The sequence below is a fragment of the Myotis myotis genome, unplaced genomic scaffold (genome assembly GCF_014108235.1).
Source record: "Myotis myotis isolate mMyoMyo1 unplaced genomic scaffold, mMyoMyo1.p scaffold_m19_p_3, whole genome shotgun sequence".
Taxonomy (NCBI): domain Eukaryota; kingdom Metazoa; phylum Chordata; class Mammalia; order Chiroptera; family Vespertilionidae; genus Myotis; species Myotis myotis.
Genome location: NW_023416335.1, coordinates 206,478,649 through 206,535,103, shown reverse-complemented (window position 1 = coordinate 206,535,103; position 56,455 = coordinate 206,478,649). Strand labels below are relative to the sequence as shown.

Genomic DNA, 56,455 nt, shown 5'->3' with positions numbered 1-56,455 from the left:
GATGGAGCCCCTCTGCGTCTTGGAATTGCCAAACTTTCCTGCCTCGGGCCCCGGGGACCCAAGTGGCAAACGGGACTTCAGGAGCCAGGGCCTCCCCACATGTGCCCGCTTCCCCCAGACCTGCCTCCTCGTCGAGGTTTGGCCACAAGACTTACCGAGAGCCTACAGCGCAGAGGGACAGAGGGGGCCAGACCCGGGAGGCTCCATAATTCAGGACGTCAAAGGCAGGGGTGTGGTCAAGGGGAGTGGTGCACACTTTGATGTTCAAGTTCACCTCTGGAACCTGCTCCTAATGAGATATCGCTCCTCCCAGTATCATTGATAACCAGGGAATGGGGGAAGAATCAAATGCTCACCAGGGGCTGATGGCTAATAAATTATGCAGCATTCAGACTCTGGGCCCGCGTGAGCCATTAAAAAGAATAATGATGATGTAGAATTCAAGCATCTTTTGGTGTTAAGTAAACATAACAGTCTAGCTTAACTGGAGTTTACTGGCTCAATTCCTGGAGAGTCACAGACGGGGTTAACCTTGGGGATATGAATGCCAGGGGCTGAAATGTACTTGTTCTCTTCTCTCTCTCTCTCTCTCTCTTTCTCTCTCTCTCTCTCTCTCTCTCTTCCTCCCTCCCTCCCCCTTTTTTTCTCTTCTCTCAATCTATCTTAGTTGTTTCTTTCTCTGGTGGCCTTTCTCCATAGGGCAGTCAAGCTGGCCACAGACAGCTCCAGGCTCACATCAAATCACCATTGACCTCAGAAAGCGGGCTATCAAGAAATTCTCAGGGAAAGACTTCGATTGGCTGGGCCTGGCACATGTGCCCATCTCTGGACCAATCACTGCCACAGCATGGGAGGAATACCATGGTTGGTCAGGCTGAGACACATGCCTAGTCAGAAGGGAGTGAGGGAATGGACAGCCCCACCAGATCCACCAGGAGATGGGCAGCTCCTTAAAGGAAGGAAAACTGGGCAGATGAAACAACAGGTATCTACTCTTGCTATTTTGGGGTAAGTTTTTTTTCCTTCTGTTTTTATTGTACAGACTAGAGGCCTGGTGCACAAAATACGTGCACTTGGGGCAGGGCGGGGGGTCTCTCAGCCCAGCCTGTGCCCTCTCACAGTCCAGGAGCCCCATGATGGATCGGCCCCCCCACAGAGGGAGGCCCCGCCCACCCACCATAGCCCGCCAGTCAGTGGCCTGGGCCTTCCTCTTTGGGGCAATCGTGGAGCCCCCCACGGATCAATCACACTGCCACCGGTGGCCTGGGCCTCCCTCTTTGGGGTGATCATGGGGCGATAGCTGGGCCCCCGACCAATTGCATCACACCCTCTTTGGCTGGCCTGGCACCAGGGGGTGTCACAGCGTGGTCATCCAGAAGGTCGTCCGGACGGTCATTCTGCGTTCAGTCGATTTGCATATTATGCTTTTATTATAGATAACCCTAGACTATATTCATTGATATGGAAAATTCTTTTCAACATATAGCTGAGTGTATGTGTCTATAGCAGTGATGGCGAACCTATGACACGCGTGTCAGAGGTGACACGCGAACTCATTTTTTTGGTTGATATTTCTTTGTTAAATGGCATTTAAATATATAAAATAAATATCAAAAATAGAAGCCTTTGTTTTACTATGGTTGCAAATATCAAAAAATTTCTATATATGAACGGCACCAGAGTTAAGTTAGGGTTTTTCAAAATGCTGACACGCTGAGCTCGAAAGGTTCGCCATCACTGGTCTATAGCATGGGGGTCAGAGGCAGGCTCCGGAGCCAGACTGCCCGGGTTCAAACACCAACATTGCCACTCTCTTACCATGGTCTTGGGCAGTGGGCATACCCTCCCGGAGCCTCAGTTTTCTCATCTGTAAGGTAGACATAATATCAGTGCCTCCTCCTGTCATTCCTGTGAGAATTAGGCAAGTTAACCCATATCAAGCATGTTTGAATGGTGGTTGGCATGGAGTAGGTTTTTGATAAACGTTAGCTATTGTAGATGACTACCTAGAGCAGGGGTTGTCAACCTGAATTCTTCTTGGGTGGGGGCAGTAAATGAGGGAAGTGGACCTACTTGGGGGAACAACAGGGAATGGTGGGGACTGCGGCAAAATGAAGTGACTTGTTCCATATAAAGTGGGCAGCTGGTCCTCGGTGTTTGCTGACTATTGCCATGAAGACATGGGAGCGCTGTTGCCCAAGGATAGGTAAATTTATACATGTTTGTGTGATATTAGTAATCAATTAGTTTTGTTGTGTGTTTTTTTTAAATTGCAAAATGCTGAGCTGGAGAACAAGGTGAAAGCCAACGAAATGGGTGGACCTGGCTCCTGGCTCATGCATTTGGTGCCTCCGATGTAAACACAGGATGGAAGAATGGTCACCAAACTGCTGACAGACGTGGTCGTGGAATTTAAGGTGACTGGAACTTTCTCCGTATTTTCTATGTATTTGAATGTTTCACTCAACAACATCGACATCAGGAGAGACAGCAGGAGTTGCAAGAACCCAGGCATAGGGCACATGGGAAGAGGCAGTAGAGAGGATACCAGCCAAGGGGTGTGCCTGGGGAGTGGGACCTGCCTTGACCCTGAGCAGGTGCAGCCAGAGCTGCATTCCCAGGAACGGTGGCCCCTGCAGGCTCTCCTGCCTGAGGAGCCTGGACTCGGGCTCAAATCCCAGCTCGACCTGTATGGCTGGGGCTCACGACTCCACCCTGTGAGCCGGCTTCCTTACCTGCAGAGGGAAGATGAGGACGCCCCCTTTCCTCTGTGGATGAGGAGTTTGCAAAAACAAACACGTGGGTGGCGAGCACACGGTGCAATATACAGATCGCGTGACATAGAAACCCACCCCGAAACCTATTTGATCATGTTGATCAATGTCACCCCAATAAATGGAATAAGAATAAAAAGCGAATGTGTGACTACCTGTAGCCTGATGCACAGGGTCACCGTGTGCTGCCCAGCGGGCATCGGAGAACCCGGCCCCTCTGCCGGAGACGTGCGCCCTCCGGATGCCGCGAGCTATGCCGCGAGCTTCCACCAGGTGCGGCCGTGCCTGGGGCATTTGGAGGGGAGAGGGCTTTTAGGTGAGAGCCATCACTTCCTGCTGAGGTGGCAGGAGTCCCTGAGTGCAAGCTTTGTCCCAAGCAGAGTGCTGGGTGCTGGGGACAGAACACTGAACAGACCACCAGCACTCCGCGCTAAGCCTGGAGGAGGGGGCTGGGTGGGGGGCTACTCGTTCAGCGAGGGCTTCCCGGAGCGGGACGCCCGTCTGAGTCTTGGGTATTTGTACAGGTGATGCCATTGCAGTAACCTGGCTGTTATTTAACCGGAAAGCAGGACAGGGAAGTCTCGATCTAGGCATGCCATCTATACAGCTTTGCCAAAAAGCTGCATTTAACATTCTCCAAGTCTGTTCTCCACTGACTGATGGGGGAATGGACTAGACCAGCGGTCAGCAGCCGTGGTCCACGGACCACTGGTGATCCGTGAGGTGCGAAAGGTTGGCGACCGCTGGCTTAGACGCATGCCCAGCAGGTCTGAGTGACGTGGACAGGTGGCTCCCTGTCTGTCAGTCACACCTGGGAACAATCAGTGGCCAGGACGGGTGTGGCCACCGGAAGCGCGTGAAACCCGAATAGTTAAACTTCTAAGCGAGGAAGCCGGCTCTCCTGTGGCGGGGACGCGCCCCTTGGCCACGGAACGCACAGCCAGGCTGGGTCCACAGCGGGCGAGCGGGCTGTAACCAGCCTGGGTGCTGGGCACACCCGCCGTAGCGTGGGCCGGGAGCGCTGGACGGGGCCTGGCATCCGGCTCCGCTGGAAACCCGCTGACCCTACCCAGGGCCCTCTTAAGGGGCAGGGACTCTGGAACCAGAGAAATATCACCTCATGCAAATGCCGCTCCATGTAACTCCTTCCGTATCCCAGCCCCCGTGCGCATCTCAGGAAGTTCACCCTGAAGAGAACGCAAGAGCCTCACTCCCAGGAACGACGGGAGAATCCAGCTCAGGAAGAACAGGGTGCTTGGAAGGGCTGGGCGGAGTGTGGCTTTGGAGCAGGGAGGGGAGGGCGCTCCAGGCTGAGGAACAGCATGAGCAGTGGCTCAGAGGCCGCGATGGGATGAGGATGTGACTGGGGCGAATCCAGGCCCAGGTCTAGATCTGTCTGGGGTCTCTGCCTCCCCCCGCCCCCCCCCCCCCCCCCCCGGCTTCCTGAGCCTCCACACTCACTCAGCTCTTCCCTGACTCCCACTTCCCCTTTCCAAGCCGACAGCAGTAGTTTGGGGACCGCGGTTTCTGCAGGGACAGAAATACACACTCGCCCAGCAAGTGCCTCTGTGCGCATCACGTGCAGGAAGGAGGTGGCTCCGGGCTCTACCCTCTTCCAGGCTCAATGGAGAGGGGCCTGGAGGAGCAGCGTCTTTAGCGGGTCCAGGTGGCTGGGCCATGGGCTGGGACGGGGCTGAGTCGGAGAAGCCAGAGGCAATGCCTCCCTTGGTCACACCTCCCTCGTGGTCGCCAGACGTCTGCGCAGTTCCAGGCGTCTCATAATCACTTAAAGACACACGAGCAGAGCTCACCTCATTGGTCCAAGGTCCATGCTCACACCTGGCTGCAAAGGATCCTGGGAAACGGTGTATCTGGCCTTTGCCCCGTCTAGGTGGGTGGCGGGCTCCCCCAGCCAGGGAGCTGGGATGGAGGGGCTGCTGGTAGGAACCAAGGCACAGCGTGTGGGGCCCTGAAGGGAGATGGCACCACAGGGACCAACGGAGCAGCCAGAGATACAGGAGGAAGCCCAGCTGTGGTCAGAGACCCCGAGACGAGGGCCCTTCAAGAAGTGGTCAGAGGTGCCCCCTTGGGGGGAGGTGAGGTCTCTGAGCATCCAGTGTGTGAGCAAATGGGCCGCTGGGGGTGGAGGTGGTGAGGCGGGGGCATCAATGAGGTGGTGCTGAGAAGAAACCAGACATGGGGTCCCCTGGGGTTGGGGGGTGAGGGCGCAGTCTGAGGAGGGTGTTTTAAAGACAGAGCTACTGCCCTAGCTGGTTTGCCTCAGTGGATAGAGCATCTGCCTGTGGACTGGAGGGTTCCGGGTTCGATCCTGCCAAGGGCACATGCCCGGGGTTGTGGGTCCGATCCCCAGTAGGGGACATGCAGGAGGCAGCCGATCAATGATTCCCTCTCATCATTGATGTTTCTTTCTCTCTCCCTCTCCCTTCCTCCCTGAAATCAATAAAAATACATTTTAAAAAAGATGTAAAAAAATAAAAATCAATGGAAAATACCCTCAAAAATCCTATATAATAAAAGGCTAATATGCAAATAGACCAAACGGAACAACCGAACAACCGAACAACCGGTCGCTATGACATGTGCTAACCACCAGGGGGCACGTGTGGAACATGGCAGGCGTTGGCAGCAGCAGGATGGTGGAGCAGGTGAGCGGGGTGCCAGACCAAGGCAGGGCACTGGCCACTGTCATTGGGGTGAGCCTCTGGTGGTTACTGAAAATTTTTTGCTCCCACATGCTGCAGTCACCCAGCACTTGCACCTGCTGCCGGCACTGGAGCTGCTGCTCACACCCACTGCCAGTGCCGGCTCCGCTCGCACCCAAAGCCGGTGCCTGGCGCTGGTCCCAATCACTGGGTGTCATCAGCAGGTGGGAGCGGCTGCTGGCCTCGATTGCCCCTGAGGGCTTCTCCACCTCCCCCTGCTCCTGAGGGGTGATCAGGGCAGCAGCTGCTGCTTGCACCCGCTGCTGGCACCAGCCCCAATTGCTCTGCGCTGTCAGTTGCCAGGGAAGAAATAGGTGAGGCAGACAGGGGATGGGGGAGAGGGGACATGGCGGGAGGTGCCAGGCGGGGGCATGGAGGATGGGCCGAGACCGCCCCTGTGCCTACCACAGCCTTGTGGCCCACAGTTCCTTTCAAGGTGCACGAATTTGTGCACTAGGCCCCTAGTAAATAAATAAATAAAATAAACAGAGGTAACAATATATATAAAAAAAAGAAGGGAGCGACTTGACTTGAGTTACAGCATCAGAGACGGAGAGGGTCCCTGCAGGAGCGGAGGGCCCAGGACGGGGCAGCCCAGGGGAAAGGCCCGAGGGCCCCCGGCTCCCCACTTCACAGAGCAGGAAACTGAGGCTTGGCAGGCGGCAGGCTGCTCGCAGCGCTGCCAGCAGGGATTCTGGCCCGACTTCTGCATGACTGTGGTTACGCTGAGTCATCTTTCTGGGACGGGTGCTAGCTAGTTTGCAGCCACCCCGCTAGCGTTCGGCAGCCTTTGCAAGGATCGAAATCGGATACTTCAGTGTCTGGGCTTGCGTTAGGCTCCGGCTACTGGGGACTCATTTATTTGCTCAGAAGTGTGACTATAGAGCTTGAACAAAATGACCTTTCCCCACGTGTCTCTTGGAGCCCAGGCAGCGTTTCCATCATTTCGGTCTCATCTCTTCAGCCCCTACGTCCACCGTCATGTCCCTGTGACCTGCGGGAAGAGGGCGGCCACCTACGATCACCCGCCTCCCGGTGCTGTGGTCCACTGGGCCCGCCTGTTTTGAAAATCATTGGTCAGAACCATTTCAGTGAATTAAGAGGGCAGGGCTGGGTGATTTAAATGTGCCCTGGGGTTTTTATTTTATTCAGGCGTCCTGGGGCCAGCAGAACAGATGACTGCCCCCGAGAATACAGTTTGCTACTCCCAGTTCCCAGGAGTCTCAGGCACGACAGGCTACGCAGGGCTACACAGGGAAGCAGCAGGGCCGGCCCGGGGGGAGAAGAGCGAGGGGGAAGCATGGACACGAGTCTTTACTCTGGCCCAGCCGTGTGGCTCAGTGGTTGAGCTATGACCTATGAACCAGGAGGTCACGGTTCAGTTCCTGGTCTGGGCACATGCCCGGGGTTGTAGGCTGGATCCCCAGTAGGGATAGTGCAGGTGGCAGCCAGTCAATGATTCTCATCATTGGTGTTTCTATCTCTCCCTCTTCCTTCCTCTCTAAAATCAATTAAAAATATATATTTTTTAAAAAGAGTCTTTACTCGGGTTTTCCAGGGAAGAAATAGGCGAGGGAGGGTAAGTGGCTGGGCAAGCTGAGGATTGGCTTGTCGGGATAATTTGGGGGGCTCTGGGCTGCAGGGGTGGTCTCTGTTGCCTGGCGCGTGGCCCTGGTTACGGGGGCAGAGGACTATTGCCTCCTGGAGTGGAAAGCCAGGCTGCGGAGGCAAGTTGGGGGCACGGATGCAGGGTTGGGTGGTTGGCCTAGGAAAGGCGCGTTGGCAGGCCAGTCATGACCACCTCTAGGAATGAGCTCCCCCGGGGAGGGGCGGTCGCTCCCCAGGAGCAAGGCCCCAGTTGCCGAGCCTCAGGAATCCAGAGAAGAAGGAACTATGGTAGGTATATAGTTAGATATACTGCTATGGCTGGTGTGGTTCCCTGTCGTATCCCAGGCACCAGAAACAGATTTGGCACACAGTAGGCATTCCATTCGTGCTTCTTGAAGGAATGACTGTTAACACTGTCACCGGTGAGACTCGGGCTGTGTTTGTGAAGGGCGGATGTGTGTCACAGCTGGGAGGACTGGCTTCTTCTCTGTGTCCACCCGTAGCTCACTGGGTCCTGATGGGTCACCCTGGCCTCAAACCCCAGTGTCTGCACCCATGAGCCATGGCTCCCTCCCGGCTCAGCATCCTTACCTGTAAGAGGAGACGCTGTGCCATGTCTCACCCACCTGGGGAGAACAGAGGGCGCAGGGGTAAGAAGGGGTGTGGCCTGGAGGGGCTCAGTGGAGGCAGCCCCGGTCCCTGCACTGCTTGTCTGGTTTTCAAAGGGCTCCGGGGCCTGGTGGGCCACAGGCCTTGCTTTACTGTCCGTTTTCCTGCAAGTTAGGAGAGATGGTCTTAGGCAGGAAACCCCTAACCTGGACGTGCACCCGCATCACCCAGCGTGACTGTTAGGAGACAAACCCCTGACTCCTGGGTCCGTTCTCTGGAGAAGGGGCCTAAATAATTGCTTTAAACATATTCCCAGACGCTGTGACCCCCGTAAGAGAGCTATTGTCCGCTTCTCCCTCTAAGACTGTCAGGACACCCTCTGGGCTTAAGCGCTCTGGGGCCAGCATTTAGCAAACACGTTGCTAGAAGAAATGAAGAAACAGTGTGTGCTTGCTGTTGAGGGCATGATGTCACCCAGTGCCTCTTTACGTCAAGAGCACACAGCGCTTCTAGCTTGGTGTCAGCAAAGCCCAGCTCACCAGGAGCTGGCACGTTTCCCTGTTCCTAGTAAGGAGAACTGGATAACTTGCCTAGTTTCCCTTTTCACTCTTGCTGCCAGGAAACTCAGGCAAATTTTTTTTTTTTCAGCGGGAAAGCAGGTTGGGGGGGGGGGGGGCGGTGCATAAGGTGGGGTAAGAGATCAACCAAAGAACTTGTATGCATGCATATAAACATAACCAATGGACACAGACACCAGGGGGATGAGGGCCTGTGCTGGGGCGAGGTCAATGGGGAAAAAAGGAGACATAGGTAATACTTTCAACAATAAAAAATTTAAAACAAAATCTAAAAAAATAAAAATTTGATTTGAAATTAAAAAAAAAATTTTTGAAGCTCAACTATTACAACCCATCATTTGGCATATTTGCTTTTTTCCCTCCTTGGTCTTGATTTTCTACCTTCATGCTCCTAGCTTTCAGTGTATATATGTGATGGTCTGGGAGAGACAAATTCTCAATATAAAGGAAGGAAGGAAGGAAAATCTCAGGCGAAATATGAGTGCAATGGTTAGAGGAGGCCAGACTTAACGTTGTGGCCACCAGCCTGCTGTGTGCCCTCGGACCACTCACTCACACTCTCTGATCCCCTCCCACCTCCAGACCACTCCTCAGTCTCCTCCTGTCCTGAAATGGTCATTCAACACATACTTACGAAGTGCTACCTACTCCGCTGTGGGGAACCCCCCCCCCCCCCCCACACACACACACAAAGCTTAGTGGGCTTAAACATTTATTTTGCTCACAGACCTCCAGCCCAGGCAGGTCTCTGTCCCGCTAGGTGTGGGCTGGGTGGCTCGAGGCTGGGCCAGGATCCTCTGCCGGCGCCCTCACGCGCTGGCTGGCAGGTCTGGGAGAATCTAACCGCTGGGGCTGCACATCTGGAGCGCCTCAGGCATCTCTCTCGCTCTCTGCGGCCTCTGCTCGGTCCCTCCAGCACAGTGGCTCCTGGTAACGCCAGCCTCGGAAGCCGAGGTGCATGGAGGGGTGGGGGGCGGTGGAAACTGGGTCGCCTGGTGCGACTCGGCCTCAGATGCCTCTCCGCGTCAGCGTCACTCCCACCGTGTCTCAGGGCCGCCCGTGAGCGGAGCACGTGGGAGGGGACGCGGGTGCTGCCATCCTTAGGAAATACCGCCTGCCACTCCTCCTCCCGCCAAACAGCATGCCAGGCCGTGGGCACACGGACACATGGTGTGGAGGAGACTGGGGTTCCCCCGGGCCTGGCCCAGGACCCCTTTCTTCACGGTTCAAGTCCACAGCCGCACACTGACACGCCACACCCCTGCTTCCGCCCATGCTTTCCTCGACTCCTGGCCTCATTGCCAGTGTCCTGCCGTGGCCCTCAGCTCGGTCCGTCCCCACCCGGCCTGTCATGTCTGTCCTGTGTCCTCCAGCTTGGCAAGTGCTGCACCGGGCCCCTCGTCCCCCCGTCACCCAGGCGGGACCCTGGAATCTATTTGGACTCCTTCTCCCTTCTCCCTGCCCAGGAAATCAATACCCCATACAGTCCGATGTCCCCCGTGACTCAAAGCCACGGCTCCTCAGGCCCTTGCTGTCACCTCCCCGTTGGGGCCACCATCGTCTTTCCTCATGTGACAGCATCTGTTGTTCCCTTGGCCTCCGGTCTTGCCCCACTTCCAGCCAGACTCTTTCTCCCTGCAGCATCCAGACTGATTTTGCCAAGACATGAATCTGATCACATGGCTCTTCTGCTTACAAGCCCTCCGTGGCTCGTCACTGTCCTCTGGGTGGCACCGAGACGCCAAAGCATGACCCCCGAGGCCCCCGGAGCCGGCTGCGGCCTGCTCCAGCCCCCTGCTCCCTCCCACTCTGCGCTACAGCTTCACGGAACCGTGTTCTCTCGTGCCCCAGGGCCTTTGTACGTGCCGCCCCTTCCCCCGGAAGAGCTCTTTCTCCTTACTGTCTCGGGCCAACTCCTGCGCATGCTCCGGGTCTTGGCTGACTCTGTTTCCTCTGGCCGTTTTTCCTACCCTACATGCTCCTGGCTCCTGGCACACCTCCCCAGCATTCTAGGATGACACCGTAATTGCTTGCTCGGTATTTGTTTTCATTATTTGGGTCATAAACTCTGTGAGGGACTGGCCAGGTCTATCTGGTTAGCCCACGGCACCTGGCGGTGCTAAGTATTTGTTGAATGGATAAGTGGCTGAGGCGGGGCCCAGGGTCTGACCATATCGGCTGAAAGGGCCTTTTGACCCCTGACTTTCAACAGTCAATCTCTGTCCACCCTAAAGGCACACGACCAGCAGGCTCTGAGGTTGGCATCTCTTCTCCATCCCCTGACCCAGAGGTGGTGACACCGTTCCCAGCGAGGTCCCAGTGGGGCCTGGGATAAAGCGAGAGCCCTTTCCACCAGTGTCTAGTGCTGCCTCCATGAGCCCATGGCACCTCTACTAACCCGAACCTTCCGTCATCTGGAAGCCTCGGCCAGGCTGGGGTGGCGTCATGTCCAGGGATGGTGAAATGGACCAGCTTGTGACGGGAATGAGCTTGCAAACCCTGAGCGCCGGAGAGATTATTCTGGAAGAACCCTTAGCCTGTCTGAGAGCTCTCCCCTTCCGGTTACAGAAGAGAAAACCATGGCGGGTGTGGGACGGGGAGGTGGTCCTAAGCGCGAGCTTCCGGTTTTCATTCCCTTTTCCTACGACCCTCTCACGCCTTCCTACCCCCTCACGCCCCTCAGGCCCTGCCATGCTTCCCATGGGGGCTGTCAGCGAACTGGTCCTCCACTCAGCCCCAGAGAGACAGGTGCCCCGCTGGTCCTCCACTCAGCCCCAGGCACACACAGGTGCACCGAGCTGGTCCTCCACTCAGCCCCAGGCACACACAGGTGCCCCGCTGGTCCTCCACTCAGCCCCAGGCAGACAGGTGCCCCGCTGGTCCTCCACTCAGCCCCAGGCACACACAGGTGCCCCGCTGGTCCTCCACTCAGCCCCAGGCACACACAGGTGCCCCGCTGGTCCTCCACTCAGCCCCAGGCAGACAGGTGCCCCGCTGGTCCTCCACTCAGCCCCAGGCAGACAGGTGCCCCGCTGGTCCTCCACTCAGCCCCAGGCACACACAGGTGCACCGCTGGTCCTCCACTCAGCCCCAGGCAGACAGGTGCCCCGCTGGTCCTCCACTCAGCCCCAGGCACAGACAGGTGCCCCGCTGGTCCTCCACTCAGCCCCAGGCAGACAGGTGCCCCGCTGGTCCTCCACTCAGCCCCAGGCACAGACAGGTGCCCCAATGGTCCTCCACTCAGCCCCAGGCACACACAGGTGCCCCAATGGTCCTCCACTCAGCCCCAGGCACAGACAAGTGCACCGCTGGTCCTCCACTCAGCCCCAGGCACAGACAAGTGCACCGCTGGTCCTCCACTCAGCCCCAGGCACAGACAGGTGCCCCGCTGGTCCTCCACTCAGCCCCAGGCACAGACAGGTGCCCCGCTGGTCCTCCACTCAGCCACAGGCAGACAGGTGCACCACTGGTCCTCCACTCAGCCCCAGGCACAGACAGGTGCCCCGCTGGTCCTCCACTCAGCCCCAGGCACAGACAGGTGCCCCGCTGGTCCTCCACTCAGCCCCAGGCACAAACAAGTGCCCCGCTGGTCCTCCACTCAGCCCCAGGCACAGACAGGTGCCCCGCTGGTCCTCCACTCAGCCCCAGGCACAGACAGGTGCCCCGCTGGTTCTCCACTCAGCCCCAGGCACAGACAGGTGCCCCGCTGGTCCTCCACTCAGCCCCAGGCGCAAACAGGTGCCCCGCTGGTCCCCCACTCAGCCCCAGGCACAGACAGGTGCCCCGCTGGTCCTCCACTCAGCCCCAGGCACAGACAGGTGCCCCGCTGGTCCTCCACTCAGCCCCAGGCGCAAACAGGTGCCCTGCTGGTCCTCCACTCAGCCCCAGGCACACACAGGTGCACCGTGCCACCTCACACCAAGGGAGGGACAAAGGGCGCCTGTTCCTCCTGCTCTGGACTTCCTATCCGAGCCCCATGGGTCTGCCGGCCGGGCCAGGGACCTCGGGTGGGGGTCATGCTGGGGGGCTGAGGGCAGGACGTACAGACAGCAGGCAGACCCAGGCCCCACCTCTGCCCGCCTCTGTCCCTCCAGCCACTCTGGGTCTTGGCCTCCAACTCTGCCAAGAGGACTGTGGTTCTTTTATTCCTGAGACCCGCTCAGAAGGCTCTCAGCGAGGCCCCAGGGCTGTGGAGGCTGCGCCGGGGCTCAGGGCACCCGCTGGGTGCCAGTGTGGGCCTTAGAGAGGTCCTTCCCCCACCAGCAGCTGCCAGAGGGACTTTCCCTCTCTGGGCCTTGGTTTCCATTTCTGCAGAAACGGATCATGATCATGAAGGCACCTCCCACGAGGGGAGGTGTGAGGATCTCCCGACGGAACCCACACAGGCAGCTGGCACGGAGCGTGGCCGCTGCCAGGGCTCAGAACCCCTGCGCCATGAGGAGGGCCGGGTCCTGGTCAGACAGGGTGGCCCCTTCCTTCCCTCACCCTCTTTCTCTGTTTCCTGAGACCCAACGCCAGCCCACGGGCTCCCCCCGGTGGTGGCGGCGGGGACGCCACTCAGAGGAGCCACAGCTCGGGCTCTGTGGCTGGGAGGGAACCTCAGAGGGCCCTTCACCCAGACACCCAGGAGCCTGTGGGCAGGGGATGGAGCCGGCCAGGGCTGGGTGCTGGGAAGGCGTGGCCACTCTGTCTCCCTGTCTTCCCTTCCTTCATCATGGAATCCTCCCTGACTCTCCATGGCTGGCCTCAGGGTGGGGGTGAGGTGGTGATGGAGAGGATGGGAGGGGGGGAGACGAGGGGGAGATAGGGAGGTGCTGGGGTGCTGGGTAGGGCCTGGACCAGGGTGAGACAGATGAGGTTATACAAGTGCTGAGTCTGTATTTTAATAAGTAAATATAACTATTTATTATTATTTTAAAAATATTTTTATTGATTGTTTAACCTTTGTAATGCCGCTACCCTTTAAGACAGTTCTTCATGTTGTGGTGACCCGCAACCATAAAATTATTTTCGTTGCTACTTCATAACTGTAATTTTGCTACTGTTATGAATCGTCATGCAAATATCTGATATGCTATATGTGTTTTTCTGATGGTCACGACCCACAGATTGAGAACCGCTGGCTTAGAGAGAGGAAGGGAGAGGGAGAGAGAGGGAAACATGGATGTGAGTGGAACAGTTCGGCTGCCTCCTGCACTCTCCCTAAAGCCAGGCATGTGCTCTGGCAGGAACCCAACTGGCGACCTTGTGGTGCAGCAGCTCCGTGGTCAGTTCTGGGGGGTCCTGGGGACCCACCCGCTCAGAGCGCACGTCCTGGGATTTTGTAAGCACCGAGTCTCCACGTTAAAGCCCTTTCTGCTTAAGTCCCTAGAGTGGCTGTTGGTCCCCACACCGCACCAGGCCCGACACAGGACCACACTGTGGCCTTCAGGTTTAGGGGTCCGGAAGTCTCCGGTGAGCTTTGAGGCGGTGGTTTCAGTGGAGTGAGGCGTGGATGTTGGAGCCTGTTGGTGCCCTCTATGAACACGGCCAACTCCACAGAGGTGGGCTGAGCCCCACAGCCAGGACACATGGGTTTAGCTCCCAAATGCGTCCTGGCTCGCTGGGGTCCCTGGTCCCCAGCCTGTCTGGGTGCAGTGCCCCATCTTTGCGTATTAAAGTCTGTCTCTGGTTTTGCCACGAAGGAAGCCAGGTTGCAGCGGGTGAGGGGTTTCCTGGGAGGTGAGGTGGGGGAGATGGCGTGGGCTGGGAGGGGAGGATGGGTGGGCGGCCCTGGGGGTAAACGTGGGGCTGTTTCTTTCAGACGTGATGTGGGAAGGAGTGGATGTGAGAAAGGAGATACCTGAGAAAGCAGAACAAAGTGCTGGGAAAAGGGAGGGGGCAGGAGATGGGCAGGGGAAGGCCGGCCGCAGCCACAGTGACCGACATCACCCAGTGTTCGCAGGGTCCGGTGCGTTGCACGCATCACTCTCCTCCTGCTGGCGGCTCTCCAGCCAGGGGGTGAAGGCTGCTTGCTGAGGCTGCCCAGCCAGCTCGTGGAGGGGGCGGGATGTGAACACACACCTGAGTGGGAGAGGAAGGAGGCTGGAGGGGGCCCTGGGCCAGCTCTAGGCGGGGTTGGGTGCAATGGAAGCTGAGGTCCTCTCCTGAAGGACAAGGCTGGGGGTCCCAGGACGGAATGGCTGGGGAGAGGGGTGTGTAGAAACAGCACCCTCTAGGCGCCAGCAAGGGGATGGCTGAGAACAACGGCCTGGCTGCACTGAAGGTGAAGTTGAAAGAGGTACATGGTGGGGCTGGGGAGGGTCTGGGGGGTGTAGGTCCCAATGAAGGAAGGAGTGAAGGGCTTTGAGTAACGTGTCCAGGAAGTGATCTGAGATTGAGGCAGGGAGGGCATGCAGCCAAAGTAAGTGCAAGAAGCTGGGGTGGGGCTGAAGTTCCAGGCGGGGAACGCCTGGAGGGGGAGCAGACGTGTCCCCCCTTTATGTGGTAGGAAGGATTTCTGGCCTCTGTCCCCCTCCCCGTTCCTCAGTGTGAGAGGCTGTCAATGGACGTTCTGGCCGTGCCCTCGCAACGGAGCGGGAGGCAGCCCACTGCGGGCGCAGGGCCACAGGCCTGGTCCCGCCTGCCCTGAGCGGCCCTCGGTGCTCTGAGGACATGGCCTAATCCTTGCCCGTGACCTGCTGCTTTAATCTGTCCACAGCTGGAAGAGTCCATGTTATGTCTCCACCCTGATCCTTCCCCTGGGACTTATCACCCAACCGCACACTTGACCTCCCCACGTCCAACAGGCTTCTCAACCGAAATGTCCAGAGTAGAAGCTTCGATTCTGACCCTGCAAACCCTCTCCTCCCGGGTCACCCCACATCTGGTTAAACGGAACTTCCATCTGCCGAGCTGCTAAGAATGAAGTTGGCACCATCGCTGGCTCCAGCAGATCCTGCAGAGTCTATAAAACACATCCTGAGTCTGGCGACTTCTCACATCCTCCACCATCACCTCCTTGGTCCAAACCTGGGTCCCCTCTCACCTGGACACCTCAGCAGGGCGCTCCCAGTTTCTGCCCTGGTCCGGGTGCGTCTATTCCTCACATGGCCACCAGAGGGCGCCTTCTAGACTCGGGTCTCCGGGCTTCAGGCTCACAGAGCGAATGCGGTCTGGACTGAAGTCTCCGGGCCACTCTGCCTTGGGCACTTCACTCAAGCCCCACAGGCCTTCTTGCTGCCCCTGGAAACACCCCAGGCGCCTTCCACCTCTCTTTACCCTTGGCAGGTCCTTCCCCTGCAGAGCTCAGTCTGATTGGACTCTTCCCTTCTCCATCATTCTCTTTTGTTCAGACTCCTTTGTTAATTTTTCATGGTGCGAGCGGGCTCTCTGGGCGCTGGGACTTCGCGTGGTCTGCGGCCATTTCCCCGGGGCCTGGCACCCAGGACGAGCTTGTTAAATATGAGTTGGCTGATGAACTGTGCGTGCCAGCCTCACACGGCAGGCAGGAGGCCACGCTCCCCAAGCCCAGGGCCAGGACCATTGAAGGTGCTTCCCCTCCCTACTCAGCATCGGAAGCCGCTGGCCCACCCAGCACCAGAGCAGGGGGGAGCCAGAGGACTGACACCCGTGGCCAGGGCACCAGGAGAAAGGCAGGAGAGAAGGAGTTAAATGGCCTGGGGGGTCCATGGGGGAGGGAGTGGATGTTGAGAGTCAAAACCCGAGACCTGTCCATTGGAGGAGGTGGGGGCCTGCACTGGGGGGAGTGGAGCTGACACCCAGAGACTCCTCGCCTCCGTCTGGCCGGTTCTGTGCGGTTCAGGTGCAAGCAGGCTGGGCTGGGGGTCTCTGTTCTACCCTCCATGGAAAGCACAGGGGCTGAGCTCAGGAGTCTGGCAGAAGAAATAGGATCTGGTCAGGCAGACGGGGACGATGGGGACTTCTGCGTGGAGAGAATGGCAGGTGCAAGGACACATTGAATGTGGCATTCGAAGACCCTCCAGGGCTCTGGCCTGGCAGTGACCGAGGGAAGCAAGAAAGGGAGTGGGAAGGGGGCAAGCATGGAGACCCTCCTGCCGAATGCGAGCCTGATGGGAGGGCAAACAGGATCCCGCTCACATTCGGGAGAGCCCACAGCCCTGCGCCCAGCACTGACACCTACACAGCTGTGCCTCCCTGGGGCGAAATGCTGGGTTCTGAACCGAAGCTGCGAGGCGGGAAGTGAGAGGATAAGGCAAACTCAAGTGATAACAGGAGGGAGACAGAGAGAGAAGTGTCCATGTGTGGAGGGGCCTGGGTGCCGGGACTGAGAGGAGCAAGTACCCAGAATGCTGCCAGCCCAGGAATAGCTTCCAAGACTTGTACAAAGTGGGTGTGAGATCCAGGTAGCTTTTCAGCCAGTGGGGCGGGGGCGGGGGGGGGGGGGGGCGGGAAATACATTATTAGAAAAAAACGGGGTTGGGTAGCCGTCTGGTAGAAATGAAGTAGGCTCTGTACCTCACAGTGTGCAAGGGGGTGAGCTAAGAGGCATCGAATAACCAGACATACACCAATTCAGCCACAACACGACAGGGAGGCGCCCTGGAGGAGTGCTTGACTGTGACCTCAGTGTGGCAGCCAGGAGCCATGGGAGAGAAGACCGTGAAGTCAGGGACGTAAGTAAGAAGCCTGCACGCCTCCAACCACTGTCAGTAAAGCCGGCGACACTCTGGGGAAACGCGGTTGCAACTCATGGGCTGGACAAAGGCTCATTTGCCTAACATGGAAATCAATGAAAAACACCGCAGCAAAGAGGACAGTGGGCAAAGGGCACGGAATCACAGCTCACAGGAAAGGGAACACAGAGGGCTTACAACCTCTGAAAAACGCTCACGCAAACGAAAAGAAATGCAAATTCAGTCTCATCCTCATGTCTTTTGTGGGCTTCTTGATGGTTGTTTTTTTGCCTACGGGAGTCTCAAAAATTAACAAAGTTGCCTCAGAGCCTGTGCTGGTGAGAAGGAGGGGACGCTGGGGTTGATGCATTGCTGGGGAGGGGATTTGGCACGAATGACACCCCCTGTCACCCAGGGACCCTCCCCCCACTCTGCAAAGCAGTGTCTGTACCCCGTGACATAGGGCTGTGCGGTTGGAGAAGCAAACGGTGGGGGACCCTCACCTTTTCCTCACGGGCAGGAGTCAGGTGAGTTCCCCATGGCGTTCTGCTCGTGGCCAAAAGGAAGGAGGCCGCTGTCAGTGCACGGATCCAGGAGGAACGTCCAGGTGAACGCAAATGGGCGTCCGCGTGCCCGGGCCGCTGGCGTCTGTGCTCCCTTGTGGGGGAGAGACGGGAATGAAGGGCGCCTTCGTGCTGGAGTCTCTGAAGGGCACAGGGATGGGCAGTGAGCGCCTCCTAGGAGGGGACAGGTCGTGCGAGATGGGCTGGAAGTTGACCGATTGTGATGGACTCTTCTGGGCCTTTTGAATTTGGGACCATGTGAATATATTGCTCATTCAAAGGTAACCTGAAAAGAATAAAATGTAACCAAAGCCCAGCTGGTGTGGCTCAGTGGTTGAGCGTTGACCTATGCACCAGGAGGTCACGGTTCGATTCCCGGTCAGGGCACATGCCTGGGTTGTGGGCTCCATCCCCAGTAGGGGGCGTGCAGGAGGCAGCCGATCGATGATTCTCTATCATTGTTGTTTCTCTCTCTCTCCCTCGCCCTTCCTCTCTGAAATCAACAAAAAATATATTTAAAAAATATATAACCAAAAACACTTCAAAAAAAAGTTTGCTGTCTAGGTCCCAGTTTAGGGAGAGGGACGGTTGGGTGGTGGGAGGGAGGTGGGGAGACTGCTGAGCTCGAGGGCCCATGGGCATCGGGGCGGGGGCCAGGGCATGGCCAGCCGGCCTGGCACTGGCGATAGGAGCCACGCGTGGCCGCCGAGGGCGTACAGGGAAAGGCCGGACAGCGTCCCGGGGAGCAGGTGCAGGAAGGAGAGGAGGCAGAAGGCGTGCCTGCACCAGCCCTGCACGGAGGGGGCCTGCTGGGGCCGCAGGGACGGCTCCCTGGGGTCTGAAAGGGGGGGCACCAGGAGCCTGGCTGTGCTGGGTCTCTGGGTGTGTCGGGGGCACAGAACCTGCCCTGGGAGCAGACAGAAAGCCCCGGGGAAGACAGGAAGTCCCCCACTCTGCATCCAGGGCTTCGTGGGGATTTCCTGGGAGAAAACCCCCTCCCTGACTCCGACATTCCCCATGGACCCGAGCATGGCTCCTCCAGCAGGAAGGGGGGGGGGGGTGGCGGGGCAGGGTGCAGGGTAGGGAATAATCACCGGCTTCGGTCGGAACCAGCCCTCCTGGATGTGACCCCAGAGCAGTAGCGCTGGGGGACCCTGTCAGGCTGGGGACCAGACGCCAGCCACAGGGGACTGCCGGGAGCCGCCACCCTCTGCCACCTTCTTGGTGGTGACGCTGAGCACGAGACTGGTCCGAGCACAGTGTACCCCCACGCAAAGGGGTTCCCAGCACTGCCTTCAGGGGGGCCTGTCAGAGGCCCTATAGGCACCCCCACCCCCAGGGGCTTCTGTGGTTTGTTTTTCAAAGCTCTTATTTCTGTAACAATGTAGTATGTGGCCCCTCTGTGCCAGATCTTAGGAAGAGTCAAGACTTAAAAAATGTTGGCTGTGCTGAAACTGGTTTGGCTCAGTGGATAGAGCGTCGGCCTGCGGACTGAAAGGTCCCAGGTTCGATTCCGGTCAAGGGCATGTACCTGGGTTGCGGGCACATCCCCAGTGGGAGATGTGCAGGAGGCAGCTGATCGATGTTTCTCTCTCATCGATGTTTCTAATTCTCTATCTCCCTCCCTTCCTCTCTGTAAAAAATCAATAAAATATATTTTAAAAAAAAAGAAAAAAAATGTTGGCTGCTATTGTAATAAAAGGTTAACATTTTAGGAAGATATAATAATTCTAACGTTGTATGCATTTGATGATAGAGCCTAAAGATTCGTGAAGCAGAAATAAAAAGTAGCCTAGTTACAAGAACGGACAAATTCACCGTCGTGGTGGGGGAGCTAATGAACCGTTCCAGGAGCTGATGGATCAAGAGGGGCCGATAGAAGCTATGTCATAATAGGAAAGCTTTAAGCGGCACGGTTAACATCTGTAATTTATTAGACATTTATGGAACACTGACTATCTATACGTTTATGAAAAATGAACCTCATTCTAGGTCATACATAACGCACATTTAAAAGAATCAAGCCAAGTTCTTTTACCACCTACCGTTAAAAAAACAATATAAAAAAGATACCAATCCCATTTCCCAACAATTGAAAATGAATAACAAACTTTCAAGTACCTCATTGATTAAAAAAAAACACACAAACACATTATAATAAACTTTAAAACATTTAGGATGTTTAAAATATGGCATGTCAAAATTGCAGGTTGTGGTAAACGTTATGTTATGTATATTTTGCCACAATTTTTAAAAAGTTGGTTGTGGTTAAAGGAAAATTTAGAGCCTTAAGAGCTTACATTAGGAATAAAACAAGGTTGAAAATTCATGAACTAAGCATTCAAAACTCAAAAGTAAAGTAAGAACAATAGGAGAAACCCAAAGCAAAAAGGAAATAATAAAGATGAGAACAGAATTTAAATAAATGGAATAAAATTGTAGCGTAAAAACAATTAACAAGGCCAAAAGTTGGTTCATTGAAAAGATGAATATAATTAGCAAATTTTGGGAGCAACTAAAAACAAATGCTGGAAGCAAAAATAATTAATATAGGATGAAAAAGAGGAATATAACAAAAATAAAAAGGAGAGATTAAAAGGACGCATGAAAATGCTAGGAATTGCTTTATATCAACAAGTTAAAAAACCCAAGCAAAATAGAAAAATATACAAAGTACTTCTAGAAAAATATATAAAGGATGACTAAGAAGTAATAGAAATTCCAAATGGTCCTATAGCCTTTAAAAACACTGAATTAGTTTAAAATCTATCTCCTCCTCCTCTCACATAATTTCAAAACCAGGCCAGATGGCTTTACAAATGCTATAACATGTTCGAGGAAGAGATAAATCTGTATTATCCAAACTTCTCTCAAAATAGGAAGAGAGATACTATCGGCAGCTCACTTAATGAAACTTTACACCCTTCTCCTGTCCCCACATAAGGACAAGGACAATATGAGAAAGGAAGACTGCTGGCCTTACACTGATGAGCATTCTCTTCATACCGTGTCCCCAGTCAGGCAATTTGAAGCCAGCGATGTATGAGAGACAGTCATCACGACTGCATTCGTTACTTGAAGCTGTTGCAACAGAAAGACCCTATAACACAGTGGCTTATTTCTATTTTTATTTTATTTTCTATTGATTTCAGAGAGGAAGGGAGAGGGAGAGAGAGAGACAGGAACGTCAATGATGAGAGAGAATCATCCCTCGGCTGCCTCCTGCACGCCCCACCCTGGGGATGGAGCCCAGCAACCCGGGCATGTGCCCCGACTGGAAACCAAACTGTGACCTCCTGGTTCATAGGTCGATGCTCAACCACTGAGCCACGCCGGCCTGGCCACAGTGGCTTAAAGACAAAGTGTGTTTCGCTCCTCCATCCAGGGGGAGTGGTCCTGACCTTGCATCCCCTACACACCAGGATTTAGCCAGCATTTCCGTTTCCTAGCCAGGGGGGCACAGGGTCAAAAGATGCACAGCACAAGGCTTAGCCTTCGTGGAGACGGTGACTCAGGCGCTGTGCACATCCCTTCCATTTATGCCCTCCCTGCCACCCCGCCCCACCCCCAGGCTTAATCATGGGGCCGCACCTCACTGCAAGGAGGACTGAAAGATGTGCTCTTCAGCGGCCGAGAGCCGGCTGCGAGCCCTGGGGCTCTGCTATTGAAAGGAGACGCGGAGGACGACTGCGGGGACGGTCAGCAGCGTCCCCTGGAGTGACTAAGCCAGGTTTCTGCAGGAAGGACGGGCCACTGCCCGTTAGAGACTGGATTGACGTTATTCACAACATCTCCATAGATACAGGGGAAAGAAACAAACATGCAATAAGATTAAACACTCAAGATCAAAACAAAACAAGCTGTCGTGAGTAAGATAGCAGGAACCTCCTCTAACTGAGCAGAAGGTCTGCCAAGGCCCACATGACGTTCAATGCTGACGCCCAGACCCACTCCTCGCCATCAGACAAAGTGCCCGCCGTCGCTGATGCCACTCAATGCGGCCGCGGAGGCTCCAGACGACCCAGGGAAGTAACGCTATAAAAATCGGGAAGGAAGAAATAAAACTGCCACTTGTTACAAGTGAGAAGACTGTCGACAAAGACAGTCCCGGGCTTGTCAGTAGCAAAAGCTCCCGATAAGCATTTCCACATCTCTAAGAGTTTCCCTAAAATAAGAATGGCCATCTAGGTAAGTCCATGATGCAAAATTTGACATTTTTCCTGCGTGTAAGCAACCGACAGAAAATGCAATTTTAAAAAGTGCCCGTTACCATCCCCCTGAATGTGAGTCGGCATCAAGGAATCGTCTTATGAAAACAATGTGCGTGACCTTCCCGGGGGGTGGGGGGGGGGGGAGGACAGAACTTTACTGAAAGACGTAAAGAGGAAATGGAACGTGTCCGCGGGTGGGAGGGCTGAGTTTACAGAGATGTCCACTCTCCCCGACTCCCCTAATTGAACAGAATTCTAACGAGACTCCTGGCGTAGCTTTTCTCGGAACTTGGTGAGCTTATTCTAAAACGCATGTGGAAGAGCAGATGGTCAGCGAAAAGGAACAATTTTGAGAAAGTTCAAGAGAGAGGCCTAGGCCTGTGGGGTAGGAGGGCCTGACACAGGATTTCGGTAACCACGGCCGCGCTGTGCTGGCTGCAGGGCGGGCAGATAGGCCGAGAGGCAGAGAAGCTACGAAGAGACGCACACGGCTCATGGGGAGGAGGCAGGCGGAGCCTCAATAAATGGTGCTGGACCCCTGGTCGTGGAGGGGACTAAACAGAATCCATATCTCACAGAACGGAAGAGGCTCATATCTCACTTCGCCCGAAAATCCATCCCAAGCGTGTAAAGACCTGAATATCAACAGCGAGCTTTTTTTATTTTTTAATCCTCACCCAAGGATGTTTTCCCACTGATTTTTAGAGCGAGTGGAAGAGAGAGGGAAAGACAGAGAGGAATATTGATGTGAGAGAAACACATCGATGGGTTGCCTCCTGCAGGAGCCCCAACCAGGGCCCGGGCCAGAGAGGAGCCTGCAACCGAGGTACATGTCCTTGACCGGCATCAAACCGGGTGAGGATTAAAAAAATAAACTAAAACAAACAAAAACCCCGGGAAATTCACTTTAGTTTTAGTACCATACTGCGAAGTAAATTTTTATTTGTTTTGGATTTTACTACTTTTCCCACTAGGTTTTTTGTTTGTTTGTTTGTGTTTTTTTTCCTGTTCCAGGATTTTTTTTTTTTAATTAAATCTTTATTGTTCAGATTATTACATTTGTTCCTCTTTTTTCCCCCCCATAACTCCCCTCCTCCCAGTTCCCGCCCCACCCTCTGCCCTCACTCCCCACCCACTGTCCTCATCCATAGGTGCACGATTTTTGTCCAGTCTCTTCCCGCATCTCCCACACCCCTTTCCCCCCCAAGAATAGTACAGCTTCAAGCGTACCAACATCAGAATTATAGGGGTGCCAGAAGATGAGAGAGAGCAAGATATTGAAAACCTATTTAAAGAAATAATGACAGAAAACTTCCCCCACCTGGTGAAAGAAATGGACTTACAGGTCCAAGAAGCGCGGAGAACCCCAAACAAAAGGAATCCAAAGAGGACCACACCAAGACACATCATAATTAAAATGCCAAGAGCAAAAGACAAAGAGAGAATCTTAAAAACAGCAAGAGAAAGAAACTCAGTTACCTACAAGGGAAAACCCATACGACTGTCAGCTGATTTCTCAACAGAAACTTTGCAGGCCAGAAGGGAGTGGCAAGAAATATTCAAAGTGATGAATACCAAGAACCTACAACCAAGATTACTTTATCCAGCAAAGCTATCATTCAGAACTGAAGGTCAGATAAAGAGCTTCACAGATAAGAAAAAGCTAAAGGAGTTCATCACCACCAAACCAGGATTATATGAAATGCTGAAAGGTATCCTTTAAGAAGAGGAAGAGGAAGAAAAAGGTAAAGATACAAATTATGAACAACAAATATGCATCTATCAACAAGTGAATCTAAGAATCAAGTGAATAAATAATCTGATGAACAGAATGAACTCTTGGTTATAATAGAATCAGGGACATAGAAAGGGAATGGACTGACTGTTCCAGGATTTAACCCGGGACAGCACACTGCATTTAGTACACTGTTATCCTTTTTTTTTAATATAAATATATTTTATTGATTTTTTACAGAGAGGAAGGGAGAGAGATAGAGAGTTAGAAACATCGATGAGAGAGAAACATCGATCAGCTGCCTCCTGCACACCTCCTACTGGGGATGTGCCTGCAACCCAGGTACATGCCCTTGACCGGAATCGAACCTGGGACCTTTCAGTCCGCAGGCTGACGCTCTATCCACTGAGCCAATTGTTTTTGGCCACTGTTATCCTTTTTAAGGTTAATACGGAGGTTGCCCTATAGCAGTGGTTGGGAAAAGAATGTGAATATGGGGGAGGACCCAGAATAAAGCCGTCAGGTGGCCTGGGAGGACGGAGCCCCGGCTGGGTCATGGGGTGGGGGGAGGGTGGGTGGGGGGGCACTGGGCCTTCCTGACCTGGGCTGGGTGCCCTGCAGCGCTTCCTGCCGGCACCGCCTCAGCTCAGCCTGTGCAAAGCACTGAGCAAAGACCTGGAAGTGCACTGGCTGTTTTTAAAAAATATTCTAATTGACTTTTAGAGAGAGAGGAGGGGAGAAGGACAGAGAGAGAAACATCGATGTGAGGGCAGAACATCCGTTGTCTGCCTCCTGCACGCCCCCTACTGGCGATGGAGGCCGCAACGGGGCGTGCGCCCTGACAGTTCCCTCCGCGGACGTCGCCCAGCCAGCTGAGCGCTGCGCCAAGGCCACTGGCTGGTTTGATAACTGACTGGCCGAGTGTAGGAGCAGGCCCTGGGGAGCCGCATTTCCTTCTGCAAAAGCCCTTTGTGCCAGCCCCTCGGCTTGTGTGGACAGTTCTGGAAGCTCCCGCCTGGGTGCCTGGGGGAGTCCTGGGCTCTGCCCCCAGGGTGGGCAGTGGGAGGGACGCGGGCACCCTGCTGACTCCTGAGCTCCCTACTCCTGCGGGTTCCCGGTTTGCCCCGAGTGGGTCCAGGCGGGTGGCCAGCGGCTCTGCCCATGTCCTCCCACCCCGGTCCCTGGAGCCACGGCAGCGAGTGGGAAGGACCAGGTGAACGTGGAACCCGCTGGGGAGACTCAGTGCTGCTCAGATCCGAGTCTGCCGAGCTGAGGGGGCCACTCCCCATCCGCCCGCTGCTGAACTCGTGCCCTGAGTCCCCCGGCAGCAGCCGCGGTGCCAGGAGGGTGTGGAGTCACCTGACTTCTCAGACCCTCTGCTTCTGCATCTTTAAAATTGGCCACGGATCTGACTTAGCGCCAAGGTGCCTAGGCCCACAGGGCTGCCTCCAGCACAGGGCACGGCCTGTCACTTCCCTTCTATTTCCCCTTCTCCGTGAGCTCACCCCACCTCCCTTCCTGCCTCATCACCCCACACCCCCCATCTCCCATCCTTCCCTGCTCAGGGGTTCCCACGCCGGCCTCTCTTTGTGGGGAGCCTCAGGCACCCCCCTCCCTGGAGCTCCCTCTCTCCCTCACCACCTCTCAAGGACTGGCTCGAACGCCACCTCCGGGCCTCCCGCTCTCCCTCTGTGGCACGCTGAGGTCCCCTCCCGGTAGGTCCCCTGTGGCCCCATCCCTTCCGGCCTCGATGGACAGCCCTGATGAGGTCCTATCTTCCCCAGGACCTGGCCACCTGGCCTCACCACTACCTGATACTGAGCCTGGCCCACAGCAGATGCTCATTCAGTGCTTATTGCTTAGATTGAGTGGCACTAAATTCTTGGAAACCTCAAGTTCTTGGAGAACAGCTCTGGCCTTGCCCGTGGACGTGAGTCCCCAGCTGAGAGGGTCCCTAGGTCTCCAGGGAGTGCCCTAGAGCAGGGATGGTCGCGGGGTGGCCAGGGCCCAGCCCAGCACCTGAGCGCCCCCCCACCCCCAGCTGTTCCGCCAGACCGCACGCTCCGCCTTCTGCAAACGGCTGGGAGGGCAGCTTGGGCAAGTTCCCCTTCCGCTTCCTCCTGCCTCGGTCCCGCTGCTGCTGCTGCTGCTGCTGCCCGGGGCGCCTACCAGGCTCTCCACTCCCTGGTGCCGAAGACGCTCCGCCGTCACCGCCACCCCCAGGTCCCGACGCGATGCAGGCCATCAAATGTGTGGTGGTGGGAGATGGGTAGGTACCTGGCTGACCTTCCTCACAGCCCCCACCTGGGAGCCCTGAGACCCTGAGACCCTCCTGCACAGGTGTCCCCAGGAAGCCCCCTTACCTGTGGGAGTCCCGGAGGCAGCCAGGAGGACCTGCTCCTTCTCCCCGGAGCCAGAGGGAGCCCCTGGGGTGGGCTGAGGACACCTCACTCTCTCCGTCCACCTCACCCCGGGAGCCTCCTGGGTGGAGGGCATAGGACTGCGGGTGGCGGTGCCTGGGCCCCTCGCCTGTACCGCGGGGGCTGGGGCAGGCCTCCCATGGGACCTCCATCTTCAGCTCAGTGGATGCAGGTGGAGGGTGGGGAGCCGAAAGCTGGTCTTTGTTCCCAGGCTGATCTGGGCTCTCGTCACTGGCTAATGCTGCTGTGTGGCCTTGGGTAAGTCACAGGGCCTCTCTGGACCTCGGCTTGACCGTCTGGGATCTCGCACCAGAGTTGGTGGGGTTCACCTCAGGCATTTTGAGGGGCTGTCCTGCACATAGTATGTGCTCAGTAAACGCCACCTCCTCCCCTCCCCCGCGGCGGCCCCGTTGGGAGGATGTGGGGGGATGTGGGTGAGAAGCAGAAGGAGGGACATGAGAGACGATCAGGAGAGGAGGGGGGCAGAAGAGGTGTGATTGCGGGGGTCAGTTTGGAACAGGCTGGGCTGAGGCGCCTTCTGGGTTGTCATGCCCTCGGTGGGCCTCAGTTTCCTGAGCTGTGAGGTGACAGGTCCAAACGCCTCTTAGCAACAGTGCTCAGGGTCCAGCCCCTGGTTCGTCCTGGTTCTCCATAGGCCCAGCCCAGCACGTAACAGCTGGGCAGGCTTCTTGTCCGACTCTCCCATTCCACAGATGGGCAGCCCGAGGCCCCGAGAGACTCCGATCTTTCCCGGCCTGGGGCCCTGGGGCCCCGGCTCACTCTGACTCTGATGGGCCGAGGGGGCGGGCCAACTGATCAGGCTGCCCTCAGCTGATTCTGAGGCACCGTTCAGCTCGCCGTTATCTTCCTGCCTGCCCACTTCTGCTTTGTATCTGATCTGAGGAGGTCAGGGCGGAAGCCAAGGGCAACGTTCCAGTCATTCAGGGTTACCTTGCTGGCAGGCCCTGGGGGCGGGGGTTGGGGAGGGGGGACAGGCAGCCAGCTCCTCAGAACAGGAAGTGACGAAACAGTGCAGTGGAGGCAGGGGGGACAGCCCGGCTGCCCCTTGGGCTTCCACCTGTGTCCCCTCCCAGCCCAGCAGGCCCTGGGAAGACAGCGTGTCTAAAGGGCCAGCACTATTTGCTTAGCACTTACTATGTGCTGGGCCCTGGGCTCAGTCACACCCTCACCAACCCTGATATTAGGCCCATTGAACAGGTGGGAGAACTGAAGCTCAAAGAAATGAAGTAATTTTTTCAAGACCTTACGGATTGGAACCTGGCTCTTCTGACTCCAAAACTCTGAGCTCTGAACTGCTGTGCTCGCGGATGAGGCAGGATGGTGGGGGGCAGGGCAGGCTTTCCCCAACAGCCGGGCCCTGTACTGCGCTTGGTTTTTTATGGGTTTCGTCTAATTTCCTTTTCAGCACATTCTTCTGAGGAGGGAGAAAACTCACCCCTGTTTTCTAGATGGGGAAACTGAGGCATAGAGAGATGAAGGGACTGGCCCAAGTTGGTGCCGCAGGCAGGGGGTGGACCAGGTGTGACCGCAGAGCCCTGGCCAAGTTCGGGAGTCCCTGCGGCATTGTCCGGTTCAGGGGTGTCTTTGGCACCCTCTGCTCTAACCCTCAGGCCCCCATCAGCGCCACCTGGGAGAACTTTTCACAACACAGGTTCCCAGTTCCGCCCCCAGCCGCGGGTCAGACTCTCTGGGGTGGGGCCTGACGTCTGTCCTTTGACAAGCACCTCGATGACTCCATGGTTCTCAGGTTTGAGAACACTGACACGGGGACCCTCAGATGGGGAAACTGAGGCCCAGAGGGGTGAGCCTGGGTCTTTCCTGAGGGCTGGGCTCGGGGACCAGGCCGGGCCTGTGACTGACGCCCTCCGGAACTTCCTGTCTTTCAGAGCCGTGGGCAAGACCTGCCTCCTCATCAGCTACACCACCAATGCCTTCCCAGGAGAGTACATCCCCACCGTGTGAGTCTCCGTGTGGGCGGGCACCGGAGGGCGGGGCGACACGCATCGCCAAGCCCGCCCCCTTTTCAGGCACTTCTGTGTGCCGGCCACGTGTGGGCACTTGGGGTCCAGCAACCGGGAGATGCCCCAGCCGGTCTGCCTGGCAGGGCCCCTAAGGATCTGGCTGGGGAGGCGGCCACCGAGGCCGAGATGAACGGTCAGGGGGCAAGGCTGGGGGCTCCTAAAACGCAGAGAGACCGTGTCGGGGTGGGGGGTGCTGAAGGGGAGCAGGTGGCCTTCGAGAGGGCCTCAGGGAAGAGGGAGATGGGGGGGCCAGGCTGAGCGGGGGCAGGGAGGGAAGAGGGGCTGGGGCAGCGAAGGGGAGGAGAGGGGCAGGGCGGGGAAGGAGATGATCTGATTGAGGGGTTTGGTCACAAGGAGAGGAGATACCAGGGGGCACGTGTGTGTTTCAGGAGAGGGCAGTGCCCTCTGGAGGCCAATCAGAGGCCGTCCTCTCTCAGATGTGGAGTCGGAGTTGTCATTTGACATGTTTGTGACAAAGTGTGGGTGCCAGACTCAGGAAGGAAGGATAAGGGGGAGGCACCAGCCCCTCCCCTGCCGGTCCCCAGGGGCCCCCATCACTCACAGGGCAACTTCCCAGCGCTTAGCTCGGCATCCGAGGCCCTGTGTGGTCTTCTCTCAACCTCCCTGCCTAGCGTCACGGCCCCTTCAGTTCACCACACACTCCCGGGCATTTCCACGGCCGCTCGGGGCCTTTGCTCCGCTGTCCCTCTGCCTGGGGTTCCTGTCCTTCACACATCCACATGGCTATGCCCGCCAGCCCCAGCTCTAGGGCCCCCTCCTCCAGGAAGCCTTCCTGATCTAGCCTGCAGGGTCTCTCACTCCCCAGAATGACGTCATTTGGCCGTTGACCATGAGCCTGGGGAATGCAGGGCCCCAGCCCAGTGCCTTTCAGGCCAGCCCACTGTCCCCGCGCAGTGTCTACGCTCAGTGTAACCTACACCTTGTCTCAGACACAGGAGATACGTTTTGAGTTGACCTGACTTGAACTTCGTGGGGGGGCTGTAGGACTGATCGCAGCTACCATCCTTTGAGGGCCTGCTGCATGCTGGCCTCACAGAACGTCATTTGACCCTCATGGGAGCTGGGAATTACGATACCGGGTCACCCAGGAGGAAGAGGAAGCTCCCAGCCACTCAGGGGCCTGCCCTCAGGCTCCGGGGGGACCCTGAGTTCCCTCAACTGAGACACTGACCCGGCCCAGGCAGGAGCGGGGCGCAGACAGCCAGGACAGGGCAGGGACACCTGGACAGGGAGCCTGGAAAACCCACAACTGCCCCAGCTTGGTCCCGCCTCCCCATAGCGTGGCGCCCGCGCACACCTCTCCCCACACTCGCCCTCATCTGCCAGGTCACCATCGATTATCAAAAGGCGACGGCACCTCCCAGCGGAGGGAGGGCTGGCTCGGACCGAGCCGGAGCCGGAAGCAGGGATCTGTCAGGGGGAGGCCTGGTCCCCCGGAGTGTGTTCCTGCCTCGGCCTGTCCCTGCTGGGCTGGAGGGCACGCTTGCTGAGGGCCCTTACACCAGTCACGTCCTCTCTCTGAGCCTCAGCTTCCCTTTCTGTAGGAGGTGGGGGCTGGGAGATGCCCAGCTCATTGCCCGGCTGCCTCCCCTGTCCAGGGAGACGGAAGGTGTGTTCTCAGGGCAGGTGCTCTCGGCAACTCGGAGAGACTGGCCCCTGGTGAAGTCGCTTGGCCTGGGCAGCCTTGCAGAACAGCCAGAACGGATTGGACGAGGTCCACCCGCTGGACAGAGGAGCTGGTCAGAGACCAGGGCCGGCTTCACCACGCCCTGTCCCTGCAGCTGCAGGGGCCCCGTGTGCGTGGAAGGGGCCGCATTTGGTTTAATGCTCTCATATTCCCTCATCTTGAAATTCTTAATTTTTGAACAAGGGGTCCTGAGTTCTCATTTTGCACCGGACCCTGCAAAGCGTGTGACCAGCCCTGCCTGCCACCCCCCTTAGAGAGGGGCTCAGCTCGGACAGGCCCCGAGCGGCTCCTGGGGCCATGCCTGTGCCCCTGCGGCAGGGCGGGCATTGGTTATACTGAGCCCTTGAAGGGCGGGGGCAGCAGGGGAGCGGGGCTGGGGAAACAGGCAGCTGCATAGAGGTGAGAAGAGCTTCTGGGGTAGGGACCGGAGGGTTTGCTCAGACCCCCACTTCACCGACCGGGAGACCAAACCTCTCTCGATGTTGGGGATGCAAAGACATGGCAGGGAGACCTGTGGCCAGGGGGTCTCCCCTTCCCACCATGTCTCCTTATAGCTGTTCTCCAATGGAAGCCCAGCTGAGCTTTCAAACGTGAAAACCTCATGGCACCGTTACCATTCAAGCCCATCTCCTACCCTGGCATCCAAAGCCCAGAATGCCGCCCCCCCCCTCCCATCACCCCACACACGCCAGCTCCCCACAAGCCTCTCCTCCCCACCATTCAGTTCCTGACCCAGGTATCACCCCCCTGGATTCTGTCCTCTAGGTGGTCCCTCCCTCCACCCAGGCCCCTTGACATCCTTCATAGCCAGTCCCCCCTGACTTCCCTGCTGGGATGGAAGCTCTGGGCGGTCAGGGCCCTGTCCTTGTCTGTCCGTCTGTCCATCCCACCAGCTGCTGGAACAGAGCTGAGCTCGTCAGGCAGGTCAAGCTGCAGTCTGCCCTGAGAAGGTGCTGGAACTAGGGCACCCCTTTCACCCACCCCCCTTTTCCTCCTCCACTCCAGTCCAGGGTCAGGGCTGGCGAGTGCAGAAAGAGGCCGCACAGACTCTGGGTGGAAACCTCCCAGCTGTGTGACGGTGGGCAGGTAACTCCCAGTCTCTGATTCTCGCTTTCCTCGTGTGTAAAACGGGGACAATGGCAGGTGCACTGAAATGACCTAGGCATGCGGGGCCTGGAAGAGCACTTGGCGCCGCTGGGTGCTCAGCAAATGGGCGCTCCCTGCCCTCCCCAGAGTTCGCAGTCAGCCCCCAGGCCCCAGCTCAAACTCCACCGAGACCCCAGCCGTGAAGTTGCAGCGACCCTTGCCACACGGGCTCTGAATTGGGTAACAGGATCCAGTCCTGGCTCTGCCACCAACTGTGAGGTCTTGGGCAAGCCCCTTCCTGCCTCTGAGCCCATGTCTCCTCTGGCAGCGGGAGCGAGGGCTGGACACAGTGGTGTGTGAGGCCCTCTCACCGAGGCCGCCTGTGGAGTAAGAGGGATCCCGGGAGCTGCAGGCCCCTGGCGAGTCCCCGCAGACATGCCCGGCCCTGACCGCTGGTCCTCTGGGGAGGGTCAGTGGAGCGTGTGCAGGGGCAGTGAGCACAAGGCCACTCAGCGGCTCAGCGGCTCCCCACGGGGTGGCTTCAATGTCCTCTGTCTCTTTGGAGCCTCCCAATGGTCCCAAGAGACAGGGCTTTTTCACAATGAAGACAGCGAGGCTCAGAGAGGCTGGGCTGCTCACCCAGGGTCACACAGCCCGGACAAGACTTTACCAGGAGATCTCTGTTCCCTCCCGATTCTGGGGGACGGATCCCAGACAGCTGTCCCCAGGTTCCCTACTGGGGGTCATGGGAGAAGCAGGGTTCAGGTTCTTGTTTATGAGCTGGCTGGTCTTGGGGCCTCGGCTTCCTCATCTCTCTACGGGGAGGAACTTGAGGTCCTTTGGTCTTGGGTCACCTGGGACTTCAAGACCTATGGGATGAAGGCCCCTAGCCCTCTGCCCGGCCCCAGAGTAGGTGCTCAGTGTGGCTACAGATCCTAGGTGCAGCTCCCCTCCACTCCCCCGCCTGGCCACAGCCCCTGTGACCCTGGGGGGTGACCCGGAGAAGGCAGACACCTTTGGCTCAGGAATTTGGGGAGGCTTTTGGGCACCAGAGTTTCAGACTGGACATTAGAGAAGAGTGTCCCAAGCTTATCCTGAAAGAAGCCAAAGACAACACAGACACTTATTTTCCTATCGTGCCCAGTGGTGTCTCCTTGGACCTGAAATCCCAGTGGTATGGGTGGTGCCCAGAGTAGGTACCTACTATGTGCCACACACGGTGCTGGCCTCAGGGTGCAGTAAGGAACAAGCTCCTGCTTTTGAGATGCTGAGTTCACCACAGATTACTGGTTGGGACCCAACCTGGCTGGGAATCAGGAAAGGCTTCCTGGAGGAGGTGGCATTGAGATAAGGCTGGAGGAGGGGTTGTGTAAGAGTCAGCCCAGCAGAGGGAGGAAGGAGAGTGGGAAGTCAGGGAGGAATTTGCAGAGCGCTCCAGGCAGGAGGGAGCAGGGCCATCTGAGGAGCTGAGAGTAACCAGGATCACTCCCCAATTACAGTGTGTTAACGTGCCAGGCTGTTGCCCTGGCTGGGTGGCTCAGTGGTTGGGGGGTCGTCCCACACACCAAAAGGTGTGGGTTCTAGTCCCCATCAGGGCACATACCTGGGTTGTGGGTTCAATCCATAGAGGAGGCAACTGATCAGTGTTTGTCTCTCACATCGATGTGTGGGTGTGTGTGTTCCTCTCTCTCTCTCTCTCTCTCTCTCTGTCAACAGACATATCCTCGGGTGAGGGTTTAAAAAAAAGTTAGGCTGTCAACTCTTGTTTTTGTTTTTTTGTATGTGGGGTCTTTCTCAGGACAGGTGTCTTTGGAGTTACTCTGGAGCATTGGGGCTCTGCGGCCTGTCACTGAGCAGCATTCCGGGAGGGCTGCATGGAGGAGGTGACACCCCACGCATGAGGAACCAGCACCTTCTTCTCAGGAATGTGTGTAGTGGAAAATACTGTTGAATTGGTTTTGTGTGTTTTCTTTAATCTGTCAGCTTGTTAGATTGCCTGGAGTCCTCGCTGGCACTGGCAGGGAGATTTCAGGGGTCATGGTTGGTGCCCATGCCACCCTTTGGCATGTGTCTGTCCAGCGTGTGCCAATGGCATTTCCCCAAACCTCCTGTGACTGACAGCTTCAGTGTGGGTTGGATAACAAGGGAAACAACATCCCAGGACATCCCTCTAAAAGTGGAAGATGGAGAGGGTGGGCAATACCCTAGCTCCTGCCCCCTCTGGGGGGCGCCCTAGCATGGCCCACGCTGTCTCCTGGTGGCCCTGGCTGGCCGGAGCCCCACTTGCCCACTAGCTCACCCTATGTCTGCTGCTGCCCTTCCTCTCCTCCCCACTGGCCTCCTGTAGCTGCCTGGACTCACTTCCCAAATAAACCACTTGTACCACCCCTCACCCCCGGGTTTGCTTCCGGGGAGACCCAACCTAAAACGGGGATAAGTTCTTATTCAGCAAATGCTGGGTGGCCAGCCTCAGTGTCCAGCACAGGAGGGGGTACATTTATTCCGATCAAACCGTGGCGGGAATAGTACGCAGCCTTGAAAAGCCGCTTCTCCAAAGAACGGGTGAGGGCAGGAAACCGATCGAGGCGATGTTTCCCTCTATGCTTCCCCGAGTTTTTGAGTTTTTATGTTGCGAATCAGTAATGGAAAAAAAGAAAACCCACTTAATTGCGTGGTGCTATGTGACTCTGGTCCTGTTGCAGGCCCTCTCTGGGTCTCCGCTTCCAGCAACCTGGGCCTGGACAAGAGGGCCCCGGGCTCTGGGCGGGAGACTGACCCTTCTGTCTTGCCCACGCCCTGCAGATTTGACAACTATTCAGCTAACGTGATGGTTGACAGCAAGCCGGTGAACCTGGGGCTGTGGGACACTGCTGGGCAGGAGGACTATGACCGCCTCCGGCCACTCTCCTACCCGCAGACGGTGAGCTCCCTGAGCCTTCCTTGCGGGCCGGCCTCTGCTCCCCCTGTTCCCTCTGCGTGGGGTGCCCTTGGGCCAGCTTGGCCTGGTGAACCCTGACCCTCCCCTAAGGCCCAGCTCGAGGACTCTGCCTTGTCCTCCCCAGGCACAGCCAGGGACTCCTCCCTCAGCCGCCGGCCCTCCATCCGTCCCCCTGACCACTCTGCCCTCTTCCCAGTCCCACCACCGGGGCTCCCTGTGGGTGGGGCAGGCAGACCCAGGATGGGGCTTCGATAGGGAGCCTAGAGCAGTGAACCCTGGGTGAGCTGGGTGGGGGGAGAAGAGACTGGGTAAGCCTGCAGGTGGCTCTGTGGTTGCTGGGCAACCACCACTTCCCACCCCCTCCACCCTTGACCTTCCCTCCAAGGGCTGGTAACCGGATGGTAGGGTAGTGAGTGCCTGGTTAGGAGTGTGGATTCTGGAGCTCCAGGTGGCAAACCTGCTAACCTTTGCGGCCTCACTCTTCCCATCTGCTGAATGGGGGCGGCAGCCCTGCTGCCGGGTCTGCGTGAGGACAGGGCCTGGCCTTTGGGAGGTGTTGGATAAAAGGCAGCAGCCTGGACCCTGCCCCCTTACCCTGGGCTGCGCCACTGCTCAGTGCTGCCAGGAGTATGGAGGGGCTGCAGGTGGGGCACCCCGGGCCTCCCCTCACGGGTAGCCCTGGCCTGCTCTGTCCCTAGGATGTCTTCCTCATCTGCTTCTCCCTCGTCAGCCCAGCCTCCTATGAGAACGTCCGTGCCAAGGTGAGCTGAGCTGTCCCTGGGGCAGTGCCAACCAGTGCTGGGGAGATTCCGGGATGAGACTAGGGGTGGGGGCAGGGCTCAGAGGGCGCTGGGAGTGTCAGCTTTATTGCCCGCCCTCTCTAACCTTGTCCTCTCTCCTCCCCGCACAACCTCATGCCTGCCTCTTATCTCTGCACAAAATCACACCTCCTCTTTTCCTGCACCCACGTGACCCCCGCCCCGGTGCAACCTCGCGTCTCTTCTCTCAAACTCATGCCGCCTCTTATCTTCTCACGACGTGGTGCCCCTTTTCTCCCCCCACTCTCGTGCCCCTCTCGTCCCCACGCCTGCCCAGTGGTTTCCCGAGGTTCGGCACCACTGCCCCAGCACACCCATCATCCTGGTGGGCACCAAGCTGGACCTGCGGGACGACAAGGATACCATCGAGAAGCTGAAGGAGAAGAAGCTGGCGCCTATCACCTACCCACAGGGCTTGGCACTGGCCAAGGAGATCGGTATGGGGCTCGGGCTCAGAGAGGGGACCTGGATGCCGGGAGAGCCCCAACTCAGCCTCTGGTGACTGTAGACATGGCTCCAGAACCAGGCTGTGCGGTTCTAACCCTGGCTGTGCGTGTGCTGGCTGTGTGACCCTGGGCCAATCACTTAGCCTCTCTGTGCCTGTTTCCTCATCAGTAAAACCTGGCTATAGGAATAGTTCTGGGAGAATTAAACGAATTAATACACAAGGCACCTAATAATAACTAACACGGACTGGCTCCCAGCACCCACGCATGGGGATCTGTCAGTGTTAGCTATCTATCTATCTATCTATCTATCTATCTATCTATCTATCTATCTATCTAAAGCCTAATATGCAAATTGTCCCCATGGGAGTTCGACCAGGAGACCGATTGCTCACTATGACTTGTGCTGACCACCAGGGGGTGGTATGGAATGAAGAAAGGCCCCAGAAGCTGGGATCCAGGGAAGGGAGGTCCTGGCCGGCAGCCAGAAGGCCCTGATTGCCGGCCAGGCCTAGGGACCCTAACTGTGCATGAATTTCATTCACTGGGCCTCTAGTTATTAGTAAAAACCATAATCGGATCTTGAAATAAAGTGTGTTTTGCCCAGAGAGAAGCAGGGATGGAGTAGGGTGTGCTGTGGCCGCTTAGAGGACGAGCAGCCAAGTCAGGCTTGGGTTTTCCAGGAAGGCTTCCTGGAGGAGGCGCTTCTGCCTTGGGTTTGCAGGGGGAGGCTTTCCCTTTTGCCTCCTCACCTCCCTCCCCCTCCAACTCCTCTCTGCCTCCTGATCACTGCCCAGAGAAGTAAAGTGGCTTTTTAAAGGTCACTCAACTAGTAGGTGGCAGAACTGGGATTTGAACACAGGACAGGAAGTTGCTTAGGGGCCTGATGGGCTGGCCTCTCCCATGGTGTTCCTAGTCTGGTCCTGACCGACCTACAGCCCAGGGCACACTTGCCCAAGAGCCCAGGCCCTCCAGTGGGTTTGGCCACTATGAGCAGTGACCCAGCTACCCAGGGCGCTCTGCCTCACCCCAGGGTCCTGCAGGCCCAGGATTTTGCCCCCAATCAGTGAGGCCTCCCCACCCCATCCCTGCCTCAGCCCCACCACTCTTCCTTCCGCCGGAACTGGGAGGGCCCTGGGGACTCACATCTCTTCACAGGAAGAGAAACCGCAGCTGCCACCTCCCCCTTCCCGTGACTAGCCCAGTGACATGGCCATCTTCCCTCGGGGACCTTCGCTCTGCTGAAGCCCTGGGTCCCTTGCCCCATCCTGGGGGCTCTGGTCCGGCCTGCAGTCTTCCCTCACGATTATGGGGGATGGCTCCCCCGCCTTCTCTCTTTCTGACCAGCCAGTCCCGCTGGACCCCTTCCACCAAGGCTGACGCCCCCACCTGCCGTCAGCCCTTTCCCTTTAAAGCACGCGCTTTGGGATGAGTAGGGGCCTGAGAAGCCGGTGCTGCTCCTGGCTCTGGCACTGTCGGTGTGACCTGGAGCCAGTGGCCTCTCCCTGGGCCTCAGTCTCCCCACCTGCAAAGCCACCCACAGAGTCCCTAAAAGCCCTCTCCCCTCTGTAAGGAGATGACCTGGGGGTCCTGTCTTGGCCTCTAGCCAATCTCTCCTGGAGATGATCCCGGTCGGGGGGTGGGGGGTGTCAGGGGCAGGGACTTTGAACTTGTCTTGGACCAGCCCAGGCCAAGGGCTTTGGGGGTGGGGAGCTGCAGAGCTGCCCAGGCAGCAGCTGCCTCTGCCCATGGGCTCCTCCCCAGCCTGGAGTGAGGAGTTGTGGGGCAGCTCAATCTCCCATCCTGGGGGAGGGCTCTCCTCTTGTCCGAGGGCCGAGGGCCCCCGGCTTCCTCAGGGTGGCGTGTGACTGGACAAACACCCCCACCTCGAGGAGCCTCAGTTTCCTCATCTTGAAAATGGGGAGAAGCTAAGGAACGGTCAGACATTTGGGAGGTCCTGTGAGTGGGCCACGCGTGGGGCAGGCCTCGTGGGGGAAGCGGGACGGCAGGTGTGGGTCTCTTTTCTGGAAGGAGCTGAGGCGTGGAGAGATCGGTCACGAGCTGAGCCCTTTCCTTCCCGGGAAAGTATCAAACTCCCGCCTCCCTTCCGCAAATTAAGGGCTGATGTGTCCAGGAGAGACACAGACCTGCTCCTGCGGGTCGTCACCCTCCCACTGAACTCAGGCTCCCTGTTCCAGGCATGAGGAAGCGGCACAGAGAGGCCAGTGCCCTGCTCTGCGCAGCACAGCCCCGGTGGCCCCCAGCCTGGGGCGGGCACGTGTCTTGGGAGGGGGTTTTGCCCGGGATCCTCCCCTGACCTGGGCCTCTGCCCTCTCCCGGCCCAGATTCGGTGAAATACCTGGAGTGCTCGGCCCTCACCCAGCGAGGCCTGAAAACCGTCTTCGACGAGGCCATCCGGGCCGTCCTGTGTCCCCAGCCCACGCGGCCGCAGAAGCGCCCCTGCAGCATCCTCTAGGGGTGAGGCCCCTCCCCCACCCCCACCCCATCGCACAGCAGACTGTAGCCGGCAGGGCCCTCCACTTCGCTGGGAGTGGTATTTAGACCAGGACAGAGGAGGAGAAGCAGTGGCCTCAGTTTCCCCATTTGCCTGAGCCAGTGCAACTCAGTGAGCCCGGTTCCCAGAGGGAAGGCCCAAGGTATGAGAAAAGGCCAGGTACCCTGAGCCAAGGCCTGGGGGTCACTGAGCCCCCACTCTGCCCTCCCTGCAGGAGGGCGGGGAAGAGAAGGGTTAGAGACACCTCAGGGGAGCCCAGTCCAGCCAGGGAGAACCGACCCCCACATCCAGGGGTGGAGGCAGGGAAGACAGAGCTGTGAGACGATTGGGGCAGAAGAAGGATGGGGAGGACCGGGTGTGGGGGAAGAGCAGGGCAGGCCGTCCTGGCGGGCAGGCAACCTTGACCAGAAGCTGGAAGGTGGGAATGAGCTGCGAGCCCGGGAGGCTGTAAGCTGGGGCTGTAGATCCCGCTTGTCCCCACATTCTCGCCTTGCCTGTCTCCCTCCAGGTGTCCCAGTCTTCCCAGCCAGATGGTTCCGACCCTCCAGGGCCCCCACCCAGAACCCGATGGCACCCCGGCTGGCCACGCTGTCCCCTTCCTGTGGCTCTTCCTAGCACGTGCTCAGAGCTTGGTTGATGGTATTCTCTGTGCTGGAGGCCCCCGAGGGTCCGAAGGTGTGAATCCGTAGGTGCTGTGTCCCGATCCCCTCATGCTCCTGCCTCCCCAGGGGCCGGAGGGGAGCCCCAGGACCCAATAAGCCCCCCCTGCATTCCTGTGGTATGTCCCCCGGCCACATACGGCAGCGTGTACCCATTTACCCGAGCCCTGCCCGACCCCTGAACGTCCTTTGGAAACTTTGGGCCAGATGGTTGCCAGCCACCACTTGTATGCCTCCGGAACGGGCCTCTCACTCCCCCTGAGGCATCCACTCCAGTATTGCTGGTCTTGCTTGTCTGAAAGTTCTTCTACTGCGCTCATATGAGCGTCTCAGAAGTGTGCCCCTCTGGTCTTAATGCTCCTTTTGGGACAACAGAAAACAATCAGATTTCCCAGAAGTCTGTGGGCACTGCCCAGCCAGCCTGAAGTCGGGGTGCAGCTGGCTCCTGCCGCCCTCGTCTTTCTGCTCCACTCGGGATCCTGAGCTGCCTCAGACCCTGCTCGCCAAGAACTTTGCTATTGCAAACAGAAAACCCGATTCAACCTGCTTAAGTAGAAAATAAATTTACTGATTCCAGTTTGGAAATATCATGTCTTCAGGTGCAGCGTGATCGAGGGGGCTCAGATGGCGTCATCGTGGCTCACTTTCCTGGACCCCTTTGCCTTGCCTTCCGCTGTCTGGTTCATTCCCAGGAAGGCGACTCCCAGGGCTTTGTCCTTCCAGGTTCAAGTTCAGCAAAAAAGAGCAAGTGCTTGCCCCAGGCGAAGTTCCAATGAAGATGTACTCTGATTGGACCAGCTTAGGTCTTGGGTCCCATTTCAACCAGTCGTATTTGGTAGGGAGCTGCTGGGCTCTGTTGGGCTGAGCCACACCCCCAGGGTGGAGGGGTGGGTCCCTACATGGAGACGAAGAGCCTTGCGGGGAATTTGGGAACATGGGTGTCAGGCAGCTGGAAACTCGCGGCCTCTCCTACTGGAGGTCACAGGAAGGTGTCCAAGGGCATAAAGAAGCAATGCCAGTCCCCACAGGCACTAAGCAAAGGGGAGTTTCTTTAAAGGAGAGCTGGCGCTGTTGGAAGGATCGAGAAGTTCATCTATAAAGCGGGCAGTGCCCGGTATGGAGTCAGTCACCTTAGTCTTTGCCAAGTTACAAATGCCAGACTTCCCACTCCTGTGGACAATTACACGTCTTTATCTAAACTTCCCCCACTCATTCAGCACAGTTAGTGAGCACTCACTCTGGGCCAGGTGCTGTTCTAGGTTTGGGGTCGGGGAGGGGGGGGGGCGGGGGCGGGGACAGGTCCAGGCGCGGGGATCCAGGCGTGCACAGGAGCTCCTGACCTATTTAGCTGGCATCCAGAGAGGCTAACATAAAGGAATAAAAAAAGAGACAGAAAACTCCGCCCCTGACAGCTCAGAGTCCCCGAGTCCCAGCCCTGTGAATTGCTTTGAGTTTCTATTTTCTTCTCCCCAGAGCCCCAGCCACCCACGCTGCCCCCCAAGTCCTGACGTTCTAGGCAGGACCCTCTCACTCCCCTGCCTCCCCGAGCCTCACCCTCTTGAAAGGAAGTGAGTGCAGGGGGAAACCCCCGCCTTTATGAGTTTCAGCTCAGACGAGTTTGTTTTTAAAGTGACTTCTCGTATGAAACAAAAATCTCACAGTAAAACCAACACTCGATGGAAACAGATGTGGTGGGCCGAGCCCCCACCCGGATCCTCAATGTTTCAAAGCCCAGAGGTGTCCGTCCCCTCTCCTGGGGCCAGAGTCTGAGGGGGGGGGGGGGGTCTTCTGCTTCCTGCTCTTCCTGTGCCCCGGAGGCCTGGCCACACCCCAGCTCCCTCTCCTCCTGCACTCACACCTCCACGGGCCGACTGGACTCTCACATCCTCAAAGCCACATCCACCCCAGCCTTTGCACAGCGGATCTGGTCCCCTTTCCTCGAACAATTTCCTCGGCTCCTCAAACTTCCCTGCATGCCTACCCCAGTGGACACGTCACTGCTTTATTCCAATGACGTCATAGAATTTATCTATTCATTGTGGGTCTCACCTGGCACCTATTGGCTCACTTAACCCTCCTCCTCGCCTTCTGAGGTGGGGACTAGCAGCGCTTGTTCTGCAGAGGAGGACATGGGTGCGCAGGAGGGCACAGGAATTAGGGCTCAGCTCATTAAGACACTGTTTTCCTCTCTCGGCCACGGCACCCTCCTCCTTGCTATCAGAATCCTAGTTCTGTGCAGAGCAGCAATGTATCTAACCCCAGACAAAAATACTTGTTTTCCCAGCCTGCTTCGCAGCTGGGGTTCCAAGATCACACAGTTCTGGCCGACAAGACATAAGTGAAAGTCAGCTGGAGAGGCGGCATCTGTGGACGTTTTTGTTTTCTTCACCCCCCCCCCCCCAAATGCCCTTTGTTCTGCCCTCTTTCCTGCCCTGAATACGGATGTGATGTCTGGAGCTGCAGCAGCCATCTTGCGAACCTGAAGCCAGCAGCATGAAGATGCCCGCTCACAGGCTAAGAATAGAGGAGCAGAAAGAGAGAGAGAGAAAAGCCTGGATCCTTGACAACTTTGATGGGCAGCTGAGCCAATGCCAACGGCCGCTTTATTACGGCAACAAAATGAAAATGAAACCACCTGTTTGTTTCCTCGCCGCTGGCCAGGCCTACTGTTAGCTGGCGGCATTTGTAATTGAGGTCTCAGGGCTTCTAGCCCCTTGCTTTTCCCACTGTCTCCGGTGCCCAGCACTCACTGTTCATGGGGCGAGTCACTTGTTTTTGCTCTGCAAATTGGCTGAGGACGGCGGGGGGGCGGGGGGGGCGCCTTTAGGTAGGAAAGAGAAACCTGTTTTGAAACAGGAAGAACTGCTGGTTGTGGGCAGAAGCTGTCAACACGGTGATGCTCACTCATTCGACAGCAACCACCCCCACCCCAAGCACCCAGCCACTCAGTCCGATGCATCAGACTTGGCTCCGTCCCATGCAATCATTGCCTGGTGGGCAGGGGAGCACCAGCCAACAAGACTCCTTCACTTGGGGCTCTCCGTCACAGCCCGGCTGCTCCTTGTTCCTTCTTCCAAAGCAGAGGCCCAGGGGTGCCCCTAGACCCTCCCACGCCCTCACCCCAGCATTCACTGTCACCAACTCTGGCCAGGTCTGCCTCCCCATGTCTGTTAAGCCCACCCCCTTACCTGGCCCACTGCCAGCCCCTGCTCTGGGCTTTGCATCTCTTCCCTGGACAGTCATTACAGCCTTTTCATTGGCATCCCAGCCTCCACAGTCGGCTTATACTCCAACCTCCACTCAGCAACCTGGGGGATTTCCTCATTTACAAACATGATTTTGCTTCTCAGATGCCTTCAAAGATGCTTATACAGCACTGATTCATTCAATCAAGTAATCATTCAGCAAATAGTTATTGAGCTGTGTGCCAAACACAGGGTTTGAAGGCAGGTCAAGGGAGGGCCTGCTCTTAGGAGCTTAGAGCCCAGTGGGGAGCTGCTGAATCTTCAGAGAGCCCAGGAAATATAACCTTGTGCTTAAATGGTTCACCATGACCTTAGCAAGTACCTGGTAGATGCTGGATACACAGTAAACCCAGCTTTCCAGCCATCAAAGCACCAGTCATGGCATGAGCCATTTTGGATGTGCCAGCCCAGTCGAGTCCCCGGATGACTGTAGCCCCAGCCAAGATCATGTAGAACAGAAGAGCCACCCCGCTGAGCCCAGCCAACCATAGACTCACGGGAGATGATAAAATGGTACACTGAAACAATTTTCAATCTTTAAAAAGTATTTTTATTGATTTTGAGAGGGGAAGGGAGAGGGAGAGAGAGAGAAACATTGATGTGAGAGTGAAACATCAATCAGCTGCCTCCTGCATGCCTCCTACTGGGTGGGGATCAAGCCTACAACACAGTCACGTGCCCAGATTGGCAACCCTTCAGTGCACAGGACGATGCCCAACCAACTGGACCACATGGGCCAGGGCCAATTTTCATTTTTTTCAACAACAATTTTTACCGACTTTTCAGAGCCCAAGTCCCTGCTATCTTTTTTTAAAAAATTTTTTTTATAAAAATTTATTTGAGCCAAAAATAAGATATGCCTGGAAGCAAAATCTCAACAGATTGAGAAAAATTGTCCCTGCTGTCTTTTCCTTTCATTGTTTACCTCTCCTCCTTCCCCTCTTAACTCTCCCATCACACAAGAAACGCTATGTATGTCTTTACCCTATCCTTCCACGCCTCTAGGGTCACCTGACTGCATCCAGGCCTTGTGGGCTATGGGAAGTAGGACAGGGTGGGCTCTGGAGAGGGAGGCAAAGGTCTAGGAAGGTTCTAGAAGACTTCTGAAGGCCTTGAGGAAGGTGGAATGATGAGCAGCCATCTGTATAACCGGAAGCTCAAGTCAACTCAGTTCCCATGTGCTCTGTGGCAGGAGCTGAAAGTGAAGAGCAGGGTGAGACCCAGCCTTCTGCTCCCAGGGGCTCTGAGGCCAGTGGGAGGGACAGACGTGTAAATCAGCACCCGGCCTGTGGTTGGGTTCACAATACCACAGCAGCGCACTCTATACCGAAAGGAAGACTCTGGTCTCAGGTGCCAGGGGAGAGAGATTTTTGCTTCCTGCACTTCGCTGAAGAGCAGCCACGACAACAAGGAGAACACAAAACAAACACAAACTCTCATTTTCAAAGAAAGCAGGAGACACCTGTGACCCCAAACCACAGCACAGGCAGGAGAGCAGGGGGACGGGTGGTAAATGATTTAACAGCCCCGACAGGCAAGCCAACCTGCCTGCTGTTCCCTGGGGGCGGGGCGGGGCGGGAGGAGGGGCGGAGCCTGAAGAGATGCAAACCAACTGGCCTGGCAGAACCCCAGGAGGCTCCCAAGGAGGGGCTCAGACACCACAGATGGCGAAGTCTGTTTCAGGAGCCGTTGGACTCCAGGTCTTCCCCTCTGCACTGTGCAGCCAGGCGACCATCCTTCTCTAAGCCCGGGCGGGGAGATTCCAGCCAGAGACTTCCGGACCCAAGGCCACTGGCTACTGGCTACGGGCATGTGGGGGTGAGACCCCAGGCTGCTTCCTGTGGGGGGCGGGGGGGGGGGTAGATTTGATGGTGCTTAGCAGGTAATCTCAGTCCCATCCCCCGCCCCTCCCTCCAGGCCATGCGTGTAATTTCCCACTCCACTGATGCAACCTGGCCCAGGTGACTTGCTTTTGGCCAATGGGTGGTTAGCATTCGCATCACTAGGAGAGACCTGAGTGTGTTTCGCCCTTGAGCTTGCTCTCTTGTGCTGACAAGAGAACGTGCCTGGTAAGCCTGCTGGCTACGAGTGTGAAAGAAACGGCGGCTGTAGAGGCGAGTTAAGTGATTCCACCCTTGAAGCACCCTATGCAGTAGCTTTGAAGATGAGGGACTGGGGCTCAGAGAGGTTAAGTCACAGATCCAAGATCACACAGCTAGGAAATGCTGAAGCTGAGATTCAACCCCAGGAGGACCCCGCAGGGACTGATGAACCCGGGGACACCTTAATGGGGACTCCAGTCACAAAGCCCCAGGGGGTGGGCTGGGAAGGCCTTTGGGCTCAACTTGTCTTACTGGAGAGGACGGACCCAGCATCTGCAGCTGAGGCCCCGCCCCGCTCTGTGGTTGGCTCTGGCCTAGGCTCTGTGCTGGGGAGGAGAGGTTCTGCCCTGGCTCTCAGGGTGGGAGGAGCCTGGGCCCCAGCTCCTGGGAAACCACCTGTCTGATGGTGGAGGCACATTTGTTGGACTTGGGGGAACCCTCCAGTCTGAGGGGAGAGACCCTAGTTTTGAGAGGGCCCGGGGGTGATGAAAAGACACATATAGCATCGTCCTATCTTGGGGAGGCAGGCCAGACAGCCCCTCCAGGTTGCCAGGGACATGAGGTGACAGGTCCAGGCCTCACACTCCAGGACCGCAATGCCAGGCAGGGCAGGGCCACCCCATGTCTCCCAGACACCCAGCGGCGCCTGCTCCCCAGAGCTCACAGGTATAGAGCTGCACTTCCTCCTTCTGCCCGTCCCGTCCCAGGGGGAGGGCTGGTCAGGGTCGTTTCTGCTGCGAAGGGCCGTGGGTGGGAGTGGGTGTTGGACTCAGGTCCCCCCTGTCCCCAGCTGGGTGCTCGCGACTCCTCACGACTCTCCGGCCTCCAGCAGCCGCTCAGCACAGTCTCCCTCCTCCTGCCACACTGCCCACTCCCCCTCGCCAGCTAGCTATCCTCTTTTCCTCCTTAAACAGGCAGCACATGCCTGCTGGCCAGGCCAGTGCCAGGCCTGGGGACACACACAGTCTCCCCTTCCCGAGCTCACAGCCCTGCACGGAGAACACAGCCCCCACAGCCGAGTCTTGAGGTCATTAGAGGCTCGTGGAGGGGGCGTGGCTCTGGGAAGCCGGGGGCGTGGTCCTGGGCTGTCTGGGGGCGGAGCTTAGCTAACCCAGGGCCTGGAAGGCTCCTCGGGAGGCCACCTGCAGGAGGACTTCCTTCACCTCACACAAGGGGTGGGGTGAGAGTGTCCGGCCACAGCTCGGAGACCTTGCCCTTCCCTCTGCCTGAAGGCTCTTCCCTGGACATTTGCTCAGTCTCTCTCACCTCTCCAGAGGCCTTCTGAGCTCCCCTGTCTCATGAATGAATGAGAGACTGGCAGACTTCATAAATGAATGAATGAGGCTGGAGGTGCCTGGAGCTCAGGCTGCGGGAGGGATCTGTAGATGAGAAGACCGGGGCAGGGGCGGGACAGGCGGCAAGATTGGGGAAGTATAAAGCCCGGTGGGCGATGAGAAGCCACTGGAGGCCTTGGGCAGGGGAGGGGCAGTGCCATGGAACCCTCCCTCACCCCCAGAGCCCACTTACTCCTCACCAACTTGTCTGGGCAGAAGAGTGAGGACTGCAGGAAGGTCTGTCCCTGGTCCTACTGTGTGCTGCAGCAGCCAGGATGGCACCCCTGGAAGAACCGGATTCCTGGCTCTCTGAGGGCCTACTACACACCAGCCTTACAATCAAGTGGGTCCAGCTCTGTCTTTAAGGAATGGGGCCCAGACAGTGCCTGGCACACAATAGGTATTCAACTAAGACTCCTGCCTTTCTCCTGACTGTTACCCCCTTGCCCTCCTGAGAAGGGGGCAGGCTGCTTAGTGGCAAGGCGCTCGAGAGCACACCTTTGGTGCGAGGCTTTGGCTTCTGCTGTGTGATCTGAGTAGACGGCTTCCCCTCTCTGAGCCCCAGCCTCCTTATCTGTAAACCGATGCACTAATGCCGCTTACCATGGCGGGTGTGGTGGCGAGAAGTAGGGTAACGGGCCTGAAGCAGCCCACGCCTAATAAAAATTGCCGTCATTACTAAGGGACCCTTAGCGTTTGTGACGCTCCCGTTGAAAGAGGATCTTAGGGCTGGTCTAGTCTCACCTCCCCACGATCCCAATGAGGAAACTCAGGCCTGGAGACGGGACGACTCACTCATGGTCCCTGGCAAGTCAGCACAAGCTGGGCACGGTGTCCTGGGGCAGCCAGGCCTGTGCGCAGGCCCCGGGCAGAGCACCTTAGAGCCAGGGGCCAAGGCGCCCCCGCCTGCTGCTGCGTCGCCTGCCAGCTAAGAATAGATTTCACAGTGACCACTTCCAACCGTTTTGATGATGGGAAATACTACCTTTGAATTTCAATTAAGCCAAATATTATTTCCCCCCAAAGAATTCTGCTCTTCTCAGCAGTAGACCTGCATCACAAATCATCATCCTTAATCATTACTATTAGATTTTGAGTTTTGTCAATGTAGGAAGAGTGGACATTTGTTTTCTGCAGCTTTGAGTTGCCTCCTGGGCCCCAGAGCCTGCAGCATTTATTCTGGCCCCTGTCCTCCCACGCCCCGCCCTGCCCGGGCCCCCCAGACTCAGCCAATCTCGGGACTGATGACCCCCGCCTGGCCTTCCTCCGTGCCCCGTGTCCAGCCTAGGGCTGGGAACAGGACTCCCATTCCAATGCTCACCCCACGCTGTCAGCCCTCCTGGTGGCACTGCCACACCCACCTGGCCTCGGGACCCAGCGTCACCCTAGGGGACATGTGCCATGGTGGCCTGGGGTAGGGGCTCCCTGGCCCCTGGCTCTCAGCCCCCAGCTTTCCTGTGTACCACCCTCTTCTCTCCACACCCTGCAGGAGCCAAGGCCAGCGTGGGTGGCTGAAATCTCCCCGGTAACAGGCCTCCCCCTCCTGCCAGCCTCCTCCCCTAACCTGCTGTCCCTCCTCCCTCACCCTGCACCTGCTCTCTGGCCCCTGGGCCCCTCCCCCCAGCCCCTCCCACACCCCCACTCCTGCTCCCTCCTTCCCTGGCTCTCCATGTCACCATCTGTGGCACAATCCTTCTCTGTCACTCTCTCTGCCACCCCCTCCTTCCCCTTCCTCCTTCCCCGCTCTCTATCCCTGCCTCTCTCCGCATCTCTCCCTCTCTTCCCTTCTCTCGCTCTCTTTCCTCCTCCTTTTATTCTCACTGTCACGCATTTCTCATCACTCCCCCTCATTCTGGCTTTCCACCCACTCACTGTCCTCTCTCTCTCTCCCTCTCTCTCCACCTCCGACCGACCCCCCTTCCCTCTATCTCTATTGGCTCCTATCATCCCCTGCTCCCCATTTCTCTTCTTTCCTTGGGAGGCTTCTCCCTCCATCCCCACCCCAGGCTCCTGCTTGCAGACCCCATCTGCGTCCCTGCCCTCCAGGACATGTCCTGGAGATGAGGGGGGACGCACCACGCACCAGCGGGAAGTCAGGGCTGGAGACCAGATGGAAGAGGCTCTGTGGGCAGACGTGGCCACTGCGGGCCTAGGAGGGGGCCTGGGCCGCAAGCGGTCTAGAAGGGGGCACTGTGCGGGGACCCCGGCTAAGGGGTGCTCTGGGGGCAGCTGGGGACTGTGCAGGGAGAAGGGACAACAGAATGATAACCAGCTTGGCAGCAAGGAGGGGATCCCTCACCCCACCGACAGGTAAGGAGGCTGGGGCTGCGGGAAGGGGGGGGTGTGTGTCCCAGAGGGTGGGGTTCTGGAGCTCCCCCTCTGCCCAGCGTACATTTGGGAGGTTGGGGCTGGCGGCTGGAGAGGGTGGGGAGGCCCAGGGGGCAGAGGGGCTTTCCTGTGGCCTCTGGGTGGGCTGTGGGGGTGGGGGGCCATTCATCTTGGAATTTTGCACCACAGCTCTCGGATCTGGGAATCGCTGCAGGGCCGTGTCGGAGCTGGAAGCGGCCAGATGCATCGTGCTGCGTGGCCTCCTCCGCTCACGCGCCGGCTTTCCTGAGCCCCCCGTCTGTGCTGGGCGCCGGGCTCTGCACGCTCCCGCGTAATCGCAGCCACCCCGGGAGGTGGGTACGCTTGTCTTCATTTAACAGGAGGAAACTGAGGCCCAGGGGGAGGAAGTGACTTGCCCAAGGTCACACAACTCGGGCATGTGGGGCGTGTTCCTGGGGTCAGCTGCCAGGCCTGGGGTGGGAGTGTTCAGTGGGCAGTGACCTGGGGCCTCCTCGGGGAAGGCCCGGGGCAGCAGAGGGCACAGAGAACACAGCTGGCCAGGGGCCAGCAGCCTGCGTGGTCTGGGCTGGTCCAGTCCCTGCTTCCTTTAAGCCCGAGGCCACCAGGACCAGGGGGCACTGATGGTTTCTGAGTAAACAGAACTGAGTTTGAACTCTGACCTCCCGCTCACCAGCTGAGTGACCTTGTGCAACTTGCTGAACCTCTCTGAGCCTCAACTTCCTCTTCTCTGAACCCCTCCCCCGTGGGCCCTGGGAGGGTTTCATAATGTGAGTTTGAGGCGTCTGCCCAGGGGCAAGGCCCCACCTCGCTCAGAGCGCCACTCGCCGAGCGTCTTGGTCTAGTCCTGTCTTCTGATGTTCTGGGTGCTGTGCTAGGTGCACAGGGTCCCTGCACCCAAGAGCCAGCACCCTAGAGGGGCGGCGGGGGGGTGGGGGGCAGACAAATGCAGAACCGATGGGGCGTCAGGGATCCCGCCCTCCTGAATTGTGTGGGGCTCAGGGCCGCCACCCGCCCTCTCTGGGCTTCCGTCCCCCTGAACAGTCCTCGGAGGGGTCCACCCCCAGCTTTCAGGCAAACGGTGCCAAGATAAGCCAGACAGGGAGGAAGAGCCTCCTCCGGGATGGACTGGATCATGCACAGGATTCCGGCTCCTTAAAGAAAAGGCGGCACCTAAATTGCAGGTCTGGCTGACGCCCCCGGAAAGCTGTTCTTTCCCTGCTTTTGGCGCCCTGGCCCCTTGAACTTGGCCAGGGGAGGTGGGTCCAGATTAAGGTGGAGGCAGGGCATCTCGTGAGGGGGCCGGGGCTCTGGGGGGAGCTGGGCCTAGTGGGTCCCCTGTATCCTAGCAGGACCCTGTGTGTTAGCACGTGTGCTGTGCAGGTGGGTGCACACGTGTGTGACCGGCGAGAGGGAGGCTGTCCTCAGAGCTCACCCCCAGGCCTCCCTGGGGGCATCTGTCACTGCAGCCTGGCAATCAGGTCTGCCCGGCTCACTGCTCCTCTCTTGGGAGCCCAGCACCCCTCCCTCTTCCATCGATGGGCTGGACTGGTCGCCTGGCAGGGAGGCTGTAACGAGGATCTGCGACAGGGAGGCAGGGGGGATGGGTGGGTGACGCAGGGCTCCCGGAGGAGGCCAGGGCTCAGGTCCCAGATTCCACGGTCCCGGGTCTCAGGAGGGCTGGCTTGGGTACTTGGAACGCTAACATTCCCTGATTCAAGGCCACGGATCTAAAAGCCCATGACCACAACTCAGTTCTAAGAATCTACAATTCTATTTCTAGGCCTGCAAGAGTCTAGGGATTTGGGTCTATGGTTCTACTAGTTCCAGGTCCTGAGGAGCCGCGAGAGCTCTAAACAGGCCGGTGGGAGAGCTGGAAGCCAGCTGGGTGGCCTGACCCCCCGTGGCACCAGGCAAGTGCCTTCCCCGGGCCTGGCCTCAGTCTGCCAGCCTGTGAAGTGGGTCCTCCCAGCTCTGCCCCTTCACAGCTCTGTGACCAGAGCGTGTGGACTCACTTCGTTCCCGGTCTGCATGTTGGGAATGGCAGACACAATGCTTACCACAGGGTGCAGGGCGTCACCCGCTTACCCGGGAACCTGGCAGTCAGGCTCAGTGACAAGGAGGTGGCCACACTGCTAGGACCCCATGAGCCACTGCCCAGAGCCCCTCCCTTAGAGATGCGGTCCCAGGCCCAGGGGAGCTGATGAGGGCCTGGGGTGATGAGGACAGGGAGGGGGTACTCTGAGCCCAGCCAGCCTGGGGTCCCCTCAGGGGGAGCCACAGCCAAGGGGTGCTTTGCCATTCTCGGCATCGCCCTGCCTGGCACTCAGAACCCTCAGAAGCCCCAGATCATCAGGCAGGGCACCCAGGCGCGCTCGCCCTCCCAGCGATGCTTGCTCCGAGTTGGGGCACCTGCCCTTTCCCGGAGCTTTGCATCTGGAAAGCAGGGTCCTGACAGGGCAATGCGAACCCCCAGTGTTGGATTGGCAGGAAGATATTGGATCTGGGAGGGTCATTAGGAAGCAGGGGGAGGCCCAGGCCCAGAGGAGGCCGCAGCTTCCAGCCTGGTCTCTAACTGGGCCTCCTGGGAGCCAGGAAGTCCGGCTGAGGGAGGCTAGCAAATCCGGGGGCCGGGGGGGCCTTTCCCGGGGGTCTGGGTCTCCACTCTCAGCAATGCATCCTCCCTCCGTGTTAAGATCTGTCCCCTCTGGTTCTCTGATTCGTTTGGATGGTGCCTCAAACACGGATGCAGAGCTCGGGCTGGTGTGAAAGGGACAGCTGGGGGACCGGAAAGGTTCAGAGCTGAGTGAGAGCGACTCCACGCGTAAGGAGAGTCGAGTCCAGCAGGGGAGCCAGGAGGAGTCCCAGCTCTTCATCATGCATGGGAGGTGTGACAAGAAGGGCCCTAACACAGTACGTGGGAATGCTGGTTCCCACCGTGCTGGGGGACGTGCTCCTACTGATGCTTCAAAACCCATCCTGAAATGCCCTCTTCTCAGGGAGACCTGGCTTGCCAGGGCTGGGGGAGGCAGCTGAGTGAGAGCGGGTTGGCGACCGCTGCTCTAGTGTGTTTTGAATTTCTCTACAAGTCTCCCTCTGGGGGAGAAGGGGCCCCAGATAGCCCTCCCTCCCCAGGTTCACAGCCAGTCATCCTGGGCAGGGTCTTTGCATGTGGGCTGGGGCAGGCAGAAAAAGTCCCCAAGGGCTCTGACTCCCAGGGGAGGGGTACTTCTGAGCCTGTGGTTCTTAATCTGATGAAAGCTCTGGGCATTCAGAGTTTTCGGGGTTCATGGATGCTCTGAAGTTCATCTGGAGACCCAAGTTCAAGGTTAAGGAACCGTGACATGCAGCAGTGTTTTCAAATGTGAGGGCTGAGACCTGGGTGTCCCAGTCCATTTGGGCTCCTACAACAGATTACCATAGACTGGGGGACAGACATATAAACAACCGAAATTTACTGCTCACAGTTCTAGAGGCCGGAAGTCCAAGATCAGAGTGCTGGCAGATTTGGTGTCTGGTGAGGGCCTGCTTCCTGGTTCATAGATGGCCATCTTTTTGCTGTGTCCTCACCTGGCGGAAGGGGCAAGGGAAAGGGAGCCTCATAAGGGCACTAATCCCCTTCATGAGGGCTCCACCCTCATGACATAATCAGCTCCCAACACCACCACACTGGGGGTTAGGATTTATTGCTTTGGTGGGTGACACATTGTCTATAGCAGCGGGTGATCCACGTGGGGCTCCGCGGGCTGGGACCATCTTATGTAGAAAGGGCAGGAGTTGCTTTATGAGGCAATATGACTCCATTGGTTGCTATGTAAAATGTACTGGCATCGAAAATATTTGGAAAGCACCGGTGTAAAGGAAAGGGCCTATGTTGTCATCGGCTGATTGAATGATCCATTGATTCCTTATTGGACATTTGTGTAGCACTCACCCTGTGCTCAGGCGAGGGGACACAGGCCGCGCTGGTCCCTGCCCTTTAGAGCCAGGCAAGCCGGCGCCCCTCACCACACCGTAGCTACGGTGGTGCAGGAAGGTCACTCTCCCTCTCTGAGACTCAGTCTCCTCCTCTGAGAAGTGGGGATACCTTGCTGGCCTGTGCAGCGACGAGCTGGTGCATGACACTCTGGCCGAGCACAAGTTCAGTGTGAGGAGGGAGGGGCAGCTGGGAGGAAGCCATCTTGAGCCATGACCTGGCTGTGTCCTCCCTCCTCCAGGCCGATAGCGGACTGCTGACCGCCCTCCCTCAGCCATGGACCCCCTTGGCTATCCTTCCCCGGTGCCCGCCACCTCGGAACCTGAGAACGCCTCGGCCTGGCTCCTGGACGCCACCCTGGGAAACGTGTCCGTGGCCCCGAGCACGGCCGGCCTGGCTGTCAGGGGCGTCCTCATCCCACTGGTCTACCTGGTGGTGTGCGTGGTGGGCCTGCTAGGCAACTCCCTGGTGATCTACGTGGTCCTGCGGCACACGGCCAGCCCGTCGGTCACCAATGTCTACATCCTCAACCTGGCGCTGGCCGACGAGCTCTTCATGCTGGGGCTACCCTTCCTGGCCGCCCAGAACGCCCTGTCCTACTGGCCCTTCGGCTCCCTCATGTGCCGCCTGGTCATGGCCGTGGACGGCATCAACCAGTTCACCAGCATCTTCTGCCTCACGGTCATGAGCGTGGACCGCTACCTGGCGGTGGTGCACCCCACCCGCTCGGCCCGTTGGCGCACCGCCCCCGTGGCGCGCGCCGTCAGCGCGGCCGTCTGGGTGGCCTCGGCCGTGGTGGTGCTGCCCGTGGTGGTCTTCTCGGGCGTGCCCCGGGGCATGAGCACCTGCCACATGCAGTGGCCCGAGCCCGCGGCGGCCTGGCGTGCCGGCTTCATCATCTACACGGCCGCGCTGGGCTTCTTCGGGCCCCTCCTGGTCATCTGCCTCTGCTACCTGCTCATCGTGGTCAAGATGCGCTCGGCGGGACGGCGGGTGTGGGCGCCCTCGTGCCAGCGGCGGCGGCGCTCCGAGCGCAGGGTCACGCGCATGGTGGTGGCCGTGGTGGCGCTCTTCGTCCTCTGCTGGATGCCCTTCTACGTGCTCAATATCATCAACGTGGTGTGCCCGCTGCCCGAGGAGCCCGCCTTCTTCGGCCTCTACTTCCTGGTGGTGGCACTGCCCTATGCCAACAGCTGCGCCAACCCCATCCTCTATGGCTTCCTCTCCTACCGCTTCAAGCAGGGCTTCCGCCGGGTCCTGCTCCGGCCTTCCCGCCGGGTGCGAAGCCAGGAGCCCCCAGCCGGACCTCCAGAGAAGACAGAGGAGGAAGAGGAGGAGGAGGACGAGGATGGACAGGAGGGTGGGGAGAAGGGCGCCGGGAAGCAGGGGGAAGCCAAGGAGATGAATGGCCGGGTCAGCCAGATCACACAGCCTGGCACCAGCAGGCAGGCGCTGCCTCCCAGCTGTGTGCCCGGCAAGGAGCAGCAGTTCCTGCCCCAAGAGCCTTCCTCGGGGGAGAAGCCGGGTTCCCTGCACATCAGCTGTCTGTAGGGCTGGTGGAGGGCCAGAGTGGCCCAAGCACAGAGCACAGGCTGTGGGTGCGCCTCGGGGCTGCCACCCAAGGTGCCAGGGGCCCGTGATGGGCTGTTCAGATCCCACTGCTGCTGAGACTCGCTGTGTGACCTCCGACAGGTCACTTGCCCTCTCTGGGCCTCGTGTTCTCCTCTGTGACTCAGGGATGGGAGTCATCGGTCTAGACAAGCGCTGCCGGATGAGAAGACTGGAAGGACATGACCGCTGGGCTGACCCTCCTGAGGGGGCCCCAGGTTAAGGGGAGAGGTGCAGACTGGCCGTCCCCTTCAGAGACAGAGCATCCTGGTGGGTTGGCCTGAGTCTGGGTCCTCAGAGGATAAACCAAGGCCTGGATTTCCTGGGCTCAGAGTCAGGTTCATAAGAGAGGGGCTGGGGCCCAGGTTCACAGGGAGCTGGACTAGCACCACCCCCAAGCCCCCAGTAGAAGAAAATCTTGCCCCGTGGGGGGCAGGTGTGAGGCGGCTCAGGCCCGCACCAGCTCCCCACTATTGCTGCAAGGCCTTGAGGCAGCTCTTCTCTCTGGGCTGCAGGCCTCACCTGCTGAGCCACCCAGTAACCTCCAGGCCCTCTTGCCAGACGGTCGGGCCAGGACTCCTGTGATCCTGGACTTGAGAAGAAGCGAATTTTCCAAGAAGCTTGTTAAGTCCAGCTGTAGGGTCCCTTGCTGCTTGGGCCCTCTGAGTCCCTGAGCCTAATTTTGTACTTGGAATTTTGTATCGCTTTTCTTAAAGAGGGACCCCATATGCATAAGCTTAGGCCACCCAAAGCCTAGCTCGGGCCCTGCTGAGGGCAGCCCACGAATCCCCAAAGCAGCTCACTTTGTGTTCGGAGCCTGGAGGGGGGACGGGGGTGTCTCTGGGTCTGTGAGAGCTCACAGGAGAAGCATCCCTGTGCTTCCCCTCTCGCTGACCAAGGCAGGGACCCCACCAGGCATACTGGCACGGAAGGGCAGAGGGTAAGACAGTGAGTGCTGAGAGGAGAAGGAGGAGGAGGAGGAGGGGAGGACAGGAGGGAGGAGGAGGAGGGAAGGAGGACGAGGGTGGAGGATAGATCTGTTCCATGACCTTGGAGCTGTCCTTGGCCCCTCTGGACTGAGCCCAGTTGCTGCATCAATGAAACTGAGTTGCCTGGCCCAACAGTCCCAAGAAAACGATGCCATCAGGTGGAAGAGCAAATGCTCTGAAAGGCACAGGGCCAGCCCCTTGAGGCCGATCAGTGCTGGGAAGAGGGGCTGGGCCTGGCCTGTGCTGAGAAGCAGGGCCTGGTAGAACGGAGCAGGCCTCTCCCCCTCTGAATTCCCCGGGCTGCAGGCTGGAAAGGCCCAGGGAAGACAAGACAAGACAAAAAAGTGGGACCACAGGGCCCTCCCTGGTTTGGCTCAGTGGATAGAGTGTCAGCTTGTGGGCGGAAGGGTCCTGGGTTCGATTCCAGTCAAGGGCACATACCTCCATCCCGGCCCTGGTCAGGGCACATGCGGGAGGCAACCAGTCGATGTGTCTCTCTCATGTTGCTGTTTCTCTCTCCCTGTCTCACCCCTCCCTTCCACTCTCTCTAAAAATCAATGGAAAAATATCCTCGGGTGAGGATTAACCACCACAACAAAGGTGAGACGACAGGGAGAGACCACTGCCCAAGGCTGGCCTGGACCGGCCTGCACTCCCTCCCCCAGGTGACCCCTGAGAGCCACAGTGAGACCGGCCCCGGGGAGGGTGGTACCTCTGGCCAAATTGCCCAAACCCTCCACCTGCAGGGGCAAGGGGTCCTCAGGGAAAGCACACGGACCACAACTTGGGGGACCCACATCTTCAACTCACCTCAGATCCTGGCCAGCCGCGACCTCTCCGGGCCTCAGTTTCCCCATCATAAAATGGAGGTGGCTGTCCCAGCTTGCCTGCCTCCTTGGATTTGGGGAGGACAATAAGTCACATCAGGTAAACTGCCACACACACTGAAGGGGGGGGTGACCCCCTTCTCCTTCACCTCTGTATCTGGGCCTTGGGGGTGAGGACATGACGAAGGTGAACTTGGGGGTCAGAGGCTCAGGGAGACAGGGCCTGGAGGAGTGTTTCACCACCTTAGGGGACCCAGGGGTCCAAGTGCAGAGGCCACTCCACCTTCCTGATTCCTGGGACAGGGAGGGAAGCCTGTTCTGCAAGGGTGGCTGGGAGGCCCCTTAGAGAAATTCTTTGCCGCTTCTGCCCCTAGCTCTCATCAATAAAGATGGTGGCACATGACAACAGCCATGACCTGGGTCAATTTCTTTGCCAGGTGCTGTGTGTCTAGATCGGTGTGCGTGTGTGTGTGTGTGTGTGTGTGTGTGTGTGTGTGTCTAGATCGTGTGCATGTGTGTGTGTGTGTGTGTCTAGATCATGTGCATGTGTGTGTGTGTGTGTGTGTGTCTAGATCGTGTGCATGTGTGTGGGTGTGTGTGTGTGTGTCTAGATTGTGTGCGTGTGTGTGTGGGTGTGTGTATGGGCGTCCATCTCTATCAGATGCTCCCTGAATCCATCTCAGCTCTGTGTGCCCAGGCCTCCAGGGGACGTGGAAGATGCCCCTGACAAGCCTCAGCCTCTCATCTTACAGATCTTGATGCAAACGCAGCAGTTATGCTTTCTTCCTGTATCCAAATCTCAAATCTCATGGAAGGAAGCTGATTGGTCCCAACTAGGGCACATGGTGGCCCCTTGGGCCAATAACCAAAGACAAGGTGATAGAGTGCCATGATTGGCCAGGTGTGGGTCATGTGACCATCCTCCCAGCCAGAGAGAAGGTAGGACTCTGTGATGAATAGTCTGGCTGACCAATGGCGTGGGAGTTGGGTGGGGGACAGTCTACAATGGCAAAGGGAGACTAGCCAGGGAGTCTGGGGGAACCCGGGAGAGTCTCCCCAAGAAGGCCAGGGACCCACGATGGGCTAACGGGAGAGGAGAGTTTGCCCCAAGGTCCAGTGACCTGCCCGAGCTACACAGGCCAGGCCAGGCCCCAGCCTGGGATGGACGTTACAGCCAGGCCTTTCCCTCCTTCTCTCGGGCCAGAACCTCTTCGACAGCATCAAGAGCGAGCCCTTCTCCATCCCTGAGGACGACGGCACTGACCTCACTCACACCTTCTTCAACCCTGACCGCGAGGGCTGGCTGCTCAAGCTGGGTGAGGCACAGATCACTCAGGCACACGGGCACACGCAGGCACACACTCGGGCACACTGGGGGCACATGGCTGACACACACAGGCACACACTCATGTGCACTGGGGCACATGCTGCCACACACAGGCACATACTCAGGCAGACTGGGTCACAGGGCTGACACACACAGGCGCACACTCAGACACACCGGGGCACACACTCATGCACACTGGGGCACATGCTGACACACACACAAGTTGACATGCAACCTCAGGGTGGTATGGAGCCGGTCCCAGACCTCCTGACTCCCGGTACAGCTGTCGGCCTGCCCCATCTCTCCATCCGTCTGTCCTGGGAGTGAAGGGGATGGTGGGGGAGGGAAGGACAAGCAGGAAGAGAGGCAAATGCTGACAGACCCACAAGCCCTTCACCTCCAGTTCCTCTCCCTTCCCGAGGGCCACTGAGGAAGCTAAGGCTCCGTGAAGTGAGGGCACCTGCCGGAGGCCACAGGCAGCGCGTGGCAGATCTTGGTGGGCAGAGGGCGGGGTGTCCCTGAGGACAGAGGGGGCAACAGGATGACAGGAAGTGGCTCGGGGGAGCCTCCCCCAACATGAGGGCCTAGACCTGCAGAGAGGAGCCGTGGTGGGTGCTGCGGTGGTGTGGGCG

At 57.8% G+C, this 56,455-nt stretch overlaps 2 protein-coding genes across 3 annotated transcripts; both read left to right on the top strand.

The window, feature by feature from the left end:
- The first annotated feature begins 25,544 nt into the window (after positions 1–25,544).
- Positions 25,545–38,656, top strand: RAC2 (Rac family small GTPase 2). Its single transcript, XM_036300463.1, has 7 exons — positions 25,545–25,706; positions 27,765–27,836; positions 33,496–33,613; positions 34,330–34,392; positions 34,727–34,886; positions 37,241–37,373; positions 37,919–38,656. The coding sequence occupies exons 1-6, from the start codon at positions 25,672–25,674 to the stop codon at positions 37,369–37,371; spliced, it is 579 nt and encodes a 192-aa protein (XP_036156356.1). The 5' UTR covers positions 25,545–25,671; the 3' UTR covers positions 37,372–37,373; positions 37,919–38,656.
- Positions 38,657–46,473: 7,817 nt separating this feature from the next.
- Positions 46,474–54,128, top strand: SSTR3 (somatostatin receptor 3). Of its 2 annotated transcripts, none has more exons than XM_036301861.1 (3): positions 46,474–47,060; positions 47,293–47,431; positions 51,314–54,128. In XM_036301861.1, exon 3 carries the CDS (start codon positions 51,349–51,351, stop codon positions 52,621–52,623), a length of 1,275 nt encoding a protein of 424 aa, XP_036157754.1. In that variant the 5' UTR covers positions 46,474–47,060; positions 47,293–47,431; positions 51,314–51,348; the 3' UTR covers positions 52,624–54,128. The 2 variants fall into 2 exon arrangements, with proteins under 2 accessions (XP_036157754.1, XP_036157753.1); XM_036301860.1 differs by having other exon boundaries at positions 47,268–47,431.
- The last annotated feature ends 2,327 nt before the right edge of the window (positions 54,129–56,455 follow it).

What these genes read in the sequence shown, in the direction of transcription:
- RAC2 (XM_036300463.1), top strand. Translation starts at nt 25,672, where the DNA reads ATGCAGGCCATCAAATGTGTGGTGGTGGGAGATGG. An exon ending in CACTCTCCTACCCGCAGACG is followed by an intron (nt 33,614 to 34,329) that starts GTGAGCTCCCTG and finishes CTCTGTCCCTAG; the next exon opens with GATGTCTTCCTCATCTGCTT. An exon ending in ATGAGAACGTCCGTGCCAAG is followed by an intron (nt 34,393 to 34,726) that starts GTGAGCTGAGCT and finishes ACGCCTGCCCAG; the next exon opens with TGGTTTCCCGAGGTTCGGCA.
- SSTR3 (XM_036301861.1), top strand. Translation starts at nt 51,349, where the DNA reads ATGGACCCCCTTGGCTATCCTTCCCCGGTGCCCGCCACCTCGGAACCT.